Source organism: Callionymus lyra, chromosome 14 (assembly GCF_982586985.1).
Source record: "Callionymus lyra chromosome 14, fCalLyr1.hap1.1, whole genome shotgun sequence".
In the NCBI taxonomy this organism is placed as follows: Eukaryota; Metazoa; Chordata; class Actinopteri; order Syngnathiformes; family Callionymidae; genus Callionymus; species Callionymus lyra.
This window is the reverse complement of record NC_141831.1, coordinates 18,507,775-18,566,829: the sequence shown is the minus strand read 5'-3', so window position 1 is coordinate 18,566,829 and position 59,055 is coordinate 18,507,775. Positions and strand designations below refer to the sequence as shown.

The following is a 59,055-nucleotide window of genomic DNA, read 5'->3' as shown; positions in this document are numbered from 1 at the left end:
GCTGCAGAGATGTTTTTGTGCAGGCGCGCAGCTTACAGGTAACATTGCAAGCAACTGTTCTTTTTAATGAAAAAGTGAGGAACTTACCTAAACATTTTTCTTTCTTCCAATAAAGATGTTTTAAATTACTAGGATAATTGATTATAAACAATAAAAATAACATGGAATTTATAATAATCTCTATTTATATAGCGCCTTTCTAGACCAGGGTCACAAAGCGCTTTAACAGCCGTTCACACATACTGATGGGAGTAGGCTGCACACATGGGCCAAGTCTGCCATCAGGAGCAATCAGGGTAAAGTGTCTTGCTCAGGGACACAACAACTCAAGCTTGTCTGGAGCAGGGATTGAACCTGCAACCTTTTGGACTGCAGGCAACCACTCTACCATCTGAGCTATGACGCCCCAAAATTTGAAAAATTATATTGTTTTTTACGTGTTCTAAGAACACAAGGAACTAAAAGGACCAGCTACACCTTTTCATTGCAGTAAATTTGTATCATTAATGGATAATAAAGTAATACAAATGTGTCCGCGGGGAACATAAGGGAAATAAACTGTTCCTTAGTCTGATGGTCTTGTTCTGGATGCTTAGCAGCCTCTTCACAGGCATTTTCCCAAAACTTTTTTTTAATGGAAAGCATATAATTACAAACTACCTGATTAAATATATGCTTACTTGTTATGTTTTAAATTATTCAAACTATACAGCTATTTTCCAAACTGTTTGCAAAACCATACACTTAGTGAGCGTTTGTTTTCTTCAGCATCACAGAGACAGCAAGAACAAAAGTTTGAGCGGAATATTAGCGATAAACAAGACAAAGAAGTGATTATGACTGAATGTTCAAACTGATGGAAAAGCTTGTCTGTTGTAAAATGTATAGAGCAGATGATATTGCATATCCAAACCAGAATTCCTTTCTCTAAAAAGCAGATGGCCTTGAAAAATACATTTACGTGGTTTATTCCAGTTGGCCTTTAGGGAAAGATTGTGTGACACTTTAAGTTTAACAGTGCAGAGAAATCTGGGCAACTGATGAATATTTTTCATTGTCATTCTTTACAACACTTGTTGAATTCTCAGAGTGTAACAGTTTCAGAAACTGCCACAAACTGCAACTGGATTTTCTGTGAGTCCGATTTTATTCTAGATACATGGCAGACAATCCTTTTTGGTTTTGTAAGTTTGGAATAATGTTATTGTCGATACCACTTGTTGTATTCTTAGTTGTTAATCAAGGACAATAATTCTCTCAGGGTGGTGATGTACTCTCACTGCATCTGTCAATCACCTGGTTTCTCAGGCTTAAATATGAGATGTTGACCTGATCCTCCCACATGGAGGAGACACAGCAGGTTGCAGCTGTCTCTCGGACAGGGAAGTAGACTATATGGTCATGTTTGATTGTCTTTCTTCATCAGCAATAGATGTTGTTGAAGTTTATTTCTCTGATCCTGCAGATGTATGATGGTGTCTAACAGCAGTGTGGTTTTGCAGCATCAGGGAGATTTGGAGAGAATCATTGTCTCTGTGTTCACTGGTCTGCCGTGTATTGTGTTGTTAGCTATTAATGTCATCATTTTGTTCACTCTGAGGAGTAAACCAGTGTTTAGAGAGACGTCACGGTACATTCTTCTGACTAACCTTCTGATTGCAGACACTCTCTTCATGATGGTTGGTCAGACTCTGTACATCTTGGCTAACAGCAGAATCCTCTTGTCATATCCTGTGTGTGGATTACTGGTCCTCTATGCTATGCTCACAGACAACATCTTTCCTCTGACTCTGGCAGTGATGTCTCTGGAGAGATATGTGGCTGTATGTTTTCCACTCCGACACGCCACCATCGTCACCGTGAGATCCACAGCAGTGGCCATCGTTCTAGTGTGGACTTTCTCTTTTGTGAATATTTTGATCCGTATTGTGCTGATGTGTCAGTTTCCATTTGAAACATTAGAGAGTCTGGACATGAAAAGAGTTTGTGACACATATGTCATGATCCTGACTCCAGTTGCTGCTGAGTATGATTGGGTATATAACATTTTCTTGTTTGCCATGGCAGGTTTTATAGTAGTTTATAGTTTCATTGCAGTTTTAATTGCAGCCAGGTCAGCCTCCACTGACAGAAAGTCAGCGAGGAAGGTTCAGAATACTCTGCAGCTGCACATGATCCAGCTGATCCTAGGTCTGTCCTCCACCATCTTACTTCCTGTGTTTCTTCTTCTATTGCAATTCATGAGCTGGATTAGTTTTGTACGTATGGTGAATGTTATGTGTTTGTTGATTTTTATTCTACCCAGAGGTTTTAGTCCACTAATCTATGGTCTCAGAGATCAGAAAATCAGACCCATCCTCTTGTCTAACCTGTGCTGTGGACTCAAACCAGCTGTAAAGATTAAAATTTCTCACTAGTACTTTCCTCCTACACATGTCCTGGACCTTGAAACAGACACGTTTTCTTGATGCCCAGCACTAGTGATCTTAGATCTCTTCGTTGTCAGTGTACCTTAAAACAACAAGCTTGGAGAATGTTATGGAATGTATACCATCAGAGAATGGAGCGAGAGAATATACATTTTGTGTTATCACAGGCTTGAATATTGTCCAATAATGAGTTTGATTCTGTGGTTTGATTTTTCCTCTGTTTAGTCCATCTGTCTCTTTGCCGGTCTAAAATCAGAAACATACCTGTCAGCCTTTTCATACAAACTAGAGACCAAGAATATACGTTATTTTAGAAAACAATGCTCTTGCATTTCTTTTCTTTCTTTCTTTCTTATATCCAATTCTGTATTGCTTATTTTTATAAAGATAAGGTACAGCTTGTTTCCCTTATTATGACATCCAGAAACAAAAATAAAAACTTTAATTGAAGAGTGATTTTGATTCATGCCACACCTCGCACTGTTGTAAAAAACGTTTTTTAAGAACGGATGGTTAGACGCTGATTCTGTTGCAGAATGTATATGTCAACACACTTTTCCTCACTCTAACTGCTTCACACATATGAACGTACACACATAGAGCCTCAAAACAACAGCATTATAAATCTCTCGGTGTTTCTATACTTTTGAACAAACCATGCCTGCCTGTGTTCAGGAGGTACAAGAACAAGGACTCATCCATGATGGACCTGGAAGACTATAAAGTGAGAAAAAAAAACAGTCTGCCAGGTGGTACTAGCGATGTGGATTCCTGCATTGATCTGGCAGAACCTCACAATTGCAACAGACTAATTGTGGGTTATACCTTGCACTTTCGACAATTGTTAAATTTAACAATTGAGTGTCCTAATGAGCATAAACACAGACAGATTTTTTCACTTCATTTTTGCAATAGCTGTAAAAATGCTTTTTACATTGTTGATATAGGAATGATGTTGAATAAAGATTGAGCAAATAATGTGTTTTGTATGTGTTTGACATAAATCACTTTTAAAAAGGGAAATGCTTGAAGCAAACCACATCAATGTGTAATGAACTGAATTACCTTTTTCATGGGAACCAAACTTTCTGACAGGCAATATTAGAAAATAAAACAAATTGAAAATTGTATTGTATTGTATGTATTGTGTTTACAAGGTGTACACGTTTTTCAAGTTTTTAATTAAAGAAAGTCACTGTAACTCTTACATTTAAAAAATAAATAAATGTTAACTTAAACCTCAACTTTACTAAACAACAGGGCAATCTTTTGTTTTTTTTCGTTTCTCTATAGGTGAACAATGATGTTTGAGTTTGACTTTGCTTATTACATATTGTGACTCTAGTGTCTGGTTTATAAATATGACAATATGAGGCATGTGTCTGTGGTATGAATTTTGTTTTTTTAAATATATATGATTAAAACTGTGTAAAATAAAAAAACAAGGAAATGGTAAGCTTTAACTAACAACGACAACGTCTTAAACTCTAACAGGAAGCTCAATAATTAAGTAGGTAAGTAAGTAAGTAACAGTTATTTGTTAAGCACCTTTTTAGACCAGGGTCACAAAGCGCTTGAACAATCCAAAGCAATACACAGTTAAAAAAAGTACAGATTTAAACACTCTAAAAGGCCAAGACAATCCCTTGCGTTGTCTTAGGGTCAAGCTGAACAATGCACACAAGTGATACCACAAACACATTTGTTTTTGGGCCTTCAGGTCACATTTACCATAAAATAACACAAGGGTTAAGGACTACAGGAGACGACACCACAACATCATCCTTGGAACACCAGAACACACAGTGACAGGGAAATAAATGGTTTCTAAAACCTCATGGTTTTGTTTTAACCTTTTTAGAATGTTTGCTTTTAGTGTTTCTGATCTGGTAAAATCATTTTTAATTATTATATGACCCTGTATTAGCTTGTGGAATCCCTGTGTGACCCTATACGTGACCACTGGATCAAGTCAATGTTTGATTAGGTTTTAGGGCAAACGATATAACCTTATTCTCTTTTTTATATACAACTCTAAAGAAGGAAAGTTAATTTCATGAAGCCGGAGTTGGATTAAATCCTACTTTCTCACTAGTTTCTCATTGCAGAATCATACTTGGATCTGGTCTATATTGATCAGTATCAAACTTAAGTCATGTTGATGTCCAGCTTGTCCTGAGTGTCTCATATTGTTATTTTATTTCCTTAACAGAAACCCAGACTAACCCCTTTGATTCAAACTTGAATAGATGATGTAATTTTTGTTTGTGACTTTCAAACCTTATTCACAACAGCTGAATGCTTGAGGGAAACATCTGAATAATTAATGTGTTTTCAAACAAGTGCTCAAGGGAAATTATCTTCTGAATTCTTTCTCACCTGACTTCTGTTGTTTGTATGATGAAACCTGTCACCGTTGGGGAAAGGTGAAGAGTTGCTCACACGTTCAGTCAAAGTGACCCAACACTGAACTTCAGTAGTGATCTGATGGTCACATTGTTGTTGGTGCCATGGCAGAAAAGGATCTAGCCCTCATGTGACCCCCATAAGTGAATACGTGGTAGATCATGAATGAATACATTATACATCGATAAAAGACGGAGATTTAAGGGTCACAGGTGAAGGTCAAATAGCCACTTTGCCTCTTGATCCACTACATTTTGAAATGAGGTCCAAGGGTCAATAGATTTAAAAAAAAAAAAATCAGTTTTTGAATCTTCATTTCTGCAACCCACCAAACGGTTTTGAAAAAGAATGTCATGTTTTTTTTTACAAACTAAAACCCATTGTGTTTATCAGGAGTATGTACAAGTACATCATACACAATCTCCATACCACAAGGATCAGCACTGGGGCCAGAATTGTTTGTATTCAATGATAAATGAGAAAAAAAAAAAAAACATACGTTTATACAATTTCTCATGTCGAGGCTTCAATGAAAGACGAATGGAAAATTTTGGGTGAACTACCATTTTAAGTTGAAAGACACTGGAAAAAGTATCTCAGGTACATCTTTGGACTTCATCATGGATGATCAATTGGAAAATGCTCAAAGTAATAATTTCCAAGTGGAAAAAATATATTCATACTTGTAAGTGTAATAAGTTTTAGGATAAAAAGAGCCCTAAGGTCATTGTATTCATCACTGGTTCTTCTAAATTTTGTGGTTTTAAAACCCTCCTCTTGCTCGTCCGAGATCCTTCTGTGTAGGCTCTTTATTAAAGTGTTGGATGTAATTGGCCCCTTGGTTACCAAACTGGTAAACCTCTCCCTTTCCACAGGGGTTTTTCCCAATTCATTTAAGCATGCCATTGTGGAGCTTTTACTCAAAAAGCCAGGCTTAGACCCGACAGACCTCAGTAATTTAAGGCCTATTTCTAAGCTTCCATTCTTGTCCAATATCTTGGAGAAGGTGGTCTCTGAGCAGCTATCGTTGTTCATGGATCAGAGCGACATCCATGTGAAGTTTCAGTCTGGCATCTGTAAACATCACTCTACGGAGACAGCCTTACTGAAGTGTCCAGTGACATCATGATGTCGGCTGATTCGGGTAAATACACAATTGATCACCAGATCGTGCTGAGAAGACTGAGGGAGGAAGTGGGACTGTCTTGGTGTTACAGTGGTTCTCGTCATACCTTTCTGGCTGCAATTTCAGATTATCTGCCAATCAAATAAAGTCTGAATCAGCGGATCTGTTGTGTGGAGTCCCTCAAGGTTCTGTTTTGGGTCCTTATTATTTTTGCTGTACTTGATTCCCCTTTGTAAAATCATTCAGAGATTTCCTGATGTTTCTTACCACATTTTTGCTGATGACATCCAGCTCTACTGCTCATTTGATCACACTGAGCCCCAGAGGCTGAACAGCTTAGTCAACTGTTTGCTAGAAATCAAACAGTGGCTAGTAGAGTTAAAACACTTAGCAGCTAAATGTGGACAAAACTGAAAATGTGGTTATTGCGTCCGATGATAAGGTTCCATTGTTGAGTCAGTAATTGGGTGCCTTGGGCCAGTCAATCAAACTGAGCCTGAGAAACCTCTGTGTTGTATTTGACAAATACATGTCTCTGGTTAAACACTGCAGAAAACTGACCAGAAACTGTTTCCTTCAACTGAGAGAAATCTCTAAACTTAGGAAAATAATGTCAAAACCCGATGTGGAGCTTGTTATCCATGCGTTTGTGTCTTCTGGTTTGGACTATTGTAGTCTTACTTACTAACTGGTTCTTACTTTCAGAGCAATTCATGGTCAGGCTCCACCTTAATCAGTGATCTGATCCAGCCTTACACCCCATCTCGGGCTCTGAGGTCTGTGATTAGAATCTACTGATGGCTCCACGCACACACAGAGCCATCATCGGACCAGAAGAGAGAAATCCTTCAAGGCTGTTACTCCTAAGCTTTGGAACGATCTTCCTCTCTCTCTGCGTTTGATGGAGTCTACTGACTCCTTCAAGAAACATTTTAGGACATTCTTCTTTGTGCAGGCTTTTCCCTGACTTTCTGGGACTACTGTGTTTGTCTTACGTGTCTCGGCCTTTTAAAGTATATATTTTAACTGTGTATTGTTTTTGACTGTTAAAGCGCTTTGTGGCCCTGGTCTAGAATGACTAATACTTACTTACTTACTTCATCATAGATGAACAAATATATTAAAAAGGGCACATAAATAAAAATAAATCAAAAGTATCAAGAACAATATTAATATTAGTACTTCTCAAATAATAGAGCGTTAAGAAAATTGTCCACACCTGTGATATAAAGTTGATAATTAGTGGTAAAAGACAGTTGCTTCATCTACAGAAAAGTGCTTTAAATGTAACATATGAAGAGAGTATATGAAAATGAACTGTGTGTAAAAGCCCGATTTTTGAATCGTCCTGACTTAGTAGAGAGACAAACACTACGCCAAGTCAATTTAATAATCATGAAATTAGTTTAGACACCTTTGTCAAGGAGGTCATTTGATCTTCTATGTTTATCTGTCAGCAAAAATGATCCAGAATTAATTTAAATAGGTTTTCAGCATTTGCTTACAATAGTTGTGGGTCTGTGTTTAAATGTCCACTGGGAATGTCTGGAAGAGTCTCCTGTCGGAATTTCAAACATGTCCTGGGTTAGGCGGCAGACATTTAGTCTGAATGTTCCATGCCTTAATTTTTGTTGAAGCTGATTGGAGCAGTTGCCATAAAATGGTCTTTGCCTGTCGTGGTGGTAATCCCAGAATTAGTCGATGGACCCACACAGTGAGGGATGCCGTTCAAGCTGAAGATATAAGCCTTTTTTTTGATGGGGCTCTTGAGGCAGCTGATAGATATCAGCAGGGCTAGCAGAACTCTTTCTGGTCTATTCCAGTTTCATTTGACTAAAAGTCTGGACTGTCAGGTTTTTATAAACCTTTATATGAATGTACTTTTACCTATAATCAAAATAAGTCACCAACATTTTCCTTAAGTACTTCTGTATGGCATTAACAAAATTATGGAACCAGAAATATTTTATAATAATTAATAGAAAAACACATTTTCAATTTTCAAAATTTACATAATAAAATCTGTAAAAGCTTTTAATTATATCGACGAAATCCAAACAGTTAGAAAAAAACCCCACTTCCCCCCATGATGAGTTGAAAACTGGCAGTGGTGTTCCCCGAGTGTTTCTATAGTTCAATAGTTTAATTGTGTTTCATGAAAAAAGTCTAGTAACTGTTTGAGGAGTTTATTTCGGCTCACACACACAAACTCTCCAGGGATGGTCATGTGATGAAATTGCTGTATTAAAGCCTGAATAGATGTGAAGCTCGCAGACCTGCTCTGCAAACATGCTGTAGGCCGAGGAAGGAGGATGTTTTTGGAATAATTTTTTCCTTGCATGCAATTGCTGACAATGTTTCTGCTTATGAAACTTTATTTTTGATAAAAAGACTGAAACTATTGGATTTCCACAAACCTTACTGATGATGTCTAACAGCACTGAAGGTCTAAATAATGACAGACGTTTAGAGAAAGGTCTATTTATAACTATGACTATGATTCCATGTTGTATTTTCTACACTGTTAATATCTTCATGCTGTTCATTCTGCGGAGTAAACCGGTGTTCCGAGAGACTTCCCGCTTTGTTTTGCTGTTTAACCTTCTGTTTGCAGACACTTTTAGTTTAGCAATAAGCCAGATCATGTTTCTCCTGGCGTCGCTGAGTGTGCGTCTGACTTATCCTGCCTGTGGTGTATTAATTTCAATTAACATTTTAGCATCCTACATCTCTCCAGTGACACTCGTTGTAATGTCGATTGAGAGATATGTGGCGGTGTGTTTCCCGCTTCAACACAGCAGAATCGTCACTATGAGATCCACATCCTGGGCCGTTATTTTCATTTGGACCTACTGTACCTTGATTGTTGTTGTACGAGTTGGGTTGATGTGTATTTTTCCGTTTCATGAGCTGGATAGTCTTTTGATGGAGCGCAGCTGTGAGGCAACCAACTTGTACATGGTTCCGTTGTCTGCTCAGTTTGATGAGGCGTATCAAATGTTTATATTCATTTTATCAGCTACCATCATTGTTGTCAATTTGTTCGGAGTGACTGTGGCAGCGAGCTCTTTCTCTGAAAACCAAAGCTCTGCCAGAAAAATCCGTACCACAATGACACTGCATGTGTTCCAGTTGGGGCTTAGTCTTTTGTCGACCATGCACAATAGGTTATTGATGGCAGTTTACAAATCAGTGCCATATCTAACTTTTTTACGAATTCAGAATGTTTTATATATATGTTTATTCATCTGTCCTCATTGCTTAAGTTCTCTCATCTACTGTCTCAGAGACTCCACCATTCGACCCGTCCTCTTGAGGAACCTCGGCTGTCGAGTCAGAGTCTCCATCAAGGCAGTCAAAATGGACATCTCAACTCAGAACTGATGGTTAGACGCTGATTCTGTTGCAGAATGTATATGTAAACACACTTTTGCTCACCTTACTCTAACTGCTTCACAGATATGAACGTACACACATACAGCCTCAAACCACAGCATTACAAATCTCTCACTTCAAATCAGGGTCTGGCCCATGTAATTTTCTGACAATATTTTGTTGACTTTTCATTTGTTCAGTTTAGTCACATCCATATTGTTTCTCTCTGTATTCCAATTTCATTTAACTAAATTATTGTCATAGACTGAAGAATAGTTTGCCTCCTTTCCAGACAGCATTTGTTACCTTATATATGCTGTCTTTAAATAGACTCACAACAAACAAACCAGCACATATTGAGGTGACTTAAAGCTTTCTGTCTCAATTTAACTATGGAATGTGTTGAGATTTCTGTTAATGTCCAAATAAATGTCACAATGAATGAACCACAGCTGTGCCTATGCTTTCGAACAAACCATGCCTGCCTGTGTTCAGGAGGCACAAGAACAAGGACTCATCCATGATGGACTTGGAAGACCATATAGTGAGCAACAAAACCAGTGTGCCAGGTGGTACTAGCGGTGTGGATTCCTTCATTGATCTGGGAGAACCTCACAACTGCAACAGACTAATTGTGGGTTATACCTTGCACTTTAGACCATTGTTAAATCACCTTGCTTTCTTCCCAATGTGTGACTTTCACATTTAAGTGTCCTAATGAGCATAAACATGGATTTTTTTCACTTCATTTTTGCAATAGCTGTAAAAATGCTTTTGACCTTGTTGATATAGGAATGATGTTGATTAAAGATTCAGCAAAAAAAATGTTTATGTGTTTGACGAAAATCACATCAAAAAAGGGAAATGCCTAAAGCAAAACAAATCAATGTGCATTGAAAATAATTACCTTTTTTATAGGAACCAAACTTTCTGACAGCCAATAATAGAAAAGAAAACAAATTGAATATTGTATTGTATTGTATATATTGTGTTCACAAGGTATACACATTTTTCAAGTTTTTTCAATTAGAAAGTCACTGTAACTATGGATGTTGTTTGTAAAATAAATTAAATTATTCATATATTAAAACTCAACTTTACTTAACAACAGGGCAATCTTTTGTTATTTTAGTTTCTCTATAGGTGAACATTGATATTTGAGTTTGACTGTGCTTATTACATATTGTTACTCTAGTGTCTGGTGTATACATATGACAATATGTGTTTGTGATATACAAAATAAATGTTAAAAAGATATATGATTCAAACTGTGTAAAGGTAAAAAAAAAAAAAGGTAAGCTTTAACTAGCAACGACATCATTTTAAACTCAATACAATAACAGGAAGCTCAAAAAGTTATTTGTAAAGTGCCTTTCTTGACCAAGGAAACTAAGCACTTGAACAATCAAAAGCAATACACAGTTAAACATACATACAGATTTAAACACTCTAAAAGGCCAAGACATCATAAAAAAAAGTAGGAATAAGCCTGCACAAATAAAAAAGTTTGTTCTTGAAGGAATCCGTAGATCCATCAAACGCAGAGTGAGAGGAAAATCATTCCAAAGCTTAGAAGCAACAGACTTGAAGGATTTCTCTCCTCTGGCTTGGAAGTGTGTGTGTGTGAAACCATCAGTAGATTCTGATACAGAGACCTAAGAGCCCGAGCTGGGATGTAAGGCTGGATTAGATCACTGATGTAAGGAGGAGCCTGACCATGAAAAAATCTGAAAGTAAGAACCAGAATTTTAAAACAAATCCTGAAAGAAACTGGCAGCCTATGGAGAAATTTAAGGATCAGCCAAATGCGAGAAATGAGTTGTCCTACTAGAGCGGGTCAGAATTCTCGCTGCAGAGTTTTGTATTAACTGCAGGTGAGTCAACTCTTTCTTGTTTAGTCACGACAATAAACTGTTACAATAGTCTAAACGAGAAGACACGAACGCATGGGTTATAAAACTATAAATCGTGCTTTGACAAGATTTTTGTCAGTTGAAGGGAACAGTTTCTGGTCAGTTTTCTGCTTTGTCAAATTCAACACCTAGATTTATCAGGCTCAGTTTGACAGACCTTCCTAAGTCACCCAAGTACTGACTCAACCCTGGAACCTTATCATCTGACACAATAACCAGAGTTTCCGTTTTGTCCACATTAAGCTACTAAGTGTTTTCACCCAGCCATTGTTTGATTTCTAGCAACCAATTGACTTAGCTGTTCAGCCTCTGGCGCTCAGTTGGATCAAATGAGCAGTAGAGTTGGATGTCCTCAGCAAAAATTGTTTTAGAAACATCAGGAAATTCCTGAATGATTTTACCCAGGGGAATCAAGTACAGCAAAAAGGACCAAAACAGAACCTTGAGGGACTCCACACAACAGATCCGTTGATTCAGACCTTATTTGATTTGCAGATACACTGAAACTGTGCCCAGAAAGGTATGATGAGAATCACTGTAACACAGACCCTGACAGTCTTCTCCTTCTCCAAAATCTTGATCAAGAATGGGAGCTTAGAAACCAAGCCTGGCTTTTTGAGTAAAGTCTCCATAATGGGATGCTTAAATGCATTAGGAAAACACCAGTAGAAAGGGAGATTTTTACCATTTTGGTAACCCAAGGGGCCAATTACAATAAACACTATTATAAAGAGCTTATAATAAAGAGGACGACGAACGAGCAAGAGGAGAAAGATACATGACATGATGTCGTTTGACTACACATTTACAATCAACATCAGAATTAGAGTTACGACACAGGAAAATTCAAATGTTTGTTTATCTGCGAGTCACACCTTAAATTGTAGACCAAAGAACGAATCAAGACACATCCGGGAAAAGGGGAAACGTATGAGGCCGTTTGAGACAAAATTCAGTATTTCTCTCACACATACTATCAAGACCCCTTACACGTACTACCAATAACTCTCAAACTTACTATCAAGACCTCTCACACTTACTATCAAGACCTCTCACACATACTATCAAGACCTTTCGCACTTACTATTAAACCCTCTCACACCTTCTATCAAACTTGCTCACATCTGCTTTCAAACTCTTTATTAGCACTTAATAGTACGTGTGTGAGTACTTGATTTTACGTGTATGAGTATTTGATAGTGAGTGTAAGAGATCTTGTACATTAGTGCATAAGGACTTGATAGTAAGTGTGAGAGATCTTGGTAGTGCGTGTGAGAGAACTTGATTACACAGGATGCAATCTCGATTACACTGGATGCCGCCCCTTTTTTAAGCAACTTCAAAATAAAGTTGTTCAATCAATACTTAATCTCCGGCAGTTTAATACAAATGTTTGGATTGTTATCATCTTATTTTTTACATGATCACTTTATTTAATAATATCGCAGAATTAATAACACAATTATTAAACGTTTCTGCTGATGTACATCATTTCCTCCTGAAGTCCGTCTAAGCGCCTGACTTTTTATAAACCAGTGGAGCCTGAAGAGTGAATTCAACGCTTAGAAGATGAGCATGTAAGTTTTTTTTATTATCAGCTCTCGTGGTGCACATCAACGTTATATTGTCTCTTTTTAATATACTATTGCAGCAATATTATTGCTTTTACTAGGAACCTTTTTGCATGGTCCGGTAGTACCGTTACTTGTGTGACACCAGTGAAAACGGTTTAACTTTTTAAAGTTTGTTCCTCCAGTTAATGTTACACGGTTGGATCTGAATTTGTTCGTGAAGATGTAAGTGTCATACAGTACCAGTGTGTGCTTGTAGAATGTTATCGAGGTTTTAATATTTAGACAAGTGTTTGTTTACGTTCGCTCCGGCGCTTTAAGTCGAAGATATTTCCAAATGTATCTTTATTTCAACATCCATGTCTGTCTCTGACGTGAAGTGTTTCTGATGTTTAACGTCATCTCTCATCCCTCGCAGTCTCATCATTTATCATGAATCTAAAATAGCATAAATAATTTTAAGTCCTAGTTTGCAAATACAGTATTAAAACGTGACTTCAACACGGAAAACTAACTTCTCATCCTTTTTTCTTTTTTTCAGATTCATGTCATTCGAAAAGAACGAAACCAAATCATTCATGAACTAAAGGTTGACAAATGTAGAAAGTTTAGATCAGTCCTATTTCTCCTCAGGTGTGACATATGGTAATGTTGTTGTAAATATTAATACTTCAGTTACTCCTCACAGTAGATGATATTACGATCTGTATGAGAACACTGTGAAAAAAGGAGTGATCCTTTAAAATGTGTATTATTTCTCCACAGATGACCAGGACATGCGACAGGAAGAGCTGCAAAATATTCCTTATCCTGGGACCACAATGCTGTAACTCATTTGGTGCTGGATCATCTCAAGAGTCTCTCAGGAAACAATGAACAATTTCGAACACACACAAAGATGAAGCAGCAGAAGTAATAAACTAGCAATGTTTATAAACTAAATTGACCATTTAAATGTTAAAACATCAGGTGATTATTGTGGTTCTCTCTGTTGTATTATCTTCAAAGTGTGGTCACTTCCAGAAGCTCATTTGACTTCATCTAAATATACTGAACAATGAATAACTTTCACTTCATGAACTTTTCACTTTTACAACTTGAATTTTGTTCACAGACCACTATTCAAAAGAATGTTTTTTGAGTTGTGTTAAACATGTATTTTGTAAATACTGCAGTACTTTTGACAAGACAACTAGCAAACATCACTCATAGTACAGACATGGAAAAAACATGACAAAATTGTTGCTGTAAATATTTTCTTCTACACAATGAAACAAGAAATGTTTTGGAATTGATTTGTCCCAATAGTTTGACCCCTGACCCTTCAGAAGTGCTTGCACCAGTGTGACGTGATCCCGGTAAGTAGGAAAAGCCAGAGAATCATCCAGGAATTCGATGGACGTTGCGTCAATCTGGGGGAAAGAAGTAAATCTTTTTGTAGTATTTTCGTACTTACTATAAGGGTCAAATAGGCTCAACACTCAAAAGTTCTTATTTGCTTTGATTATTATTTAGATTTCAAATAGGCAGTTCTGTGTGTATAAAAAGTGAAGCACAATGTGGAATTATCAATAAGATATAATGTTAATGTGCACAACGGGGACTGAATTAATAAACTTAACAAGCTCACATTCCAAGCATTGAATTCATTCTTCAGAAACTTTCGTTAAAAGTGCATCTGTGATTTATCAGGTGTTCGTGCTATTTCCACTGAATCTAGACGCACTTCAGGCAGATGTACTTCAGTGTGAAGTGTAAACTACCTTTAAAAAAATATTTTTTTAACGTGATGTATTAAATAATGTGATAATATAAGAAATAACCAAACCAAACATTTGTATTATACTGCTGGCAGCTCTGAAATTCAGTAATGATTAAACAATTTTATTTTGAATTTCTTTTGAAAAAGGAGGCGGCTTCCTGTGTAATCAAGATGGCTTCCTGTGTAATCAAGTTCTCTCACACTTACTACCAAGTTCTCTCACACTTACTACCAAGATCTCTCACACTTACTACCAAGATCTCTCACACTTACTACCAAGATCTCTCACACTTACTACCAAGATCGCTCACAGTTACTACCAAGATCTCTCACACTTACTACCAAGTTCTCTCACACTTACTACCAAGTTCTCTCACACTTACTACCAAGATCTTTCACACTTACTACCAAGATCGCTCACACTTACTACCAAGATCGCTCACACTTACTACCAAGATCGCTCACACGTACTATCAAGACCTCTCACACTTACTATCAAGACCTCTCATACTTACTATCAAGACCTCTCATTGTTTCCTGAGAAACTCTTGAGATGATCCAGCACCAAATGAGTAATGAGCATTGTGGTCCCAGGATAAGGAATATTTTGCAGCTCTTCCTGTCGCATGTCCTGGTCATCTGTGGAGAAATAATACACATTTTAAAGGATCACTCCTTTTTTCACGGTGTTCTCATACAGATCGTAATATCATCTACTGTGAGGAGTAACTGAAGTATTAATATTTACAACAACATTACCATGTGTCACACCTGAGGAGAAATAAGACTGATCTAAACTTTCTACATTTGTCAACCTTTAGTTAATGAATGATTTGGTTTCTTTCTTTTCGAATGACATGAATCTGAAAAAAAAGAAAAAAGGATGAGAAGTTAGTTTTCCGTGTTGAAGTCACGTTTTAATACTGTATTTGCAAACTAGGACTTTTTTCTATTATTTATGCTATTTTAGATTCATGATAAATGATGAGACTGCAGGTGAGAGACGACGTTAAACATCAGAAACACTTCACGTCAGAGACAGACATGGATGTTGAAATAAAGATACATTTGGAAATAATTTGACTTAATGCGCCGGAGCGAACGTAAACAAACACTCGTCTAAATATTAAAACCTCGATAACATTCTACAAGCACACACTGGTACTGTATGACACTTACTTCTTCACGAACAAATTCAGATCCAACCGTGTAACATTAACTGGAGGAACAAACTTTAAAAAGTTAAACCGTTTTCACTGGTGTCACACAAGTAACGGTCCTACCGGACCATGCAAAAAGGTTCCTAGCGAAAGCAATAATATTGCTGCAATAGTATATTAAAAAGAGACAATATAACGTTGATGTGCACCACGAGAGCTGATAATAATAAAACAACTTACATGCTCATCTTCTAAGCGTTGAATTCACTCTTCAGGCTCCACTGGTTTATAAAAAGTCAGGCGCTTAGACGGACTTCAGGAGGAAATGATGTACATCAGCAGAAATGTTTAATAATTGTGTTATTAATGCTGCGATATTATTAAATAAAGTGATCATGTCAAAAATAACAGGATAACAATCCAAACATTTGTATTAAACTGCCGGAGATTAAGTATTGATTGAACAACTTTATTTTGAAGTTGCTTAACAAAGGGGCGGCATCCAGTGTAATCAAGATTGCATCCTGTGTAATCAAGTTCTCTCACACGCACTACCAAGATCTCTCACACTTACTATCAAGTCCTCATGCACTTATGTACAAGATATCTTACACTCACTATCAAATACTCATACACGTACAATCAAGTACTCATACACGTACTATTAAGTGCTAATAAAGAGTTTGAAAGTAGATGTGTGCAAGTTTGATAGAAGGTGTGAGAGGGTTTAATAGTAAGTGCGAGAGGTCTTGATAGTACGTGTGAGAGGTCTTGATAGTAAGTGTGAGAGGTCTTGGTAGTAAGTATGAGAGGTCTTGATAGTACGTGTGAGAGAAAAACTGAATTTTGTCTCAAACGGCCCCTCATAGAAACGAAAGATGGAAGAGAAGATGACCCCCGCCCGAAAACATTTGAATAATTAGATTACAGGAAGACAAATTAGGATGTCTCTCAATGGGGGATCAGTGACACAGGGAACTTGAAAGAACAATTTGGCCGGAAAGGACGACCCCCCTGAGCGGGAAATTTGACTTAAATATAGCGATGTTTCTACAGGTCGGGACCTTTCTGCCCGGGGCTATTGATCTGTAAAGTTGCCAGGAGAAGATCGTCCGGTCGATCGTCAAGTTTGTATTTTCGAGTGTTTGAGCGATGGAAGCGACTCCTTTTATATCTCTTGGGATTTTAATCATGCCAACCCGGACTATACGCTGCCTACTTTCTATTTGTTCAGGCTTTTCCTTGAATTTATCGAACTCCTGTGTTGTTCTCAGTATTATCTTGATCTTTAAAGTATGTACTTTTTTGAGTATTGTTTTGATTGTTTAAGCGCTTTGTGACCCTGGTCTCTAAAAGCGCTATATAAATAAATATTACTTACTTACTTACTTACTTACTTACTTACTTACTTTCCACCAGTCGATGGATTGTCCAACAGGGAATAACAGGACAATTGACCTTCTTTATTCAAACTTGAAGGATGCCCCAAACCTTTTCCTCCACTTGGAAGGTAAGATCATAACCTGGTCTACCTTCAGTCACAGTACACTCCTCTTGTGCAGAGACAGACTGTGACCGCTAGGACAATCAGGAAGTGGACACCGGCTATGGATGACGCCATCAAAGACAGCTTTGACACCACAGACAAATTTCTGCTTAGTCGTTGTGGCCCCTGCTAAGAGTGTCCGCTGTTGCCCTAATAATAAAACGTTGGTAACAAGTATGTTCTTAACAGGACGAAGGTGAAGCGATTCACGAGGAAGGCAAATGACACCTACAGGAGAAGGTTGGAGGAAAAGCTGAATGGGGAACAAATAAGAGAGTTCTTGGATGGTGTTAAAACCATTACTGGTCCCAAGACCAAGTCCTCTGCAGTGGACATGGTGGAGGAGAACGGTCTCAACAACTTTTTCTACAAGTTTGAGCAGGTCACCTCATCTGTACAGCAGCCCACCACAGAACCTTCCCCACCTTCCTGTGCCCCCCTCAGTTCCACACAACTGCTTCCCAGCATCACCTCACTGCAGGTACGCGACGTACTTAGGAGGACTCTATCATTTTATGGAAATACTTGGGAGAAAAGGTGAAAAAACCCACTGAACAACCTAGTCCTGTTTTATGCTGTGGTGTGTTGGGGTGGGAATGTGACCAAGAGAAGTGTCAAAGTGTTGGACAGGTTGATCCGGAGGGCTGGCTCTGTGGTTGGCATGAAGCTGGACTCCCTGGTGCAAGTTGCAGAGAGGAGATCATTCGACAAACTACTGTCCATCATGGATGATGACAGTCATCCTCTGAACACTGTCATCAGTGAATAGAGAAGCAGATGGAGTGCACGAATGCTCCTTCCCAGATGCAACACTAATAGACTCAGGGACTCATTCATTCCTCGTGCTATTAGGCTGTTTAATTCTGAGTTTAGGGGCAGGAGTGGAGTGAAAAGATGATATTCCATGTTAATCTTCGTATCCAATTTCCCGAAGGAGACCTCAATAAAGTTTATATATCTTTCTATCTAAGCAGGATGTTTTCCTTGTCTCTGTGAGCTTTTTCCCGAGCTCAGTGTCAAAATATCTGTAGCTGTATTCCAGTCGTAAGTGAGCAGGGTGAACAGGCAGGGGCTCAGGACACAGTCCTGAGGAGAGCCAGTGCTGAGTTTGGTGATGGAAGAGGATATTTTGTGTTCCTGACAGTTTGTGGTCCTGTAGTCAGGAGTTCCAGTATCTAGTTTCTGTGCAATATATAGAGTGCACTTTCAATTTAAGACGGTGCGTTTTTTAATCGTTTTACTCGTTAATTAAAAAACACTTTACAGTTTTAAACAACTTTAATACTTATGCAAGTGGTTGATTAATTACAGCATGTGGCAAGGGACATGAGTGGATGTTCCAGGAAAAATAACCTTTTAATAAGGCACTTAAGTCCATTTGCAAGTTGTAGAGGTGTAGTTCAGTTATTCATTATTGTTCATAAACAATTGTACTCAATAATAATAATAAATCATAACTGAAAATACAAATAATGGAATTGTATTTCTTTCTTCCAATAAAGATGTTTAAATTACAAGAATAATTGATAAACAATAAAAACAACTTGGAATTTAATTTTTTTTATGTCGAGGTGCCAATACTAAAGGGAACGTTACAGACAAGCAGTATGGAGGTTTTTAGGTGTCTCTTTGGACGGAAATGAAGAGGAATACAACTGACAATCAACCTTTAGTTGACATAAGGGGGAGTAGAAAATTAGTGAAATTCAAATTTTGGGGGACTATCCTTTTAACAGTTCCCATGAGGGTTAACCAAACTTGTCTTAAACTATGGACAGCATAAGGCACTGCACTATTTTGGATTACTGGTCCTCTGTGCTATGCTCACAGACAACATCTTTCCTCTGACTCTGGCAGTGATGTCTCTGGAGAGATATGTGGCTGTGTTTTTTCCACTCCACCATCGTCACCGTGAGATCCACAGCAGTGGCCATCGTTCTAGTGTGGACTTTCTCTTTTGTGAATATTTTGATCCGTATTGTGCTGATGTGTCAGTTTCCAATTGAAACATTAGAGAGTCTGGACATGAAAAAAGTTTGTGACACATATGTCATGATCTTGACTCCAGTTGCAGTTGAGTATGATTGGGTATATAACATTTTCTTGTTTGCCATGGCAGCTTTTATAGTAGTTTATAGTTTCATTGCAGTTGTAATTGCAGCCAGGTCAGCCTCCACTGACAGAAAGTCAGTGAGGAAGGTTCAGAATACTCTGCTGCACATGATCCAGCTGATCCTAGGTCTGTCCTCCAACTTCTTACTTCCTGTGTTTCTTCTTCTATTTCAATTCATGAGCCGGATTGGTTTTGTACGTATGTTAAATGTTATGTGTTTGTTGATTTTTATTCTACCCAGAGGTTTTAGTCCACTAATCTATGGTCTCAGAGATCAGAACATCAGACCCATCCTCTTGTATAACCTGTGCTGTGGACTCAAACCAGCTGTAAAGATTAAAATCTCTCACTAGTACTTTCCTCCTACACATGTCCTGGACCTTGAAACAGACACGTTTTCTTGATGCCCAGCACTAGTGATCTTAGATCTCTTCGTTGTCAGTGTACCTTAAAACAACAAGCTTGGAGAATGTTATGGAATGTATACCATCAGAGAATGGCGTGAGAAAATATATACATTTTTCATGTTATTACAGGCTTGAATATTGTCCAATAATGAGTTTGATTCTGTGGTTTAATTTTTCCTCTGTTTATTCCATCTGTCTCTTTGCCGGTCTAAAATCAGAAACATACTGTCAGCCTTTTCATACAAACTACAGACCAAGAGTATACGTTATTTTAGAAAACAATGCTCTTGAATTTCTTTTCTTTCAGCTTATATCCCATTCTGTATTGCTTATTTTATGAAGACAAGATACAACTTGTTTCCCTTGTTCTGACATCCAGAAACAAAATAAAACCTTTAATTGAAAAGAGTGATTTTGATTAATGCTCCACCTCGCACTGTTGTAAAGACACCTTTTTTAACATCCCAACACTATGAAACTTTCCTTAGAAAAAAAGGTTCCTTCCTCGAATGTCCAACGTGGCCTTGCAATTACAGAGACTTGTGTGATGACTGATCTGTTAAGGCACAATTGCTTTTGCACTTTAAGTAAAAAACCAAAACTTTGTTGTAAAAGTTGTAAAAAGGTCTCTGTTTACCCCAGTTTGAGATCGACATAGAGTTCAACATAAACAATATGTAGGTAAAGCAAACATCATATGTTAATGAATCATGAATGAATGAATGCTTGATGTTGCTATGAACTTCTTGTGCCCCATGGTATCATGGGAAACTTGGAGAAATCTGGACTTTGAAGCTCTATAAATCGACCATTGTTAATTCAAATGATCTGAAACTTTTAGAGGTTCTTCATGTTCCATGTCTACACATATGTCTTCAAGGCTGTTTTTCTAGGTGCTTCCTGAAGCTACTTCCGGTTTGGGAGGAGTTATCATTATGGTTCCACCAGCATATGATTTTAGAGGTGTCAGAGGTCACACAGACCAGGTTTAATATGGCTGAGGGTCACATAGGTCAAATAAGCAAAAGTCATGAAAAACACTTTTTTGGCCCCGGTTCATTCCCAGCGGCCCCTGGGGGTCTAAAAATGAGCATGATAGTTCACACTAGCCTCAATATCAAGCCTCTGTTAATTATTGATTAGCTGTAAGCAGCACATGTTATTGATTACTAACGTATGATTATGTATCTACTAATGCAATAAATGTTATTGATTACTAACGTATGATTATAGATGTAATTATTCCAATAGTTGTTAACTTTTAAGGCATACATGCCTTTGACTGGATAAGCTATTAACTCCAATATGAATATTGTACATGCCCTGCTTTTGATCACCTTGTCATAATAAAAGATATGAACTGTTATCATAAAAACTTTATTTTAATTTTTTAAGCATTCATTGGTATCAATTATAGGTATCTCCGAAGTTACAACTGCATTGATCATGTTGGGATGAATACTATGGGAGCATTATTCAAAATGACCTCAAATTGTGCTTTATTACAGCTTTCATATCAAACAATTGTTCACAGATCGTCACAAATGTCACGAGTAACCATCAGAGTGAATCTGCACGACGTTGATGGTCTCATTCTCAGCGAAGACTTGTGTGTAGTAGTTTCTGGTCCGAGTCATGGTTCGAGTGACGTCATGCTGACTTGCTGCTTCTCCTAAAATGCTCTGAAGATCCATCAAAGCCTCAAAGGTCAAGCCCATGGTGCATCTTAAAAGAATAAGACAATAAAAATGATCAGCTGTACTTGGAATAGTTCTGTTCTTCACTTGCTAAATAAACTCTTACCTTGCTGTGACGCTGCCATGCGAGACAACTCTTTCAGGGAATCACAACGACTTGACAGAGACTTCCAGAGGTGGTTCATCTCTTTCTCAAGAATCTTTCACTTCCTGCCGTCTCCTTACTGCCATAACAATGTCAAATCCTCTTTGTCCGAAAGTCAACAGAACCTGGTAAACATTGTATTAATGAAGTCGTATGATTCAGATCATTTGTAAAAGTGTAAAATCTATTGAAAAAGACTCTTCAGTCTGGTACCTACCACCTTGACGGGCACGACCAAGTGTTTCCAACAACAGAAGCCAGAAAACCTTGGCCATAAGCGTCAGCATGTCAGTGCCACAGAAACGTATTGATCATTGTTACCAAACATGACTATTTTAATGACCAAAGTGTGTATGATGTAACCACCTCACCTGCTTTTGACATGTGTTGACCCCTTCCACCTCCGATGGTTAGTCCAGCACCTGATATGCAGCACTCCATCTCACCTAGAAAAGAATATAGAATTGCATTTTCGATTATTTCCATGATGGGATGTGCTGTAGGTTTACAAGTTTGTGTTCACTATGTTACAAATATTACTTCATAAATCATTTGTCAGGAACCCCAGAGAGAGAGGTTTCATGTCAAGTAGGTCTGGAGTTCTGCAGGTCACTTCCATGGAAAAACAAAACAAAAACATACTAGTGCTCCCTTTTAAATATAATAAATAAATAAATACAAGCAAGTATACTTTATCATTCAGAGTTAAGCTCTCCATGTTTTATTGTGTTTCCATCCAACCTCTTTATGCTGGAATTTAAAATACTTTTCATTATTATTTTATATTTATTCTTTCATTTAAAGAAAACTTAAACAGATCAAATCCCTCATCCAAAAGGGTTAAAATAAACGTATACTTATATACTTAAATACGATAAATATGTTATCTGTATTATATGCGGAAGTGATAAATGAAATCAATATCTTGAATATTAATAAAAATAAATCGCCTACCATGACCTACCAATAAAGCAAACTTTTTATTGGAATTTAAATATATTTCCGTTCTTTCAAAATAACAAACAAAATACATGTGTGAGTTGCATTATAGTTTAAAAGGCTAAGTTTTAGCCTAACTAAGCCGAACTAGCTCTCGTGTTAACGCACCACAGAAAGTTACATTACAGGCAATGAAACATTATTCCATCAAGTTACTGCACAAACGTGAGGACAACAAGGAAGTTGCGTGTGCGCAAGTTTGAAAACTTTTTACCAGATGCTGAAACTACAGAACTTAACTCTGTCTTTATACAATTAAATCTACAATTGTATTCAATGGCGCTTTTAAACAAACAAGCACAATAGCTCATGTTATTCCTGTGGTGTGACGGGTCTGCATTCCGTGCACGATCATTTTCTACCTCTGAGCTGTGTAAAAATATAAGGTCAAATACAGATTAAATGCGCATTTTTCAAGTTAAATAAACAGGGAACATTGATTAGGAACTGGATCATTACTTTGTCAATGTGTGTTTTTCTAAACTCCCGTTAGCATGTGTGACGTCACCTCTGCAGGATCGCGATTACTGTTGACAAACGTCACATAGATCGCTCATAATCGCAGCTAAATAAAAAGAAAACATATGTCCATAAACGCAATCTCAATGAAAGATTCTATTTTTATAGAAAAGCGCACCGGATTATAAAGAGGATCAAGCGAAATAGCACATCCAGACTTTATTTTACTCATTCATAAAACAATGTCAACATTATGGAGTTGACACACCTAAAAATATACAATATAGTCATTTTACAGGACCTTTTAAGCATGTATTACTCCGCGAGAGCCTCTTGACTTCCGCAATGCGTGAACAATCCAAGCTTCAAGAAATACAAATGAACCTTTTTTTACCGATTTATGGACCTCAAAGTGGTTTGAGGTTGTCACGTCACGTTACCATGGCAACGACGAGTTAGGCGACGCGTCAAATGTTACCCAGGTCGTTTGAATCCGACGTCAGGGAGTGCTCTGTATATTACTGGGTGACCCGGGTAGGCTAAAACCGACGTTTTTGTCCCCCCTGTAATGTCACCTTAGGGACGCCAGGGGGGAATTGCACGGCGTCGGAGGTATGACGCCTCGGGTGTGAGGACGTGTTGGATTTATTAATCTCTCTGGAGATCTCCTTCAGGAAATTGGGTATTGTTTTGTATTGTATGGTATTATATGGTATTGTATAGCATATTGTGAATGTGCCACCATAGATAGACAAGGAAGTTATTGTGTCTCCAGGTCTAAGAAAAAACTGAGTGAAAAGCTTGTCCATCAAAGGAGGTTGATGTTTCAAAGCAATACATTCAAGAGTACCCACAGATAAGAATTGCATACCCATTGCAAAAGACTCTTTCTAAAGATACATAGGGCCGTGGAAATTGTCATTTTAGAATCTGACTTAACGCTTTAAAAACAATAGAGCTATCAGAGGTTTGAGGAGAGTTAAGGTTTCTGTTATATCTTCATTCCAGTTTCACATGTCGCAAATTATGTCATACCCAACTAAGACATCAGCTTCGTACAAAATTATTACCCACAAGGTCAGAGGTGGTTTACTCTTCGGTCTAGTTCTAAACATCTTTCCATCAAAAAATGAAGAGAGTCAAAATACAGTTGGTTACTTTTGACACTTTAACTGAACAGTGCAGAGAAATCTGGGCCACTGATGAATTTTTTTTTTTGGTCATTCTCTACAACAAGAAAGAAATGGAAAAAAAATCTCTGTAGTGATTAAACCTTATAAATGTATGTTTATAATTTGAAAACGTATAAATTCCAGTAAGGTCAAATCTGGAGCATATAAATGGAATTAACTGAAAATCAGGGCACCAACTCAAAAAGAGGAATTGGAGAAATAATTGAATTAAGGGGCAATATATCTGATCTCTTAAAGTTATGAACATTAATGTTTGACCTATTGCAGAAAGTTTAACCACAATTTTTGTATTTTTTCTATAATGCACTCTATCAGACAATTGTATTGACGATGGCTTTTAAAAACTTTGAAAGGAGTTTGACCGAAGAAATCAACTACCTTCTCGCTAATATTTCATCTAAAAAAATGTTAGTGTATACAATGCAAATAAATGCAATATCTGAAATTCTTTAGTCATTTTCTTTGCAGAATAATTGAAAAGGCAAGTTTTAGACAAGACGTGGACGTTTCTCCGTTTGAAAGTATTCACATTGATTTGGGTATTTGTTGTTTGTGTGTACTTTGACTTTTTTTCAGACGAATATCGCACTAATATTCAATATGGTGCAGCCCTAATGCAAGAGGTCTTTCGACGAAGGATCTGGTGATTAATGGCATGGGTTTTTAAAGAAAATTAGCAATGTAACTCAGAGGTGAGAGAAGCTTTGCGCTCCACAAACGCTCACTAAGCAGGGCAATGTCATGGGCAGTACAAAAGCACTTGAGAACAGTTTATTTTCATGTTTAAACAAGAAGGAGCTGTCTCACCTGCAGTTAATATAAAACTCTGCAGCGAGAATTCTGACCAGCTCTAGTAGAAGAAATTGCATTTTCCCAATCCTTAAAACTCTTCACTGGCTGCCATTTTCATTCAGGATCAATTTTAAAATTCTAGTTCTTACTTTCAGAGCTATTCATGATCAGGCTCCTCCTTACATCAGTGATCTGATCCAGCCTTACACCCTGACTCGGCTTTGAGGTCTGTGGAACAGAATCTACTGATGGCTCCCCACACACACAGAGCCATCATCAGACCAGAGAAGAGAAATCCTTCCAGGCTGTTGCTCCTAAGCTTTGGAACGTTCTTCCTTTCCCTCTACGTTTGATGGAGTCTACGGGCGGGATTTGGTGCTGAAGTCTCATGGTGAGGACATCGAGGATCAGACGCACTGTCTAATGGATTATTTAAATTTCTGCTTAGCCTTGTCGCCCCTGCTAAGACTGTCGGCTGTTACCCTAATAACAAACGGAGTAACAAATGAGGTCAAGGATTTTCTTAATAGGACGAAGGTGGCTTTAAGCAGCAGGGACAGGGACGCCATGAGGTCAGAACAGCAGGAGGTGAAGTGATGCTTGAGGGAGGCAAATGACACCTACAGGAGAAGGTTGGAGGAGAAGTTGAATGGGGAAAAAATAAGAGAGTCTGGGATGGTGTTAAAACTATCACTGGATACAAGACCAAGTCCTCTGCAAGTAGACACGGTGGAGGAGAACAGTCTCAACAGCTTTTTCAACAGGTTTGAGCAGGTCACCTCACCTTCACTGCAGCCCGCCACAGAACCTGCCACACCTTCCTGTGCCCCCCTCATCTACTCACTGCAGGTACGCGATGTACTTCGGAGGATTCTATCATTAATGGAAATACTCGGGAGAAAAGGTGAAAAAAAACCCCACTGAACAACCTAGTCCTGTATTATGCTGTGTTGTGTTGGGCTGGTAATGTGTGCAAGGGGAGTGTCAACAGGTTGGACAGGTGGATCCAGAGGGCAGGCTCTGTGGCTGGCATGACGCTTGACTCACTGGTGACAGTAGTTTGTCGAGTGATCTCCTCTCTGCAACTGTCAATCATGGATGATGACAGTCATCCTCTGAACTCATCAGTGAGCAGAGAAACAGATGGAGTGCACGAATACTCCTTCCCAGATGCAACACTAATAGACTCAGAGACTCATTCATTTCTGGTGCTATTAGGCTGTTTAATTCTGAGTTTAGGAGCGAAAAGATGATATTCCATGTAAATCTTCATATCCAATTTCCCGAAGGAGACCTCCAGAGGGATCGATGAAGTTTATCTATCTTTTTATCTAAGCAGGATGTTTACCTTGTCTATGTGAGCTTTTTCCTGAGCTGAGTACCAAAATATCTGTAGCTGTATTCCAGTGTTTGGTAAGCAGGGTGAACAGGCAAGGGCTCAGGACACAGGTGATGGAAAATGATTTTTTTTCCCCTGACAGTTTGTGGTCTTAGTTAGTCAAGTCTTAGGTAGTCAGGAGTTCCAGCATCCAGTTTCTGTGCAATATATAGAGTGCACTTTCAATTTATGCCGGTGCATTTTTTTAGTCGTTTTACTCGATAATTAAAACACACTAAAAGTCTTTACAGTTGTAATAACTTTAAAACTTATGCAAGTGGTTGATTAATTACAGCATGTGGCAAGTGACATGAGTGGATGTTCCAGGAAAAAAAACATTTTAATTAAGTCCACTTGCAAATCGCAGAGGTGTATTTCAGTTATTACAAAATATTTTTAATTGACAGACAGTTTAACAAAAAATATATATATATATATATATATATATATATATATATATATATATATATATATATATATATATATATATATATATATATATATATATATAAACAGGGCTCACATATAATTCAAATAAAGACGGTTAAACAAAAGACAAGACAGGCAAAATAAAGATTATAACTACATTCAAGCAAACTTGAGAAGCACACCAACACACAAGAATGGCAGGAGAGGAAGTTAAACAACTGAATAAAATAAATAAACCGAAATCCAAAAATATTTAACAACAAAATCGAACTAGATAAAAGGAAATAATTTTGGTACACAATTTGCATTTATCCCTAAACAAGGAACAAGTGGTGGTCTGACACTGGAAACTCCTTTTTTAATGCTTTTGCCCCAATCCCCTCCCTAATGCTAATGGTTTCCATGTGAACACCTCAATTAACCTTCTCAAGCTCCGGCTTCAATAGAAACTGTTGACCCGATCCTCCCACATGGAGGAGACACAGCAGGTTGCAGCAGACAAATCTTGGACAGGGAAGTTGAGTACAAGTTTGATTTTCTTTCTTCATCAGCAATAGATGTTGACTAGCAGTCATTTCCAGGACTAAGTAAATAATATCCACTTCATTGAATGGAATGGCAATACATTTCCTTTAACGCATTCTAGAACTGTGAGAAGACTCTTTGATTTCAAAAAGTAGCAACATCCAAACCAACATTTACAAACAGTGTTCCTGATCTTTGGATCGATTTTGGGACAACATTTGTTACAAACTACCTAATTAAACATATGCTTACTTGTTATGTTTTATATTCTTCAAAGTATACAGGTATTTTCCTAACTGTTTGCAAAACCATACACTTAGCGAGCGTTTGTTTTCTTCAGCATCACAGAGACAGCAAGAACAAAAGTTTGAGCAGTATAATAGGACATAAACGAGACAAAGAAGTGATTATGAATGAATGTTCAAACTGATGGAAAAGCTTGTCTGTTGTAAAACTTATAGAGCAGATGATATTGCATACCAGAATTCTTTTCTCAAAAAAGCAGATTGTCTTTCTTCAACAGCAATAGATTTTGTTGAAGTTTATTTCTCTGATCCTACGGATGGATGATGGTGTTTAACAGCAGTGTTGCTGTGCAGTATCAGGGAGAGTTGGAGAGAATCATGGTCTCTGTGTTCACTGGTCTGCCTTGTATTGTTTTGTTAATTATTAATGTCATAATTTTGTTCACTTTGAGGAGTAAACCAGTGTTTAGAGAGACGTCACGGTACATTCTTCTGACTAACTTGTTGATTGCAGACACACTCTATATGATGGTCTTTCAGACTCTGTACATCTTGGCTAACAGCAGGATCCTCTTGTCATATCCTGTTTGTGGATTACTGGTCCTCTATGCTATGCTAACAGAAAACATATTTCCTCTGACTCTGGCAGTGATGTCAATAGAAAGATATGTGGCTGTGTGTTTTCCACTCAGACACTCCACCATCGTCACCATGAGATCCACTGCAGTGGCCATCGTTCTATTGTGGACCTTCTCTTTTGTGAATGTTCTGATCCATATTGTGCTCATATGTCAGTTTCCATTTGAAGAATTAAAAAGTCTGGACATGATAGTCATTTGCAATTCATTTAATTTGATCCTGACTCCAGTTGCTGCTGATTATGATCGAGTATATAACATTTTCTTGTTTGTCATGGCAGGTTTTGTAGTAGTTTATAGTTTCATTGCAGTTTTAATTGCAGCCAGGTCAGCCTCCACTGACAGAAAGTCAGTGAGGAAGGTTCAGAGTACTCTGCTGCTGCCCATGATTCAGCTGGTCCTAGGTCTGTCCTCCACCATCTTACTTTCTGTGTTTCTTCTTCTATTTCAATTCATGAGCTGGATTAGTTTTGTACGTGTGATGAATGTTATGTGTTTGTTGATTTTTATTCTACCCAGAGGTTTTAGTCCACTAATCTATGGTCTCAGAGATCAGAACATCAGACCCATCCTCTTGTCTAACCTGTGCTGTGGACTCAAACCAGCTGTAAAGATTAAAATTTCTCACTAGTACTTTCCTCCTACACATGTCCTGGGCCTTGAAACAGACACGTTTTCTTGATGCCCAGCACAAGTGATCTTAGATCTCTTCGTTGTCAGTGTACCTTAAAACAAGCTTGGAGAATGTTATGGAATGTATAGCATCAGAGAATGACGCGAGAGAATATATATTTTGTGTTGTCACAGGCTTGAATATTGTCCAATTATGAGTTTGATTCTGTGATTTGATTTTTCCTCTGTTTAGTCCATCCGTCTTTTTGCCGGTCTAAAATCAGAAACATACCTGTCAGCCTTTTCATACAAACTAGAGACCAAGAATATACGTTATTTTAGAAAACAATGCTCTTGCATTTATTTTCTTTCAGCTTATATCCCATTCTGTATTGCTTATTTTATAAAGACAAGATACAGCTTTTTCCCTTATTATGACATCCAGAAACAAAAATAAAAACTTTAATTGAAAAGAGTTATTTTGATTTATGCCACACCTCGCACTGTTGTGAAAAACGTTTTTTAAGAACGGATGGTTAGACGCTGATTCTGTTGCAGAATGTATATGTCAACACACTTTTCCTCACTCTAACTGCTTCACACATATGAACGTACACACATAGAGCCTCAAAACAACAGCATTAGAAATCTATCGGTGTTTCTATACTTTTGAACAAACCATGCCTGCCTGTGTTCAGGAGGTACAAGAACATGGACTCATCCATGATGGACCTGGAAGACTATAAAGTGAGAAAAAAAAACAATCTGCCAGGTGGTACTAGCGATGTGGATTCCTGCATTGATCTGGCAGAACCTCACAACTGCAACAGACTAATTGTGGGTTATACCTTGCACTTTCGACAATTGTTAAATTTATCAATTGAGTGTCCTAATGAGCATAAACACAGATAGATTTTTTCACTTCATTTTCGCAATAGCTGTAAAAATGCTTTTTACATTGTTGATATAGGAATGATGTTGAATAAAGATTGAGCAAAAAATGTGTTTTGTATGTGTTTGACATACATCACTTTTAAAAAGGGAAATGCTTGAATCAAACCACATCAATGTGTAATGAACTGAATTACCTTTTTCATAGAAACAAAACTTTCTGACAGGCAATATTAGAAAATAAAATAAATTGAAAATTGTATTGTATTGTATGTATTGTGTTTACAAGGTGTACACGTTTTTCAAGTTTTTTCAATTAAAGAAAGTCACTGTAACTCTTATATTTAAAACAAAAAAAATGTTAACTTAAAACTCAACTTTACTAAACTACAGGGCAATCTTTTGTTTCTCTATAGGTGAACATTGATGTTTGAGTTTGACTGTGCTTATTACATATTGTGACTCTAGTGTCTGGTTTATAAATATGACAATATGAGGCATGTGTCTGTGGTATGAATTTTTTTTTTTTAAATATATATGATTAAAACTGTAAAATAAAAAAAAAAGGAAATGGTAAGCTTTAACTAACAACGACAACGTCTTAAACTCTAACAGGAAGCTCAATAATTACAAAGCGCTTGAACAATCAAAAGCAATACACAGTTAAAAAAAATACAGATTTAAACACTCTAAAAGGCCAAGACAATCCCTTGCGTTGTCTCAGGGTCAAGCTGAACAATGCACACAAGTGATACCACAAACACATTTGTTTTTGGGCCTTCAGGTCACATTTACCCTAAAATAACACAAGGGTTAAGGACTACAGGAGACGACACCACAGCATCGTCCTTGGAATACCAGAACACACAGTGACAGGGAAATAAATAGTTTCTAAAACCTCATGGTTTTGTTTTAACCGTTTTATAATGTTTGCTTTTAGTGTTTCTGATCTGGTAAAATCATTTTTAATGATTATATGACCCTGTATTAGCTTGTGGAATCAAAAATATATGTGACCCTATACGTGACCACTGGATTAGGTCAATGTTTGATTAGGTTTTAGGGCAAACGATATAACCTTATTCTCTTTTTTATATACAACTCTAAAGAAGGAAAGTTAATTTCATGAAGCCGGAGTTGGATTAAATCCTACTTTCTCACTAGTTTCTCATTGCAGAATCATACTTGGATCTGGTCTATTTTGATCAGTATCAAACTTAAGTCATGTTGATGTCCAGCTTGTCCTGAGTGTCTCATATTGTTATTTTATTCCCTTAACAGGAACCCAGACTGACCCCTTTCATTCAAACTTGAATAGATGATGTAATCTTTGTTTGTGACTTTCAAACCTTATTCACAACAGCTGAATGCTTGAGGGAAACATCTAAATAATTAATGTGTTTTCAAACAAGTGCTCAAGGGAAATTATCTTCTGAATTCTTTCTCACCTGACTGTTGTTTGTATGATGAAACCTGTCATCGTTGGGGAAAGGTGAAGAGTTTCTCACACTTTCAGTCAAAGTGACCCAACACTGAACTTCAGTAGTGATCTGATGGTCACATTGTTGTTGGTGCCATGGCAGAAAAGTGTCTAGCCCTCATGTGACCCCCATAAGTGAATATGTGGTAGATCATGAATGAATACATTATACATTGATAAAAGACGGAGATTTAAGGGTCACAGGTGAAGGTCAAATAGGCACTTTGCCTCTTGATCCACTACATTCTGAAATGAGGTCCAAGGGTCAATAGATTTTTAAAAAAAATCATTCTGCAACCCACCTAACGGTTTTGAAAAAGAATGTCATGTTTTTTTTACAAACTAAAACCCATTGTGTTTATCAGGAGTATGTACAAGTACATCATACACAATCTCCATACCACAAGGATCAGCACTGGGGCCAAAATTGTTTGTATTCAATGCTAAATGAGAAAAAAAAATATATATATACAATTTCTCATGTCGAGGCTTCAATGAAAGACGGACGGAAAATTTTGGGTGAACTACCATTTTAAGTTGAAAGACACTGGAAAAAGTATCTCAGGTACATCTTTGGACTTCATCATAGATGATCAATTGGAAAATGCTCAAAGTAATAATTTCCAAGTGGAAAAAATATATTCATACTTGTAAGTGTAATAAGTTTTAGGATAAAAAGAGCCCTAAGGTCATTGTATTCATCACTGGTTCTTCTAAATTTTGTGGTTTTAAAACCCTCCTCTTGCTCGTCCGAGATCCTTCTGTGTAGGCTCTTTATTAAAGTGTTGGATGTAATTGGCCCCTTGGTTACCAAACTGGTAAACCTCTCCCTTTCCCCAGGGGTTTTTCCCAATTCATTTAAGCATGCCATTGTGGAGCTTTTACTAAAAAAGCCAGGCTTAGACCCGACAGACCTCAGTAATTTAAGGCCTATTTCTAAGCTTCCATTCTTGTCCAATATCTTGAGAAGGTGGTCTCTGAGCAGCTATCGTTGCTCATGGATCAGAGCGACATCCATGAGAAGTTTCAGTCTGACTTCTGGAGCGATGCCAGGGGGGGGCGCGAGTGACCCTGGGGAACATGCTTTTTTTTTTACGTGTCGTATAAGAATAAAGTGTAATTGCGCATCCACTAAGGTAGGTGGCAGTGGCGCTCTCGTTGTCAGTGTACGCAGGGAGTGGGTCTTTTTGCACCGAAGAAGAGCCCGTAGCACAGAGCAGAGCAGAGCAGGAGTGTGTGGAGTAAACGAACCGTGGAAGTGCAGTGAATAGCATGGATAAGTATCTAACGGGGAGGAAAAGAGTAGCGGACAAAGACTGTTGCTGCACTGAAGACCAAGTACAGGTCCCAGCTAAACATTGAGCACGAGCTGAGAGTTGCAGTGTCATGCTTCAAACCCCGCTTCGAAAAGCTGTGCTCTGCAAAACATGCTCATTGTAGCCATTAAGCTTCCTCACTTCCTCATTTTGATAAAAGAAACAAATCAGCACACATTGTCTTATTCATTTTCGGTTTTTAAGAGTTTAATATTTTATGCTCCTGAGTTGATGTTGCTGATCAATTACAATGTATAAGTATTCAGTATCATAGTGTTTTATATATTGCTGGTTCAAATAGTTTTATATATTGTGCTCCTGAGTTAATGTTGCTGGTCAATTTCATTTAATTATTATTTATTGATAGTTTTCTTTCAGTATCCAATGCTCAGAAAATGTTTGCACTAAATTTATGCTCTTTAAGTTTTTTCTACTGTGTTAATAAAGTAATTATTTGTTAAATTGATCCATATTTCTTTATTTAGTCTTCTTTAATGTTAATAAGAATATAATGTTATGCAGAGGTGCAATTTTATTGACAAATGATATTATTTCCGGTGGCAGCGTATATTTGTATATTTGGGGGGGCGCGAAATTTTTACTTCTTCTTAGGGGGGGCCTAACAGCAAATAATTGAGAAGCACTGCTCTACCTTGACAGCCTTACTGAAGTGTCCAGTGACATCATGATGTCGGCTGATCGGGTAAATACACAATTGATCACCAGATCCTGCTGAGAAGACTGAGGGACGAAGTGGGACTGTCTTGGTCTATGTTACAGTGGTTCTCGTCATACCTTTCTGGCTGCAATTTCAGATTATCTGCCAATCAAATAAAGTCTGAATCAGCGGATCTGTTGTGTGGAGTCCCTCAAGGTTCTGTTTTGGGTCCTTATTATTTTTGCTGTACTTGATTCCCCTTTGTAAAATCATTCAGAGATTTTCTGATGTTTCTTACCACATTTTTTCTGATGACATTCAGCTCTACTGCTCATGTCATAGTCAACTGTTTGCTAGAAATCAAACAGTGGCTAGTAGAGTTAAAACACTTAGCAGCTAAATGTGAACAAAACTGAAAATTTGGTTATTGCGTCCGATGATAAGGTTCCATTGTTGAGTCAGTAATTGGGTGCCTTGGGCCAGTCAATCAAACTGAGCCTGAGAAACCTGGGTGTTGTATTTGACAAATACATGTCTCTAGTTAAACACTGCAGAAAACTGACCAGAAACTGTTTCCTTCAACTGAGAGAAATCTCTAAACTTAGGAAAATGATGTCACAACCCGATGTGGAGCTTGTTATCCATGCGTTTGTGTCTTCTGGTTTGGACTATTGTAACAGTTTATTTCCATGTCTATACAAGAAGAAGCTGTTTAGCCTGCAGTTAATACAAAACTCTGCAGTGAGAATTCTGACCAGCTAAAATTCTGGTTCTTACTTTCAGAGCAATTCATGGTCAGGCTCCACCTTCATCAGTGATCTGATCCAGCCTTACACCCCAGCTCGGACTCTGAGGTCTGTGATTAGAATCTACTGATGGCTCCACGCACACACAGAGCCATCATCGGACCAGAAGAGAGAAATCCTTCCAGGCTGTTACTCCTAAGCTTTGGAACGATCTTCCTCTCTCTCTGCGTTTGATGGAGTCTACTGACTCCTTCAAGAAACATTTTAGGACATTCTTCTTTGTGCAGGCTTTTCCCTGACTTTCTGGGACTACTGTGTTTGTCTTACGTGTCTCGGCCTTTTAAAGTATATATTTTAACTGTGTATTGTTTTTGACTGTTAAAGCGCTTTGAGGCCCTGGTCTAGAATAACTAATACTTACTTACTTACTTCATCATAGATGAACAAATATATTAAAAAGGGCACATAAATACAAATAAATCAAAAGTATCAAGAACAATATTAATATTAGTACTTCTCAAATAATAGAGCGTTAAGAAAATTGTCCACACCTACATATAAAGTTGATAATCAGTGGTAAAAGGCAGTTGCTTCATCTACAGAAAAGTGCCTTAAATGTAACATATGAAGAGAGTATATGAAAATGAACTGTGTGTTAAATCCCGATTTTTGAATCGTCCTGACTTAGTAGAGAGACAAACACTACGCCAAGTCAATTTAATAATCATGAAATTAGTTTAGACACCTTTGTCAAGGAGGTCATTTGATCTTCTGTGTTTATCTGTCAGCAAAAATGATCCAGAATGAATTTCAATAGGTTTTCAGCATTTGCTTACAATAGTTGTGGGTCTGTGTTTAAATGTCCACTGGGAATGTCTGGAAGAGTCTCCTGTTGGAATTTCAAACATGTTCTGGGTTAGGCGGGAGACATTTAGTCTGAATGTTCCATGCCTTCATTTTTGTTGCGGCTGATTTGAACAGTTGCCATAAAATGATCTTTGCCTGTCGTGGTGGTAATCCCAGAATTAGTCGGTGGACCCACACAGTGAGGGATGCCGTTCAAGCTGAAGATATAAGCCTTTTTTTGGTTTGGGAATCTTGAGGCAGCTGATAGATATCAGCAGGGCTAGCAGAACTCTTTCTGGTCTATTCCAGTTTCATTTCACTAAAAGTCTGGACAGTCAAGTTTTTATAAACCTTTATATGAATGTACTTTTACCTATAATCAAAATAAGTCACCAACATTTTCCTTAAGTACTTCTGTATGGCATTAACAAAATTATGGAACCAGAAATGTTTTATAATAATTCATAGAAAAACACATTTTCAATTTTCAAAATTTACATAAAAAAATCTGTAAAAGCTTTTAATTATATCGACGAAATCCAAACAGTTAGAAAAAAAACCCACTTCCCCCCATGATGAGTTGAAAACTGGCAGTGGTGTTCCCCGAGTGTTTCTATAGTTCAATAGTTTAATAGTGTTTCATGAAAAAAGTCTAGTAACTGTTTGAGGAGTTTATTTCGGCTCACACACACAAACTCTCCAGGGATGGTCATGTGATGAAATTGCTGTATTAAAGCCTGAATAGATGTGAAGCTCGCAGACCTGCTCTGCAAACATGCTGTAGGCCGAGGAAGGAGGATGTTTTTGGAATAATTTTTTCCTTGCATGCAATTGCCGACAAGGTTTCTGCTTATGAAACTTTATTTTTGATAAAAAGACTGAAACTATTGGATTTCCACAAACCTTATTGATGATGTCTAACAGCACTGAAGGTCTAAATAATGACAGACGTTTAGAGAAAGGTCTATTTATAACTATGACTATGATTCCATGTTGTATTTTCTACACTGTTAATATCTTCATGTTGTACATTCTGCGGAGTAAACCGGTGTTTCGAGAGACCTCCCGCTTTGTTTTGCTGTTTAACCTTCTGTTTGCAGACACTTTTAATTTAGCAATAAGCCAGATCATGTATCTCCTGGCGTCGCTAAGTGTACGTCTGACTTATCCTGCCTGTGGTGTATTAATTTCAATGAACATTTTAGCATCCTACATCTCTCCAGTGACGCTAGTTGTGATGTCGATAGAGAGATATGTGGCGGTGTGTTTTCCGCTTCAACACAGCAGGATCGTCACTATGAGATCCACATCCTGGGCCGTTTTTTTCATTTGGACCTACTGTACCTCGATTGTTGTTGTACGAGTTGGGTTGATGTGTATTTTTCCGTTTCATGAGCTGGATAGTCTTTTGATGGAGCGCAGCTGTGAGGCAATCAACTTGTACATGGTTCCGTTGTCTGCTCAGTTTGATGAGGCGTATCAAATGTTTATATTCATTTTATCAGCTACCATCATTGTTGTCAATTTGTTCGGAGTGACTGTGGCAGCGAGCTCTTTCTCTGAAAACCAAAGCTCTGCCAGAAAAATCCGTACCACAATGACACTGCATGTGTTCCAGTTGGGGCTTAGTCTTTTGTCGACCATGCACAATAGGTTATTGATGGCAGTTTACAAATCAGTGCCACATTTAACTTTTGTACGAATTCAGAATGTTTTATATATATGTTTATTCATCTTTCCTCATTGCTTAAGTTCTCTCATCTACTGTCTCAGAGACTCCACCATTCGACCCGTCCTCTTGAGGAACCTCGGCTGTCGAGTCAGAGTCTCCATCAGGGCAGTCAAAATGGACATCTCAACTCAGAACTGATGGTTAGACGCTGATTCTGTTGCAGAATGTATATGTAAACACACTTTTGCTCACCTTACTCTAACTGCTTCACAGATATGAACGTACACACATACAGCCTCAAACCACAGCATTACAAATCTCTCACTTCAAATCAGGGTCTGGCCCATGTCATTTTCTGACAATATTTTGGTTGACTTTTCATTTGTTCAGTTTAGTCACATCCATATTGTTTCTCTCTCTATTCCAATTTCATTAAACTAAATTATTGTCATAGACTGAAGAATAGTTTGCCTCCTTTCCAGACACAGCATTTGTTACCTTATAGATGCTTTCTTTAAATAGACTCACGACAAACAAACCAGCACATCTTGAGGTGACTTAAAGCTTTCTGTCTCAATTTAACTATGGAATGTGTTGAGATTTCTGTTAATGTCCAAATAAATGTCACAATGAATGAACCACAGCTGTGCCTATGCCTCGAACAAACCATGCCTGCCTGTGTTCAGGAGGTACAAGAACAAGGACTCGTCCATGATGGACCTGGAAGACCATATAGTGAGCAACAAAACCAGTGTGCCATGTGGTACTAGCGGTGTGGATTCCTGCATTGATCTGGGAGAACCTCACAACTGCAACAGACTAATTGTGGGTTATACCTTGCACTTTCGACCATTGTTAAATCACCTTGCTTTCTTCCCAATGTGTGACTTTCACATTTAAGTGTCCTAATGAGCATAAACATGGATTTTTTTCACTTCATTTTTGCAATAGCTGTACAAATGCTTTTGACCTTGTTGATATAGGAATGATGTTGATTAAAGATTCAGCAAAAAAAAAAAAAGTTTATGTGTTTGACATAAATCACATCAAAAAAGGGAAATGCATGAAGCAAAACAGATCAATGTGCATTGAAAATAATTACCTTTTTCATAGGAACCAAACTTTCTGACAGCCAATGTTAGAAAAGAAAACAAATTGAATATTGTATTGTATTGTATATATTGTGTTCACAAGGTATACACGTTTTTCAAGTTTTTTCAATTAGAAAGTCACTGTAACTCTGTATGTTGTTTGTAAAATAAATTAAATTATTCATATATTAAACCTCAATTTTACTTAACAACAGGGCAATCTTTTGTTTTTTTAGTTTCTCTATAGGTGAACATTGATATTTGAGTTTGACTGTGCTTATTACATATTGTTACTCTAGTGTCTGGTGTATAAATATGACAATATGAGACATGTGTTTGTGATATACAAAACAAATGTTAAAAAGATATATGATTCAAACTGTGTAAAGGTAAAAAAAAAAAAGGTAAGCTTTAATAGCAACGACATCATTTTAAACTCAATACAATAACAGGAAGCTCAAAGAGTAAGTAACAGTTATTTGTAAAGTGCCTTTCTTGACCAAGGAAACTAAGCACTTGAACAATCAAAAGCAATACACAGTTAAACAAACATACAGATTTAAACACTCTAAAAGGCCAAGACATCATAAAAAAAAAGTAGGAATAAGCCTGCACAAATAAAAAAGTTTGTTCTTGAAGGATGTTTCAAGAATCAGTAGATTCTGATCCAGAGACCTAAGAGCCCGAGCTGGGGTGTAAGGCTGGATTAGATCACTGATGTAAGGAGGAGCCTGACCATGAACAGATCTGAAAGTAAGAACCAGAATTTTAAAACAAATCCTGAAAGAAACTGGCAGCCTATGGAGAAATTTAAGGATCAGCCAAATGCGAGAAATGAGTTGTCCTACTAGAGCCGGTCAGAATTCTCGCTGCAGAGTTCTGTATTAACTGCAGGTGAGTCAACTCTTTCTTGTTTAGTCACGACAATAAACTGTTACAATAGTCTAAACAAGAAGACACGAACGCATGGGTTATAAAACTATAAATCGTGCTTTGTCAAAATTTTTGTCAGTTGAAGGGAACAGTTTCTGGTCAGTTTTCTGCTTTGTCAAATTCAACACCTAGATTTATCAGGCTCAGTTTGACAGACCTTCCTAAGTCACCCAAGTACTGACTCAACCCTGGAACCTTATCATCGGACGCAATAACCAGAGTTTCCGTTTTGTCCACATTAAGCTACTAAGTGTTTTCACCCAGCCATTGTTTGATTTCTAGCAACCAATTGACTTAGCTGTTCAGCCTCTGGCGCTCAGTTGGATCAAATGAGCAGTAGAGTTGGATGTCCTCAGCAAAAATGTTTTTTAGAAACATCAGGAAATTCCTGAATGATTTTACCCAGGGGAATCAAGTACAGCAAAAAGGACCAAAACAGAACCTTGAGGGACTCCACACAACAGATCCGTTGATTCAGACCTTATTTGATTTGCAGATACACTGAAACTGTGCCCAGAAAGGTATGATGAGAACCAATGTAACACAGACCCTGACAGTCCCACTTCAGCCCTCAGTCATCTCAGAAAGATCTGGTGATCAACTGTGTCAAAGACTAAGGACTGATCCAAGAGAACCAGAACAGTGTATTTACCAGAATCAGCTGACATCATGATGTCATTAGAAACTTTCAGTAAGGCTGTCTCCGTAGAGTGATGTTTGCGGGAGCCAGACTGAAACTTCTCATGGATGTCAATCTGATCCAGGGACAATGACAGCTGCTCAGAAACTACCTTCTCCAAAATCTTGATCAAGAATGGGAGCTTAGAAACCAAGCCTGTCTTTTTGAGTAAAGTCTCCATAATGGGATGCTTAAATGCATTAGGAAAACACCAGTAGAAAGGGAGATTTTTACCATTTTGGTAACCCAAGGGGCCAATTACAATAAACACTATAATAAAGAGCTTATAATAAAGAGGACGACGAACGAGCAAGAGGAGAAAGATACATGACATGATGTCGTTTGACTACACATTTACAATCAACATCAGAATTAGAGTTACGACACAGGAAAATTCAAACGTCTGTTTATCTGCGAGTCACACCTTAAATTGTAGACCAAAGAACGAATCAAGACACATCCGGGAAAAGGGGAAACGTATGAGGGGCTGTTTGAGACAAAATTCAGTTTTTCTCTCACACGTACTATCAAGACCCCTCACACGTACTACCAATAACTCTCACACTTACTACCAAGATCTCTCACACTTACTACCAAGATCTCTCACACTTACTACCAAGATCGCTCACACTTACTACCAAGATCTCTCACACGTACTACCAATTTCTCTCACACTTACTACCAAGATCGCTCACACTTACTACCAAGATTTCTCACACTTACAACCAAGTTCTCTCACACGTACTATCAAGACCTCTCACACTCACTATCAAGACCTCTCACACTCACTACCAAGACCTCTCACACTTACTATCAAGACATCTCATACTTACTATCAAGACCTCTCATTGTTCCTGAGAGACTCTTGAGATGATCCAGCACCAAATGAGTTACAGCATTGTGGTCCCAGGATAAGAAATATTTTGCAGCTCTTCCTGTCGCATGTCCTGGTCATCTGTGGAGAAATAATACACATTTTAAAGGATCACTCCTATTTTCACGGTGTTCTCATACAGATCGTAATATCATCTACTGTGAGGAGTAACTGAAGTATTAATATTTACTATTATTATTAACAACATTACCATGTGTCACACCTGAGGAGAAATAGGACTGATCTAAACTTTCTACATTTGTTAACCTTTAGTTAATGAATGAGTTGGTTTCTTTCTTTTTGAATGACATGAATCTGAAAAAAAAGAAAAAAGTATGAGAAGTTAGTTTTCCGTGTTGAAGTCACGTTTAATACGGTATTTGCAAACTAGGAATTATTTATGCTATTTTAGATTCATGATAAATGATGAGACTGCGAGGGATGAGAGACGACATTAAACATCAGAAACACTTCACGTTAGAGACAGAAATGGATGTTGAAATAAAGATACATTTGGAAATATCTTCGACTTAATGCGCCGGAGCGAACGTAAACAAACACTCGTCTAAATATTAAAACCTCGATAACATTCTACAAGCACACACTGGTACTGTATGACACTTAATTCTTCACAAACAAATTCAGATCCAACCGTGTAACATTAACTGGAGGAACAAACTTTAAAAAGTTAAACCGTTTTCACTGGTGTCACACAAGTAACGGTCCTACCGGACCATGCAAAAAGGTTCCTAGCGAAAGCAATAATATTGCTGCAATGGTATATTAAAAAGAGACAATATAACGTTGATGTGCACCACGAGAGCTGATAATAATAAAAAACTTACATGCTCATCTTCTAAGCGTTGAATTCACTCTTCAGGCTCCACTGGTTTATAAAAAGTCAGGCGCTTAGACGGACTTCAGGAGGAAATGATGTACATCAGCAGAAATGTTTAATAATTGTGTTATTAATGCTGCGATATTATTAAATAAAGTGATCATGTCAAAAATAACAGGACAACAATCCAAACATTTGTATTAAACTGCCAGAGATTAAGTATTGATTGAACAACTTTATTTTGAAGTTGCTTAAAAAAGGGGCGGCATCCAGTGTAATCAAGTTCTCTCACACGCACTACCAGGATCTCTCACACTTACTATCAAGTCCTCATGTACTTATGTACAAGATCTCTTACACTCACTATCATATACTCATACACGTACTATTAAGTGCTAATAAAGAGTTTGAAAGTAGATGTGAGCAAGTTTGATAGAAGGTGTGAGAGGGTTTAATAGTAAGTGCGAGAGGTCTTGATAGTACGTGTGAGAGGTCTTGATAGTAAGTGTGAGAGGTCTTGATAGTAAGTGTGAGAGGTCTTGGTAGTAAGTGTGAGAGGTCTTGATAGTACGTGTGAGAGTTCTTGATAGTATGTGTGTGAGAAAAACTGAATTTTGTCTCAAACGGCCCCTCATAGAAACGAAAGATGGAAGAGAAGATGACCCCCGCCCGAAAACATTTGAATAATTAGATTACAGGAAGACAAATTAGGATGTCTCTCAATGGGGGATCAGTGACACAGGGAACTTGAAAGAACAATTTGGCCGGAAAGGACGACCCCCCTGAGCGGGAAATTTGACTTAAATATAGCGATGATCTGTAAAGTTGCCGGGAGAAGATCGTTATTGAAAGTTTGTATTTTCGAGTGTTTGAGCGATGGAAGCGACTCCTTTTATATCTCTTGGGATTTTAATCATGCCAACCCGGACAATACGCTGCCTACTTTCCACCAGTCGATGGATTGTCCAACAGGGAATAACAGGACAATTGACCTTCTTTATTCAAACTTCAAGGATGCCCCAAACCTTTTCCTCCACTTGGAAGGTAAGATCATAACCTGGTCTACCTTCAGTCACAGTACACTCTTGTGCAGAGACAGACTGTGACCACTAGGACAATCAGGAAGTGGACACCAGCTGTGGATGACGCCATCAGAGACAGCTTTGACACCACAGACAAATTTCTGCTTAGTCGTTGTGGCCCCTGCTAAGACTGTCCGCTGTTGCCCTAATAATAAAACGTTGGTAACAAAGGAGGTCAAGTATGTTCTTAACAGGACGAAGGTGAAGCGATTCACGAGGAAGGCAATGACACCTACAGGAGAAGGTTGGAGGAGAAGCTGAATGGGGAACAAATAAGAGAGTTCTTGGATGGTGTTAAAACCATCACTGGTCCCAAGACCAAGTCCTCTGCAGTGGACATGGTGGAGGAGAACGGTCTCAACAACTTTTTCTACAGGTTTGAGCAGGTCACCTCATCTTTACAGCAGCCCACCACAGAACCTTCCCCACCTTCCTGTGCCCCCCTCAGTTCCACACAACTGCTTCCCAGCATCACCTCACAGCAGGTACGCAATGTACTTAGGAGGACTCTATCATTTTATGGAAATACTTGGGAGAAAAGGTGAAAAAACCCACTGAATAACCTAGTCCTGTTTTATGCTGTGGTGTGTTGGGGTGGGAATGTGACCAAGAGAAGTGTCGGACAGGTTGATCCGGAGGGCTGGCTCTGTGGTTGGCATGAAGCTGGACTCCCTGGTGCAAGTTGCAGAGAGGAGATCATTCGACAAACTACTGTCCATCATGGATGATGACAGTCATCCTCTGAACACTGTCATCAGTGAATAGAGAAGCAGATGGAGTGCACGAATGCTCCTTCCCAGATGCAACACTAATAGACTCAGGGACTCATTCATTCCTCGTGCTATTAGGCTGTTTAATTCTGAGTTTAGGGGCAGGAGTGGAGTGAAAAGATGATATTCCATGTTAATCTTCGTATCCAATTTCCCGAAGGAGACCTCAATAAAGTTTAAATATCTTTCTATCTAAGCAGGATGTTTTCCTTGTCTATGTGAGCTTTTTCCCGAGCTCAGTGTCAAAATATCTGTAGCTCTATTCCAGTCGTAAGTGAGCAGGCAGGGGCTCAGGACACAGTCCTGAGGAGAGCCAGTGCTGAGTTTGGTGATGGAAGAGGATATTTTGTGTTCCTGACAGTTTGTGGTCCTGTAGTCAGGAGTTCCAGTATGCAGTTTCTGTGCAATATATAGAGTGCACTTTCAATTTAAGACGGTGCGTTTTTTAATCGTTTTACTCGTTAATTAAAAAACACTGAAAGTCTTTACAGTTTTAAACAACTTTAATACTTATGCAAGTGGTTGATTAATTACAGCATGTGGCAAGGGACATGAGTGGATGTTCCAGGAAAAATAACCTTTTAATAAGGCATTTAAGTCCATTTGCAAGTTGTAGAGGTGTAGTTCAGTTATTCATTATTGTTCATAAACAATTGTACTCAATAATAATAATAAATCATAACTGAAAATACAAATAATGGAATTGTATTTCTTTCTTCCAATAAAGATGTTTTAAATTAAAAGAATAATTGATTATAAACAATAAAAACAACTGGGAATTTTTTTTTTTTTATGTCGAGGTGCCAATACTAAAGGGAACGTTACAGACAAGCAGTATGGAGGTTTTTAGGTGTCTCTTTGGACGGAAATGAAGAGGAATACAACTGACAATCAACCTTTAGTTGACATAAGGGGGAGTAGAAAATTAGTGAAATTCAAATTTTGGGGGACTATCCTTTTAACAGTTTCCATGAGGGTTAACCAAACTTGTCTTAAACTATGGACAGCATAAGGCACTGCACTATTTTGGATTACTGGTCCTCTATGCTATGCTCACAGACAACATCTTTCCTCTGACTCTGGCAGTGATGTCTCTGGAGAGATATGTGGCTGTATTTTTTCCACGCCGACACTCCACCATCGTCACCGTGAGATCCACTGCAGTGGCCATCGTTCTAGTGTGGACTTTCTCTTTTGTGAATATTATGATCCGTATTGTGCTGATGTGTCAGTTTCCATTTGAAACATTAGAGAGTCTGGACATGAAAAAGGTTTGTGACACATATGTCATGATCCTGACTCCAGTTGCAGTTGAGTATGATTGGGTATATAACATTTTCTTGTTTGCCATGGCAGGTTTTATAGTAGTTTATAGTTTCATTGCAGTTTTAATTGCAGCAAGCTCAGCCTCCACTGACAGAAAGTCAGTGAGGAAGGTTCAGAGTACTCTGCTGCACATGATCCAGCTGATCCTAGTTCTGTCCTCCACCATCTTACTTCCTGTGTTTCTTCTTCTATTTCAATTCATGAGCCGGATTAGTTCTGTACGTATGATGAATGTTATGTGTTTGATGATTTTATTCTACCCAGAGGTTTAGTCCACTAATCTATGGTCTCAGAGATCAGAACATCAGACCCATCCTCTTGTCTAACCTGTGCTGTGGACTCAAACCAGCTGTAAAGATTAAAATTTCTCACTAGTACTTTCCTCCTGCACATGTCCTGGACCCTGAAACAGACACGTTTTCTTGATGCCCAGCACTAGTGATCTTAGATCTCTTCATTGTCAGTGTACCTTAAAACAACAAGCTTGGAGAATGTTATGGAATGTTTACAATCAGAGAATGGTGCGAGAAAATATATACATTTTTCATGTTATTACAGGCTTGAATATTGTCCAATAATGAGTTTGATTCTGTGGTTTAACTTTTCCTCTGTTTATTCCATCTGTCTCTTTGCCGGTCTAAAATCAGAAACATACCTGTCAGCCTTTTCAAACAAACTAGAGACCAAGAGTATACGTTATTTTAGAAAACAATGCTCTTGCATTTCTTTTCTTTCAGCTTATATACCATTCTGTATTGCTTATTTTATGAAGACAAGATACAACTTGTTTCCCTTGTTCTGACATCCAGAAACAAAATAAAACCTTTAATTGAAAAGAGTGATTTTGATTAATGCGCCACCTCGCACTGTTGTAAAGACACCTTTTTTAACATCCAACACTATGAAACTTTCCTTAGAAAAAAAGGTTCCTTCCTCGAATGTCCAACGTGGCCTTGCAACAGCAGAGAGAGCAGCGGCTTGAGATCCCGGGTTGACAGCAAATCAAAGATTATGGATTAATCTCTCTAATCTCTTTGCCATGGTAACGTAACGTGACGTGTCGCTGTTGTCATTTGGCTACCGTAATTCTAAAACTATGAAGCGCACTTGAAATGTTTAATGTCAACAGTGCGATTCTACCCCAGATTGTGCTTAACGACCTCAAACCACTTTGAGGTCGTACACGACAACCATAAATCGGTAAAAAATGCTTCATTTGTATATTTTGAAGCCTGGATTGTTCACACATCGCGGAAGTCAAGAGGCTCTCGCGGAGTAATACATGCTTAAAAGGTCATGTAAAAGTGACTATATTGTATATTTTTAGGTGTTTCAACTCCATAATGTTGACATTGTTTTATAAATGAGTAAAATAATGTCTGGATGTACTATTTCGCTTGATCCTCTTTATAATCCGGTGCGCTTTTCTATAAAAATAGAATCTTTCATTGAGATTGCGTTTATGGACATATGTTTTCTTTTTATTTAGCTGTGATTATGAGCGATCTATGTGACGTTTGTCAACATTAATCGCGATCCTGCAGAGGTGACGTCACACACGCTAATAAACAGGAGTTTAGAAAAACACACATTGACAAAGTAATGATCCAATTCCTAATAAATGTTCCTTGTTTATTTAACTTGAAAAATGCGCATTTAATCTGTATTTGACCTTATTTTTTTACACAGCTCAGACGTAGAAAATAATCATGCGCGGAATGTAGACCCGTCACACCACAGGAATAACATGAGATATTGTGCTTGTTTGTTTAAAAGCGCCATTGAATACAATTGTAGATGTGATTGTATAAAGACAGAGTTAAGTTCTGTAGTTTCAGCGTCTGGTAAAAAGTTTTCAAATTTGCGCACACGCAACTTCCTCCAAACCTCCGGATGTTGACGTCACACTTGTTGACAAAGATCGATAGCATTTTGTCCTCACGTTTGTGCAGTAACTTGATGGAACAAGGTGCACGTCTATTGAGGTAAGATATAATTATTGCTTTAAGTCGACTCAGAAATAATGTTTCATTGCGTGTAATGTAACTTTCTGTGATGCGTTAACACGAGATCTAGTTCGCTAAAACTTAGCCTTTTAAACTATAATGCAACTCATAGACGTATTTTGTTTGTTATTTTGAAAGGACGAAAATATATTTTTATTCCAAAAAACGTTTGCTATATTGGTAGGTCATGGTAGGCGATTTATTTTATTAATATTCAAGATATTGATTTCATTTATCACTTCCGCATATTAATACAGATATTTATCATATTTAATTATATAAGTATACGTTTATTTTAACCCTTTTGGATGAGGGATTTGATCTGTTGTAGTTTTCTTTAAATTAAAGAATATATATAAATAAGTATAAGTATTTTAAATTCCAGCATAAAGAGGTAAACCAGATGGAAACACCATAAAACAATGGATGAAGGAAACATGGAGAGCTTATCTCTGAATGATAAAGTATACTTGCTTGTATTTATTTATTTATTATATTTAAAAGGGAGCACTAGTATTTTTTTGTTTTGTTTTTGCATGGAAGTGACCTGCAAGAACTGCCCAGAACTCCAGACCTGCTTGACATGAAACCTTTCTCTCTGTGGTTCCTGACAAATGATTTTAAATGTGAAGTAAGTGAGTAATATTTGTAACATAGTGAACACAAACTTGTAAACCTACAGCACATCCCATCATGGAAATAATCTGATATGCAATTCTATGTTCTTTTCTAGGTGAGATGGAGTGCTGCATATCAGGTGCTGGACTAACCATCGGAGGTGGAAGGGGTCAACACATGTCAAAAGCAGGTGAGATGGTTACATCGTACACACTTTGGTCATTAAAATAGTCATGTTTGGTAATAATGATCAATACACTTGGTCGTGCCCCTCAAGGTGGTAGGTACCAGACTGAAGAGTCTTTTTCAATAGATTTTACACTTCAAATTATCAGAATCAAACGACTTCATTAATACACTGTTTTCCAGGTTCTGTTGACTTTCGGACAAAGAGGATTTGACATTGTTATGGCAGTAAGGAGACGGCAGGAAGTGAAAGATTCTTGAGAAGGAGATGAACCACCTCTGGAAGTCTCTGTCAAGTCGTTGTGATTCCCTGAAAGAGTTGTCTCACATGGCAGCGTCACAGCAAGGTAAGAGTTTATTTAGCAAGTGAAGAACAGAAATAGTCCAAGTACAGCTGATCATTCTTATTGTCTTATTCTTTTAAGATGCACCATGGGCTTGACTGGTGAGGCTTTGAAGGATCTTCAGAGCATTTTAGGAGCAGCAGCAAGTCAGCATGACGTCACTCGAACCATGACTCGGACCAGAAACTACTACACACAAGTCTTCGCTGAGGATGAGACCATCAACGTCGTGCAGATTCACTCTGATGGTTACTCATGACATTTGTGATGATCTGTGAACAATTGTTTGATATCAAACCTGTAATAAAGCACAATTTGAAATAATTTTGAATAACGTCCCATAGTATTCATCATCAGTGTAGGTAATGTGTTGTGAAAATGACTATTGGTGATTTAAAAGTTGTAAAAAGGTCTCTGTTTACCCCAGTTTGAGATCGACATAGAGTTCAACATTAACAATATGTAGGTAAAGCAAACATCATATGTTAATGAATCATGAATGAATGAATGCTTTATTTCGAACATGTTACATAAGAAAGTAAACTTAAGACAAACAAACAAAACCAATGACATTAGTCAAACAATAATTATAGTCAACTTTTTTACTACTTGGACCTCAGAGCTGATATTTGGATATGTTATTCTAGACTCCATTCTGAGTTGAACTGTCGTGGTTTGATGTTGCTATGAACTTCCTGTGCCCCATGGTATCATGGGAAACTTGAAGAAATCGGGACTTTGAAGCTCTATAAATCGAACATTGTTAATTTAAATGATCTGAAACTTTTAGAGGTTCTTCATGTTCCATTTGTACACATATGTTTTCAAGGGTGTTTTTCTAGGTGCTTCCTGAAGCTACTTCCGGTTTGGGAGGAGTTATCATTATGGTTCCACCAGCATATGATTTTAGAGGTGTCAGAGGTCACACAGACCAGGTTTAATATGGCTGAGGGTCACATAGGTCAAATAAGCAAAAGTCATGAAAAACACGTTTTTGGCACCAGTTCATTCCCAGCGGCCCCTGGGGGTCTAAAAATGAGCATGATAGTTCACACTAGCCTCAATATCAAGCCTCTGTTAATTATTGATTAGCTGTAAGCAGCACATGTTATTGATTACTAACGTATGATTATGTATCTACTAATGCAATAAATGTTATTGATTACTAACGTATTATTATAGATGTAATTATTCCAATAGTTGTTAACTTTAAAGGCATAAATGCCTTTGACACTGGATAAGCTATTAACTCCAATATGAATATTGTACATGCGCTGCTTTTGATCACCTTGTCATAATAAAAGATATGAACTGTTTTCATAAAAACTTTATTTTAATTTTTTAAGCATTCATTGGTATCAATTATAGGTATCTCCGAAGTTACAACTGCATTGATCATGTTGGGATGAATACTATGGGAGCATTATTCAAAATGACCTCAAATTGTGCTTTATTACAGCTTTCATATCAAACAATTGTTCACAGATCGTCACAAATGTCACGAGTAACCATCAGAGTGAATCTGCACGACGTTGATGGTCTCATCCTCAGCGAAGACTTGTGTGTAGTAGTTTCTGGCCGAGTCATGGTTCGAGTGACGTCATGCTGACTTGCTGCTTCTCCTAAAATGCTCTGAAGATCCATCAAAGCCTCAAAGGTCAAGCCCATGGTGCATCTTAAAAGAATAAGACAATAAAAATGATCAGCTGTACTTGGACTATTTCTGTTCTTCACTTGCTAAATAAACTCTTACCTTGCTGTGACGCTGCCATGCGAGACAACTCTTTCAGGGAATCACAACAACTTGACAGAGACTTCCAGAGGTGGTTCATCTCTTTCTCAAGAATCTTTCACTTCCTGCCGTCTCCTTACTGCCATAACAATGTCAAATCCTCTTTGTCCGAAAGTCAACAGAACCTGGAAAACATTGTATTAATGAAGTCGTATGATTCAGATCATTTGAAGTGTAAAATCTATTGAAAAAGACTCTTCAGTCTGGTACCTACCACCTTGACAGGCACGACCAAGTGTTTCCAACAACAGAAGCCATAAAACCTTGGCCATAAGCGTCAGCATGTCAGTGCCACAGAAACGTATTGATCATTATTACCAAACATGACTATTTTAATGACCAAAGTGTGTATGATGTAACCACCTCACCTGCTTTTGACATGTGTTGACCCCTTCCACCTCCGATGGTTAGTCCAGCACCTGATATGCAGCACTCCATCTCACCTAGAAAAGAACATAGAATTGCATTTTCGATTATTTCCATGAAAGGATGTGCTGTAGGTTTACAAGTTTGTGTTCACTATGTTACAAATATTACTTACTCACTTACTTCACATTTGAAATTATTTGGCAGGAATTTGTGCTCCCTTAAATATAATAAATAAATAAATACAAGCAAGTATACTTTATCATTCAGAGTTAAGCTCTCCATGTTTCCTTCATCCATTGTTTTATGGTGTTTCCATCCTCTTTATGCTGGAATTTAAAATACTTTTCATTATTATTTTATATTTATTCTTTCATTTAAAGAAAACTTAAACGGATCAAATCCCTCATCCAAAAGGGTTAAAATAAACTTATACTTATATACTTATATACTTAAATACGATAAATATGTTATCTGTATTATATGCGGAAGTGATAAATGAAATCAATATCTTGAATATTAATAAAAATAAATCGCCTACCATGACCTACCAATAAAGCAAACTTTTTATTGGAATAAAAATATATTTTCGTCCTCTCAAAATAACAAACAAAATACATGTGTGAGTTGCATTATAGTTTAAAAGGCTAAGTTTTAGCAAACTAGCTCTCGTGTTAACGCACCACAGAAAGTTACATTACAGGCAATGAAACATTATTTCTGAGTCGACTTAAAGCAATAATTATATCTTACCTCAATAGACGAGTGACGCGCACCTTGTTCCATTAAGTTACTGCACAAACGTGAGGACAAAATGCTATTGAATCAGAATCAGAATCAGAATCCTTTATTTGTCCCGCGAGGGGAAATTCGGTTCAACAACAGCCAGAGTAATATACCAAGAAAATAAAACACCCAGAAATAAAAAATAATAAAAAGAAAAAGAAAGAAAATCTAAATAGAATAGAAAATAAATAAATCTGCACTATATTATATATTCACAATCATATTTACAAAAATAACAAGAAAGGTGCAGTTAAATATTTATCTTGGTGTGTTCTTGTTTTGGAGTCTGATGGCAGCAGGGAGGAAGGACCTGCGGTACCTCTCCCTCACACACCGGGGATGGAGCATCCTATCACTGATGGAGCTCCTCAATGCCCTCAGTGTGTGCTGGAAAGGGTGAGATAAGTTCTTCCTCATGGAGCCAAGCTTGCTCCGTATCCTCCTCCCAGACACTTCCTCCACAGGATCCAGGGGGCGCCCTAGGACGTAACCGGCCTTCTTAATAAGGCTGTCCAGTTTAGCCCTATCCTTTGCTGTCATGCTGCTCCCCCAGCAGACCACACCGTTGAAGATGGCAGAGGCCACTACTGAGTCATAGAATGACTTCAGGAGTGACCCCCGGACACAAAATGACCTCAACCTCCGGAGCAGGTAGAGTCTACTCCGCCCTTTTTCATAAAGAGCAGCAGTGTTATCCACCCAGTCCAGGCGGTTGTTGAGGTGAACACCCAGGAACTTGTAAGACGTGACAATCTCAATGTCCTGTCCCCGGATGTTCAGTGGTGAGGGGGAGATGGAGGGACACCGCCGGAAATCCACAATTAACTCCTTAGTTTTGCTGGAGTTGATCTTGAGGTGGTTTTCCAGGCATCAGTCAACAAAGTCCTGGACAAGTCCCCGGTACGACCCGTCATCCCCGTCCTTAATGAGGCCGACGATGGCGGAGTTGTCCGAGAACTTTTGCAGGTGACTGGTGGGAGACAGGTGTTGGAAGTCTGCAGTGTACAGTGAAAAAAGGAACGGTGCCAACACTGTTCCCTGGGGGACCCCTACACTGCACAGTACAGTCCTCGAAACACCATCCCGGGTGAGGTGAGTGTCCGCTCCAGACAGCTCCAGCTTGTCCCTCAGGATGTCTGACCTGATGGTGTTGAAAGCACTGCTTAGATCCAGGAAAAGGATGCTCACAGTGCCTCCAGGCGACTCCAGGTGAGAAAGTGCTCGGTGGAGAAGGAAGATGATGGCGTCCTCCACGCCGATGTCAGGTTGGTAGGCAAACTGCAACGGATCCATGGAGGAGCGCACCAGAGGACTCAGGTAAGGACCAGCCGCTCCAGAGCCTTCATAAGGTGGGATGTCAAGGCCACAGGTCTGTAGCAGCTGGGATCCTTAGGGAGTCTTCGGCACCGGTACCACACAGGACGTCTTCCACAGTAGTGGAACTCTTCCCAGGGTCAAGCTCATGTTGAACAGAAGTCCAACAATTTCACTTAACTGGTCAGAGCACGTCCTGAGTACTTTGCCACCGATGCCGTCTGGTCCAGGGGCCTTTGTTGTCCTGGTTCTCCTGAGCTGATTTCTCACCTGGAGAGGTGTGAGGGACAGGCTGGGATGGGGGGGCATTGTCCCCGGTGGAGTCAGCGGGGGGGCTGAAACAATACAAGCTCGGGGGGTAGGAGAAGGTAAATGAAGAGGTGTGAATGGTGTAGAAGCGTATCCCCCGCCGCTACAGAGAGCCTGGTCTGATGTCCGGATATGGATTTCAAACCTCTCCAGACATCTCTGGTGTTGTTGTTGGCCAGACTCTCTTCCATCCTCCTCCTGTACCTCTCCTTTTCCCTCCCTGATCTTACTTCTGAGCTCCTTCTGAACTGCCCTCAGATCCTCTTTGTTTCCTTTCCTGACAATTGATCTTTGTCAACAATTGTGACGTCAACATCCGGGGGTTTGGAGGAAGTTGTGTGTGCGCAAGTTTGAAAACTTTTTACCAGATGCTGAAACTACAGAACTTAACTCTGTCTTTATACAATCACATCTACAATTGTATTCAATGGCGCTTTTAAACAAACAAGCACAATATCTCATGTTATTCCTGTGGTGTGACGAGTCTGCATTCCGTGCACGATCATTTTCTACGTCTGAGCTGTGTAAAAAAATAAGGTCAAATACAGATTAAATGCACATTTTTCAAGTTAAATAAACAAGGAACATTTATTAGGAACTGGATCATTACTTTGTCAATGTGTGTTTTTCTAAACTCCCGTTTATTAGCATGTGTGACGTCACCTCTGCAGGATCGCGATTACTGTTGACAAACGTCACATAGATCGCTCATAATCGCAGCTAAATAAAAAGAAAACATATGTCCATAAACGCAATCTCAATGAAAGATTCTATTTTTATAGAAAAGCGCACCGGATTATAAAGAGGATCAAGCGAAATAGCACATCCAGACTTTATTTTACTCATTCATAAAACAATGTCAACATTATGGAGTTGACACACCTAAAAATATACAATATAGTCATTTTACAGGACCTTTTAAGCATGTATAACTCCGCCAGAGCCTTTTGACTTCCGCGATGCGTGAACAATCCAAGCTTCAAGAAATACAAATGAAGCATTTTTTACCGATTTATGGTCGTCGTGTACGACCTCAAAGTGGTTCGAGGTCGTCACGTCACGTTACCATGGCAACGACTAGTTAGGCGATGCGTCAAATGATACCCAGGTCGTTTGAATCCGACGTCAGGGAGTGCTCTGTATATTACTGGGTGACCCGGGTAGGCTAAAACCGACGTTTTGGGGAATTGCACGGCGTCGGACGGTATGACGCCTCGGGTGTGAGGACGTGTTGGATTTATTAATCTCTCTGGAGATTTCCTTTGGGAAATTGGGTATTGTTTTGTATTGTATGGTATTATATGGTATTGTATAGCATATTGTGAATGTGCCACCATAGTATAAAAGCAATGATTAAGGTATGTGGAAAGTATCCTGCTTCTTGGATACACAAGGAAGTTATTGTGTCTCCAGGTCTAAGAGAAAACTGAGTGAAAAGCTTGTCCATCAAAGGAGGTTGATGTTTCAAAGCAATATATTCAAGAGTACCCACAGATAAGAATTGCATACCCATTGCAGAAGACTCTTTCTAAAGATACATAGGGCCGTGGAAATTGTCATTTTAGAATCTGACTTATCGCTTTAAAAACAATAGAGCTCTTCTCTGTCTGAATCCTTTCAGAGGTTTGAGGAGAGTTAAGGTTTCTGTTATATCTTCATTCCAGTTTCACATGTCGCAAATTATGTCATACCCAACTAAGACATCAGCTTCGTACAAAATTATTACCCACAAGGTCAGAGGTGGTTTACTCTTCGGTCTAGTTCTAAACATCTTTCCATCAAAAAATGAAGAGAGTCAAAATACAGTTGGTTACTTTTGACACTTTAACTGAACAGTGCAGAGAAATCTTGGCCACTGATGAATATTTTGTATGGTCATTCTCTACAACAAGAAAGTAACCGAAAAAAAAATCTCTGTAGTGATTAAACCTTATAAATTTATGTTTATAATTTGAAAACGTATAAATTCCAGTAAGGTCAAATCTGGAGCATATACGTAAATGGAATTAACTGAAAATCAGGGCACCAACTCAAAAAGAGGAATTGGAGAAATAATTGAATTAAGGGGCAATATATCTGATCTCTTAAAGTTATGAACATTAATGTTTGACCTATTGCAGAAAGTTTAACCACAATTTTGTATTTTTTCTATAATGCACTCTATCAGACAATTGTATTGACGATGGCTTTTAAAAACTTTGAAAGGAGTTTGACCGAAGAAATCAACTACCTTCTCGCTAATATTTCATCTAAATTGCATTTCCAGAGACTTCTGTCAAGACTGTTCTGTTAAGGCACAATTGCTTTTGCACTTTAAATGAAAAAAAATGTTAGTGTATACAATGCAAATAAATGCAATATCTGAAATTCTTGAGTCATTTTCTTTGCAGAATAATTGAAAAGGCAAGTTTTAGACAAGACGTGGATGTTTCTCCGTTTGAAAGTATTCACATTGATTTGGGTATTTGTTGTTTGTGTGTACTTTTTTTCAGACCAATATCGCACTAATATTCAATATTGTGCAGCCCTAATGCAAGACGTCTTTCGACGAAGGATCTGGCTGCCAAATTTCTGCTAAGCCTTGTCGCCCCTGCTAAGACTGTCGGCTGTTACCCTAATAACAAACGGAGTAACAAATGAGGTCAAGGATTTTCTTAATAGGACGAAGGTGGCTTTAAGCAGCAGGGACAGGGACGCCATGAGGTCAGAACAGCAGGAGGTGAAGTGATGACGAAGGATCTGGTGATTAATGGCGTGGGTTTTTAAAAAGAATTAGCAATGTAACTCAGAGGTGAGAGGAGCTTTGAGCTCCACAAACGCTCACTAAGCAGGGCAATGTCATGGGCAGTACAAAAGCACTTGAGAACAGTTTATTTTCATGTTTAAACAAGAAGGAGCTGTCTCACCTGCAGTTAATATAAAACTCTGCAGAGAGAATTCTGACCAGCTCTAGTAGAAGAACGTGCATTTTCCCAATCCTTAAAACTCTTCACTGGCTGCCATTTTCATTCAGGATCAATTTTAAAATTCTAGTTCTTACTTTCAGAGCTATTCATGATCAGGCTCCTCCTTACATCAGTGATCTGATCCAGCCTTACACCCTGACTTGGCTTTGAGGTCTGTGGAACAGAATCTACTGATGTCTCCCCACACACACAGAGCCATCATCAGACCAGAGAAGAGAAATCCTTCCAGGCTGTTGCTCCTAAGCTTTGGAACGTTCTTCCTTTCCCTCTACGTTTGATGGAGTCTACGGGCGGGATGTGGTGCTGAAGTCTCATGGTGAGGACATCGAGGGTCAGACGCACTGTCTAATGGATTATTTAAATTTCTGCTTAGCCTTGTCGCCCCTGCTAAGACTGTCGGCTGTTACCCTAATAACAAACGGAGTAACAAATGAGGTCAAGGATTTTCTTAATAGGACGAAGGTGGCTTTAAGCAGCAGGGACAGGGACGCCATGAGGTCAGAACAGCAGGAGGTGAAGTGATGCTTGAGGGAGGCAAATGACACCTACAGGAGAAGGTTGGAGGAGAAGCTGAATGGGGAAAAAATAAGAGAGGTCTGGGATGGTGTTAAAACTATCACTGGATACAAGACCAAGTCCTCTGCAGTAGACGCGGTGGAGGAGAACAGTCTCAACAGCTTTTTCAACAGGTTTGAGCAGGTCACCTCACCTTCACTGCAGCCCGCCACAGAACCTGCCACACCTTCCTGTGCCCCCCTCATCTACTCACTGCAGGTACGCGATGTACTTCGGAGGATTCTATCATTAATTAATTAATTCTGAGTTTAGGAGCGAAAAGATGATATTCCATGTCAACATCTTCATATCCAATTTCCCGAAGGAGACCTCCAGAGGGATCGATGAAGTTTATCTATCTTTTTATCTAAGCAGGATGTTTACCTTGTCTATGTGAGCTTTTTCCTGAGCTGAGTACCAAAATATCTGTAGCTGTATTCCAGTGTTTGGTAAGCAGGGTGAACAGGCAGGGGCTCAGGACACAGGTGATGGAAAAGGATTTTTTTTCCCCTGACAGTTTGTGGTCTTAGTTAGTCAAGTCTTAGGTAGTCAGGAGTTCCAGCATCCAGTTTCTGTGCAATATATAGAGTGCACTTTCAATTTATGACGGTGCATTTTTTAGTCGTTTTACTCGATAATTAAAACACACTAAAAGTCTTTACAGTTTTAACAACTTTAAAACTTATGCTAGTGGTTGATTAATTACAGCATGTGGCAAGTGACATGAGTGGATGTTCCAGGAAAAATCTTGCAACTCGCAGAGGTGTATTTCAGTTATTACAAAATATTTTTTATTGACAAACAGTTTAACAAATATATATATATATATATATATATATATATATATATATATATATATATATATATATATATAAACAGGGCTCACATATAATTCAAATAAAGACGGTTAAACAAAAGACAAGACAGGCAAAATAAAGATTATAACTACATTCAAGCAAACTTGAGAAGCACACCAACACACAAGAATGACACAGGAGAGGAAGTTAAACAACTGAATAAAATAAATAAACCGAAATCCAAAAATGTTTAACAACAAAATGACACTGGAAACTCCTTTTTTAATGATTTTGCCCCAATCCCCCTCCCTAATGCTAATGGTTTCCATGTGAACCTCAATTAACCTTCTCGAGCTCTGGCTTCAATAGAAACTGTTGACCCGATCCTCCCACATGGAGGAGACACAGCAGGTTGCAGCAGACAAATCTTGGACAGGGAAGTTGACTATATGGTCATGTTTGATTGTCTTTCTTCATCAGCAATAGATGTTGACTAGCAGTCATTTCCAGGCCTAAGTAAATAATATCCACTTCATTGAATGGAATGGCAATACATTTCCTTTAACGCATTCTAGAACTGTGAGAAGACTCTTTGATTTCAAAAAGTAGCAACATCCAAACCAACATTTACAAACAGTGTTCCTGATCTTTGGATCGATTTTGGGACAACATTTGTTACAAACTACCTAATTAAACATATGCTTACTTGTTATGTTTTATATTCTTCAAAGTATACAGGTATTTTCCAAACTGTTTGCAAAACCATACACTTGGAGAGCGTTTGTTTTCTTCAGCATCACAGAGACAGCAAGAACAAAAGTTTGAGCAGTATAATAGGACATAAACAAGACAAAGAAGTGATTAAGAATGAACTGATGGAAAAGCTTGTCTGTTGTAAAACTTATAGAGCAGATGATATTGCATACCAGAATTATTTTCTCGAAAAAGCAGATTGTCTTTCTTCAACAGCAATAGATGTTGTTGAAGTTTATTTCTCTGATCCTACGGATGGATGATGGTGTTTAACAGCAGTGTTGCTGTGCAGTATCAGGGAGAGTTGGAGAGAATCATGGTCTCTGTGTTCACTGGTCTGCCTTGTATTGTTTTGTTCACTTTGAGGAGTAAACCAGTGTTTAGAGAGACGTCACGGTACATTCTTCTGACTAACTTGTTGATTGCAGACACACTCTATATGATGGTCTTTCAGACTCTGTACATCTTGGCTAACAGCAGGATCCTCTTGTCATATCCTGTTTGTGGATTACTGGTCCTCTATGCTATGCTAATAGAAAACATATTTCCTCTGACTCTGGCAGTGATGTCAATAGAAAGATATGTGGCTGTGTGTTTTCCACTCAGACACTCCACCATCGTCACCATGAGATCCACTGCAGTGGCCATCGTTCTATTGTGGACCTTCTCTTTTGTGAATGTTCTGATCCATACTGTGCTCATATGTCAGTTTCCATTTGAAGAATTAAAAACTCTGGACATGATAGTCATTTGCAATTCATTTAATTTGATCCTGACTCCAGTTGCTGCTGATTATGATTGAGTATATAACATTTTTTTGTTTGTCATGGTAGGTTTTGTAGTAGTTTATAGTTTCATTGCAGTTTTAATTGCAGCCAGGTCAGCCTCCACTGACAGAAAGTCAGTGAGGAAGGTTCAGAGTACTCTGCTGCTGCACATGATCCAGCTGGTCCTAGGTCTGTCCTCCACCATCTTACTTTCTGTGTTTCTTCTTCTATTTCAATTCATGAGCTGGATTAGTTTTGTACGTGTGATGAATGTTATGTGTTTGTTGATTTTTATTCTACCCAGAGGTTTTAGTCCACTAATCTATGGTCTCAGCGATCAGAACATCAGACCCATCCTCTTGTCTAACCTGTGCTGTGGACTCAAACCAGCTGTAAAGATTAAAATTTCTCACTAGTACTTTCCTCCTACACATGTCCTGGGCCTTGAAACAGACACATTTTCTTGATGCCCAGCACTAGTGATCTTAGATCTCTTCGTTGTCAGTGTACCTTAAAACAAGCTTGGAGAATGTAATGGATATGGAATCTATACCATCAGAGAATGGCGCGAGAGAATATATATTTTGTGTTGTCACAGGCTTGAATATTGTCCAATTATGAGTTTGATTCTGTGATTTGATTTTTCCTCTGTTTAGTCCATCCGTCTTTTTGCCGGTCTAAAATCAGAAACATACCTGTCAGCCTTTTCATACAAACTAGAGATCAAGAATATACGTTATTTTAGAAAACAATGCTCTTGTATTTCTTTTCTTTCAGCTTATATCCCATTCTGTATTGCTTATTTTATGAAGACAAGATAAAGCTTGTTTCCCTTATTATGACATCCAGAAACAAAAATAAAAACTTTAATAGAAAATAGTTATTTTGATTTATGCCACACCTCGCACTGTTGTAAAAAAACGTTTTTTAAGAACGGATGGTTAGACGCTGATTCTGTTGCAGAATGTATATGCCAACACACTTTTCCTCACTCTAACTGCTTCACACATATGAACGTACACACATAGAGCCTCAAAACGACAGCATTAGAAATCTCTTGCTGTTTCTATACTTTTGAACAAACCATGCCTGCCTGTGTTCAGGAGGTACAAGAACAAGGACTCATCAATGATGGACCTGGAAGACTATAAAGTGAGCAAAAAAAACAGTCTGCCAGGTGGTACTAGCGATGTGGGTTCCTGCATTGATCTGGCAGAACGTCACAACTGCAACAGACTAAGTGTGGGTTATACATTGCACTTTCGACAATTGTTAAATTTAACAATTGAGTGTCCTAATGAGCATAAACACAGACAGATTTTTTCACTTCATTTTCGCAATAGCTGTAAAAATGCTTTTTACATTTTTGATATA

At 38.2% G+C, this 59,055-nt stretch overlaps 4 protein-coding genes and 2 pseudogenes across 4 annotated transcripts; all 6 read left to right on the top strand.

Moving 5' to 3' along the window:
• Window positions 1-1,331: 1,331 nt before the first annotated feature.
• Window positions 1,332-2,417, top strand: LOC148066344 (odorant receptor 131-2-like). Its single transcript, XM_087808157.1, has 2 exons — window positions 1,332-2,199; window positions 2,308-2,417. The coding sequence occupies exons 1-2, from the start codon at window positions 1,470-1,472 to the stop codon at window positions 2,415-2,417; spliced, it is 840 nt and encodes a 279-aa protein (XP_087664283.1). The 5' UTR covers window positions 1,332-1,469.
• Window positions 2,418-5,963: 3,546 nt separating this feature from the next.
• Window positions 5,964-9,345, top strand: LOC148066343 (odorant receptor 131-2-like). The gene is made up of 3 exons (XM_087808156.1): window positions 5,964-5,979; window positions 8,681-8,832; window positions 9,184-9,345. The coding sequence occupies exons 1-3, from the start codon at window positions 5,964-5,966 to the stop codon at window positions 9,343-9,345; spliced, it is 330 nt and encodes a 109-aa protein (XP_087664282.1).
• Window positions 9,346-9,773: 428 nt separating this feature from the next.
• Window positions 9,774-19,754, top strand: LOC148066342 (odorant receptor 131-2-like; annotated as a pseudogene).
• An 8,240-nt stretch (window positions 19,755-27,994) lies between these two features.
• LOC148066341 (odorant receptor 131-2-like) lies at window positions 27,995-28,939 on the top strand. Its single transcript, XM_087808155.1, has one exon. The coding sequence runs from the start codon at window positions 27,995-27,997 to the stop codon at window positions 28,937-28,939; it is 945 nt and encodes a 314-aa protein (XP_087664281.1).
• Window positions 28,940-35,839: 6,900 nt separating this feature from the next.
• LOC148066340 (odorant receptor 131-2-like) lies at window positions 35,840-36,727 on the top strand. Its single transcript, XM_087808154.1, has 2 exons — window positions 35,840-36,214; window positions 36,476-36,727. The coding sequence occupies exons 1-2, from the start codon at window positions 35,840-35,842 to the stop codon at window positions 36,725-36,727; spliced, it is 627 nt and encodes a 208-aa protein (XP_087664280.1).
• Window positions 36,728-37,162: 435 nt separating this feature from the next.
• On the top strand, window positions 37,163-58,097 carry LOC148066339 (odorant receptor 131-2-like; annotated as a pseudogene).
• Window positions 58,098-59,055: the final 958 nt, after the last annotated feature.

What these genes read in the sequence shown, in the direction of transcription:
- LOC148066344 (XM_087808157.1), top strand. Translation starts at nt 1,470, where the DNA reads ATGATGGTGTCTAACAGCAGTGTGGTTTTGCAGCATCAGGGAGATTTG. An exon ending in GCTGATCCTAGGTCTGTCCT is followed by an intron (nt 2,200 to 2,307) that starts CCACCATCTTAC and finishes TTCTACCCAGAG; the next exon opens with GTTTTAGTCCACTAATCTAT.
- LOC148066343 (XM_087808156.1), top strand. An exon ending in ACTGTACCTTGATTGTTGTT is followed by an intron (nt 8,833 to 9,183) that starts GTACGAGTTGGG and finishes TTACGAATTCAG; the next exon opens with AATGTTTTATATATATGTTT.
- LOC148066341 (XM_087808155.1), top strand. Translation starts at nt 27,995, where the DNA reads ATGGTGTTTAACAGCAGTGTTGCTGTGCAGTATCAGGGAGAGTTGGAG.
- LOC148066340 (XM_087808154.1), top strand. Translation starts at nt 35,840, where the DNA reads ATGATTCCATGTTGTATTTTCTACACTGTTAATATCTTCATGTTGTAC. An exon ending in ACTGTACCTCGATTGTTGTT is followed by an intron (nt 36,215 to 36,475) that starts GTACGAGTTGGG and finishes CATGTGTTCCAG; the next exon opens with TTGGGGCTTAGTCTTTTGTC.